The 70650-nt window shown below is 44.6% G+C and overlaps 5 protein-coding genes across 12 annotated transcripts in view; 2 read left to right on the top strand and 3 right to left on the bottom strand.

The window, feature by feature from the left end:
- Positions 1-3464, bottom strand: part of LOC136457111 (protein LAX PANICLE 2-like) — a 10171-nt gene extending 6707 nt beyond the window's left edge. Inside the window, exons 1-4 of one of the 5 annotated variants that reach the window (XM_066457154.1) lie at positions 3274-3464; positions 2414-3191; positions 2065-2115; positions 1469-1541 (exon numbers count right to left, since the gene is read on the bottom strand). In XM_066457154.1, coding sequence (XP_066313251.1) covers positions 1469-1541; positions 2065-2115; positions 2414-3045 — 756 coding nt within the window. In that variant the 5' untranslated portion in view covers positions 3046-3191; positions 3274-3464. The remainder of the gene's footprint in view (positions 1-1468; positions 1542-2064; positions 2116-2413; positions 3192-3273) is intronic. The other 4 variants (XM_066457153.1, XM_066457156.1, XM_066457155.1 and 1 more) reach the window with 4 other exon arrangements.
- A 28262-nt stretch (positions 3465-31726) lies between these two features.
- On the bottom strand, positions 31727-35514 carry LOC136459848 (long chain base biosynthesis protein 2d). Its single transcript, XM_066459680.1, has 12 exons — positions 35026-35514; positions 34848-34913; positions 34263-34351; positions 34028-34173; positions 33799-33923; positions 33620-33713; positions 33374-33537; positions 33016-33177; positions 32804-32930; positions 32544-32710; positions 32315-32422; positions 31727-32196 (listed from the first exon to the last, which is right to left on the bottom strand). Exons 1-12 carry the CDS (start codon positions 35149-35151, stop codon positions 32101-32103), a joined length of 1470 nt encoding a protein of 489 aa, XP_066315777.1. The 5' UTR covers positions 35152-35514; the 3' UTR covers positions 31727-32100.
- Positions 35515-38394: 2880 nt separating this feature from the next.
- On the top strand, positions 38395-46195 carry LOC136459847 (uncharacterized). Of its 4 annotated transcripts, none has more exons than XM_066459677.1 (15): positions 38395-38772; positions 39212-39306; positions 39676-39789; positions 39929-40033; positions 40128-40199; positions 40557-40669; positions 40754-40882; positions 40972-41040; positions 41161-41248; positions 41345-41416; positions 41495-41595; positions 45082-45199; positions 45319-45378; positions 45503-45613; positions 45816-46195. In XM_066459677.1, exons 1-15 carry the CDS (start codon positions 38661-38663, stop codon positions 45912-45914), a joined length of 1458 nt encoding a protein of 485 aa, XP_066315774.1. In that variant the 5' UTR covers positions 38395-38660; the 3' UTR covers positions 45915-46195. The 4 variants fall into 4 exon arrangements, with proteins under 4 accessions (XP_066315774.1, XP_066315773.1, XP_066315775.1 ...); XM_066459676.1 differs by having other exon boundaries at positions 40754-40888; XM_066459678.1 differs by lacking the exon at positions 39212-39306 and having other exon boundaries at positions 38644-38772; positions 40754-40888.
- A 478-nt stretch (positions 46196-46673) lies between these two features.
- On the top strand, positions 46674-48070 carry LOC136459846 (photosynthetic NDH subunit of subcomplex B 5, chloroplastic-like). Its single transcript, XM_066459675.1, has 5 exons — positions 46674-47018; positions 47187-47241; positions 47384-47452; positions 47538-47596; positions 47715-48070. Exons 1-5 carry the CDS (start codon positions 46752-46754, stop codon positions 47949-47951), a joined length of 687 nt encoding a protein of 228 aa, XP_066315772.1. The 5' UTR covers positions 46674-46751; the 3' UTR covers positions 47952-48070.
- Positions 48071-48208: 138 nt separating this feature from the next.
- Positions 48209-52272, bottom strand: LOC136459845 (serine/threonine-protein kinase-like protein ACR4). The gene is made up of 9 exons (XM_066459674.1): positions 52173-52272; positions 51897-52025; positions 50407-50621; positions 50116-50297; positions 49775-49901; positions 49618-49689; positions 49273-49456; positions 49004-49124; positions 48209-48857 (listed from the first exon to the last, which is right to left on the bottom strand). Exons 3-9 carry the CDS (start codon positions 50558-50560, stop codon positions 48594-48596), a joined length of 1104 nt encoding a protein of 367 aa, XP_066315771.1. The 5' UTR covers positions 50561-50621; positions 51897-52025; positions 52173-52272; the 3' UTR covers positions 48209-48593.
- Positions 52273-70650: the final 18378 nt, after the last annotated feature.

Genomic DNA, 70650 nt, shown 5'->3' with positions numbered 1-70650 from the left:
GCATCGAAAATGATCTGAACCCGATCGGAGTTATAAATATGTTAATTGGTGCAGATGAATTAAATTGGCAGCAAGTCGTTGATCAGTTATCATCACAATAAGCAAGCACATTTGCACATCAGCGTTATCTACACTAATAGACACTTCAACAGCTAGCCTCTTTCATGATTGAATTTGACCCAGGTGCATGCCTCATTACTTTTATTGAACACTCATCCATTTCTAATTTCTTTACAGCTCTCTTATAAGTCTCTTATCATATAATGAGACATTTCCAGTGTCAGTTTCACTACGTTAGATTGCATTTGTAGGGGCGGCTCCAAATGGTCTGTAGCATCGATTTTGGCAGCCGCCCCTATCAAACCGTGACTACAAATCACCGATTTATAGGGGCGGTTGGCCAGCCGCCCCTACAAATCAATTTCCAGAAATCACAAAAGGGGCCAAAAAATAGCATTTTTTAATCCGAGGAGGTCCCCATCGACAAAAGGGGCAAAAAAAAAGTAGCATCGATTTTTCATAACTTTTCAAGATCTACAACTTTTATTTTGGTTGCTTCGATCTCCATCCGAGGTCGATTATAAATTTTGAATTTTAGTGCTTAATTTTTAATACTCAACGTCTATTTATATGGGCAATTCAATATTGAGCCGCCCCTACAAATTCGATTTGTAGGGGCGACTGAATATAGAGCCGTCTCTACAAATCGGGCTATTTATAGGGGCGGCTGATAACACCGGCCGTCCTTATAAATTCATTTGTAAGGGCGGCTCATTTGACAACCATTTGTAGGGGCGGAGCCGCCCCTACAAAGAAAGGGAGGCGTTGCCACAAATCGTTTCTGTTGTAGTGTTTCACCTTCGTTTGCACACATGTACTACTGTGATTAAAAAAACTCAGGTAATTAACCTGCGTTGTTCCATGTGCAGTGTAGTAGGGCCGGATTAATAGAGATTAGCCCACCACACACGTCCTATATTACCTAAGCGTATATAATGATATTAAATAATGTGTGTATATATAACTATACACTATACATATATAGCTCATGATGTGGGCCTCTGACCTATTCCTTTATCTAGCTGTTCCAAACCAGCAAAAAGAGATCCCGGCCTGTACGTACGCTTAGGTATAATGTTTCTTTCATGATTCCAACAAGTGCATGCCAATTCATAGATTATATGCAGTGCAGTGCTGCAAAGAAAATTCAACCAAGTGCTTAGCACTGTTCGCTATTGATCGCTCTACCGACATATCCTTCTCTCCAACATTGTTATTCAATCTTTCGTTCGACTTGTCAAAAAACTTGATAATTTGATTCCTCGACGGAATAAAGACAACCAACGACTACTACGTATGCTTGGCAAAACACTCGGTTGTTGCCTAGCTAGCTAGACAGACTCTGAACAATGAATAATTGTACGGCTTATGAATGGTCGATATCCAAGTGATGTATAGATGTACGTACCTGATGAGACCGCGCGATGCCTAGCTTCTCGGCCAAGTACTTCATCACCACCTCCACCTTCATGTTGCTGTCCCTGCGTGGAAAATCGGTTTGAAATGCGTATTTGAGAGGGCCATGGACCTTTCAATTCATAGTGGTCGTTGCAAAATGAAACACAGCTAATAGCTTCTCCTCATTGTCCTTGGATTTGGATGGGATGGCTACTACTCCTGCACTGCGTGTAGCTACTATGTGACATCTAGAAAACTGAGACCAGGTACTGGCTAGATACGTCTTTGATCAGACAACAACAGAACAATGAGAGCCACATTCCAGATACACACACATAGTATAATAACACTGCTGTCATGCATTTAATTTAATTTTGGGAATTAATACATAATTATTGTAACAGTGACTTATTGTACTTTTTTCTAAGCTAGTTTCACATTTATCTATATATATCGGATATATGATTAACATCCAATATTCCAATCAAACAGCAGGTCAGCCCCTATTCCATCCAATAGTCACAAAAGTTAGCTTATAGTTAAGTGTGGAGACCAGACTTGTTAATCATAAAATAGAACAAAAAATTGAAGAGTTTAGAAAATTACTTGATTCTTAGGTAGCTCTTTGCTATCTGAGGCAAAATAGGCTCTCTAACTCTGCAAGCATGAAAAGAAGAATATTTAATGAGTACCTGCAGAGTTCCACGCGACATGAATAAGAACAACACTAAAAATCTAAACAGTATATGCTCATGTATATACTGGCCTTGCAATTGCAGTATATTATCAGATGGATTTAGTTACACTTATACATCACCTAATGTGATAAAACGTAGGGATATATATATGCATACGTATGTGCATACTATATTATATGCATGTACAGCAGTGATTTTTTTTTTTTGGAAGCAATACAGGAGTAAATTAAGTTCTGGACTTGTATGCGCGCACTTACTGGTTGGGAGCTGCCTGAAGCGTCAGCCACAGCCCGGGCGTCTCGGTTCGTCGCGGCGGGCTAATGACTCTTATGGTATCGCCGGAGCACCTGAACGGAGGCATGAACGGCAAGAACGGCGCCGACATGGACCCGCTAGCTGCCTCCGCGGGTCGATACCGTCCGCGGCCGCCGCCGTAGGACTGGTGGTAGCTCCTGAGCGGCAGCGGGAACAACGGCGGCCTCATCCTGGCGTTCCGCTTGTCGTAGGCGAAAAGGTCCAGCTCCATGGGAGCCGGCGGGGCTGGAGCCGGAGTCGGATCCGTGCTGTTGTTGTCGCCGGAGGAGGAGGCGTAGGACGACGACGACGATGCGGCGGCGGCCAGGCCTAGCTGGAGCCAGTCGTTTCCTGCGCCAGCGCCGCCCGGGGGGCTCGTGCTGGGCCCGGCCGCCGCGGTCGGCTCGTCATCGTCTGCCATGGCCAGCAGCCGAGGGGATCTTGACGGCTTGTTCTGGTCCTGCTGCCGCGCAGACGCCGCCGAGGCCTCCAATTGGGCGGCGATGCCGACGTAGTACTGGCCGGGGTGGTAGCACGACCTGCCGCGGCTGCTCTTGCCGTCATGGTGGAACAGGTTCCTAGTTGTTGGGACCATGGCGGCGACAACGTGCTGCTGCTGACCTCGACCGTGTGGTACGTATCATGTCTCGATCGACAGATGGATGGATCGATCTCTAGCTACAGCTCCACATCGATCGTGCGGTGAATCTCATATCTCACTCACCTCCTGCACCACTGCTGCTAGATGAGTGCAAAAAAGCTAACTTGTTAGTACTATATACATCCATGTATGGATGGATGAAGAAGAAGTAGGGATGCATACATAGTATATCTGTGGAGGAGTCAGAAGGAAAGAAGGTGAATCAAGAAGGTAGCTAGCTGAAGAGAAATGGCTTGGAAGGGAGGAGGAAGAAGAGGATTCTGAATCCTCGCTTTTCTTCTATTGGGGAGCAAGCCAAGCCAAGGGAGAGCTAGAGGGAGGAGAGATGATGGTGGCCTTACTTTCCCTTTGGTCTCGACTCGAGCCTGCAGGAAGCCTGTGGCCAAGAGAGATGAAATAGTACTTGCTTGCTGAGGCCAGAGGAGAGAAGAAACAAATTAAGAAAATGATGTGTATAAATAAATCTATTATATATTCATAGCTGTGATGAATACTTTTGTTATTTATATATGCTCTATAATCTATATCTCTCTCCAATCTCTGTCACTTGTGATTTATCAGTACGTATGTCAACTGAGTCTCTAATATGCACATGCTTCTAACCATTTTACTTTTCAGGTGATAGATGGCTATTAAAATGTATAAATTTGATGTGGAAGTACTTTTACTGCAAATCTACTAATAATATCATCCTCTGACATGAAACCTTCTTACTTATTTTTCAAGTACGTAGTTGCTGAAAGTTTAAATGTGTTCGCATTCAGGACAACATCTACTTATGTATATGTAGCGTGTGCTTTGTACTACTACAAATGAAGAATTATATTACTTTAAGGTTGTGCATGCCATGGTCTTGTTGTAGAATCGATCTCTCTGGGATGGGATTGGTGGACGATGGAGGCTGGAGAAGAAGAAAAAACCCTGACGATGCTGCTGTGCGAACAAAGGTACGTAGCCATAGGCTTCAGAGGGAGAGTATTTCAGAATAAGAAGAACGGTAGGAGAGATGGGAGCAAGTGAAGTGTCGTGTACGTTGAGGTTACTATCTTCAGCCCAGGTGAAGCTTTTCACCACCCTTAAGCAACTGCATCCTTCCCCTTTAATTTTCATTTTTTTTTCTATTGACATACTCCAAGTAATTACTTATATCTACTTGAACAATGGCATAATAATATAATAAGAGAGGCATTTTTTTTGAGAATTCAACGGAGGGGCAGAGGACCCCCCCACCTGCTTCATTTCAACATTATAAGAGAGGCATTTGATACCTTTATATGTTGTTATGATCCTGTTTAAGGTAATAAGACGCTGTCATGTCTCTGTCCCTGCTGATACCAGCTACCTGGTCACTTCGCAAGATTCCAAGTCTGATCGGATACCTTAATCTTCTGATGCCAAGTCTGATCAGAACATTTATTCATATCAGTCGTCTATCACAAAATAAAGATATTGCATACATATACATGGATAAAAGTAGTTCAATGTTTTGATGGAAAAGAGCGTACAACTTTTTGGGAAGCATATGATGCATGCTAAAAATGTGTTTTTTTTATATATAAATACTCTCACACACCAACCCTCTTATTCCATCAGTCTTAACTAATATGATTACATAAATGTGTATTGGTAAAACATATATGGTGCTGTTTGATAATAAGTACATGATCATTGATTATAGTGCACACCCACTAGAAAGTAGAAATGACATCAGTGACATGTATCCTAAGAAAAGAAATGTAACAAACCTAGGAGGAACGATGCAGTTTTTCATTAATTAAAAAGAAAATATGCATCCAAATTCGAGTTGAAGAGAAATGATGAACCTAGGTGGTGGGTGCATGACCACACCTCCCATACAACCAACTGATCTAGGCTCACTTCCTCATGTATCCTAAGCATCGGTGATCATGTGAATATTTCTTATGCATTACTAAATTTTGTTTATGAAGAAAATGTTAGCTTCTAACATGACTAGAATAGATTTAAACATTCTAACATGTTTCGTTTTCAAGTACTGTTTTACCTGATAACTAATTACTCTACCATGACATTCTGTTCATTCAACATTCACATAAATGCAAAGGAAATGGATCATTAGAAAAAAAATACAGAAATTATATGCACGTTACCCAATTTCCATAATTCTCTGAATGAGTTGTACTGAGTCTCATATGTATTCTTAAAAAAAAGATATGCATATTCCTGTACCACCTGCATGCATTTTACCGTAATAATTGAGCTCCCCCAGTTGATTCCTCCTCTACTCATTTTAGTTTGACTAATGGTAGCTCACTACTGTAAGGTGCTGGGCACTACTATTAATTCCATGGAATCATTACATCAACTTGACCATAGTATAATAAGTATCTTCAAGAGTTAATGCATGATCCACAGCAGGCTATCAGCTGGGTACTTAGTTGTCAATCATTGCAGGTGAGGCCATCACGTAATGCAGGAACAGATTAAAGAAAAACATTTTTCCAACTAAACAAAGATCAAGGGACTGCATGCACCCATGCATAGGCCATCTGATGGCTCCAGTCCTCCAGCATGTAGACGGCATATCTACTCTAGTATCAGCCTCATGGTTCATGACGAGGACAAAAGTACAGAGCTACTCTCTGTCCTAGACTACTGCCAGAGCTTCACAAGAAAACAATAGTTTATTTACCACGTGAACAAAAAACAAATGTGCTAGCACAATGACAAGTGCATTTGCTGCGCATTTCACCAATTTGTTATGGAGTCCTTTAAGGGAGCACCTAAAATTTGTGAGATCATTCTCCAAGCTGCATCGTCGACATTGCCCTCACGTCGTAGATACACGCTGTGTAACTTTACTATATATAATATGCAGGACGTATCAATTCAAAACCAAGAAATGCTAGCTGTTCATCGGCTCGATCGAGTTAATCTCAACACTCATACAATTATTAAACAGTGCCTATTGTGTAATGTTCTGATTGCCACAGCACAACAACAAACTGGAAGAAGTTTTGGTCAATCACATTCATGGACTATTTGAGAAATATATTTAAGATCATTGAAATCACTGCTTCATTCCCCTAAGCATTATTAGATATATGCATGGCATGATGAAAGGGATAAATGCGTTGCTTTTATCAAATCATCAAGGTGTATACTACTTCATAATTTCCATTAATAGAGTTACATATAAGGGACTACATTTTAATATTCTAATATACTTCTTTGCTAATAATGTTGCAAAATAATCTGATTCACAGAAACACAATACCAGCCACATCTTTTTTGTTAAAGTTTCTTGGCCACATTGTGGATCAGTGCCATAAAAGAAAATCCTGGGCACAGTGTGCAAGAAACATTCAGCAAATGGATATTGCGGCATTATATTGCGAACACAACCTTATACAATGTCAACAATTTCAGACGCCAAGCTAGCATATATCCATACTGAAAGGATCAAGATACCCAAGAGGGGAGGTGAATTGGACTAATTCTAAAATTTTTTGCAATAATTTAGTCCTACGGTTAGCCCAATTAACCCTTTGTGCCTAGAAAGTGTTCTATTGATCTACCGCACAAAAGTTTAGCAACCTATGTTCCAATCCTACTCTAGAATGACAATTCTATGAATGTAAATGGCAAGAATTGAATTGCTCAAAGTAAATGCTTAAAGTAAAGAGAGAAGGAGGAACGCGGCGATGTTTTGCCGAGGTATCGGAGAGTCGCCACTCCCCACTAGTCCTCGTTGGAGCACCCGCGCAAGGGTGTAGCTCCCCCTTGATCCGCGTAAGGATCAAGTGCTCTCTACGGGTTGATTCTTCGACACACCATCTCGGTGAATCACCTATAACCGCTCACAACTTGAGTTGGGTCATCCACAAGCTCCGCCGGATGATCACCAAGCTCCCAATCACCACCAAGCCGTCTAGGTGATGTCGATCACCAAGAGTAACAAGCATGAACTCTCATTTGACCACGACAAGCCTAACGAGAAGGGTGGATGCACACTTTGCTACTCTTGCTTTCACTAATGAGGGCTCTCTTTGGAATTCTCAAATCTCAATCACTTCACTAGGACCTTGCTCTTCTTGGCACTCTCAAATGTGTTTCTCAGCTGTTGGAATGAGCAAAAGTACCCCCTCACACGAATGGAGAAAGTATTTATAACCTTGGTTGAAAAACAAACTGTTATGTGCCTCTGCGGGGTAACCGGACGCTCCGGTCATGTTGATCCGACGCTCCAGCCAGTTCTCCCCGAACTCCAGTGTTTAAGTTGTGACCGGACACGTCCGGTCATGATTTTCCCTCTCTAGAACCTTACTGGAGTCGACTGGAAGCTAACACCCAGCGTTCGGTCACTCACCTCTCAGCGTCCGGTCACGTCCAGACGATTTCACCTTGATCAAATGAACTAACCGGACTCTGCGCCAGCGTCCGGTCACTCCGGAACCCGCGTCCGATCAGCATTTGACCCTCCATTCACTTCCAAATCTCGATCATACGTGAATGAAGTTTGCTCCAATGGATCTAAGGGCTTTTTAGGAGCTACCTAGTGCTAGATTTAGCAAGTGTGCACCACACCTAACCCACTACACTCACCTAGGTCAAGCTACCCGTCCATACCCCCCTTAATAGTACGGTCAAAGGAAAAACAAAGTCCTAAACTACTCTAAGTGTCTCCTCGACACCAAACGACACTTAGAACTAGTCCATCCTTAACCTTGTCGTCCATCCTTTAAAAACCAAAATGATTTCCATCGTAGGGGCATGACCACCATGATAGCCCAATCGATCTTCATTACCGTGACCTAACTTAATTGCCTCTGCAAAACACACGTTAGTCACAGTAATCACGTATTGTGATTAATCATCGAAACCCAACTAGGGGCCTAGATGCTTTCAATCTCCCCCTTTTTGGTGATTGATGACAATACCACCTCTAGTATGTGAAAGAGATGAGGTTTTTAACATGTTTGGTTCATATAAGCTTTGGACAATAAGAACAAATGTGTTAGGCAAGCTTATATGACCCAAGCCAATATGATGTACTCAAAAAATATGAAATAAGCGAGAGTACAAGTAATAAAGCTCATTTGCATCGGAGTAAAACGCGAAAGCAAAGCAAATGAGCATAACACAAGTGATATGACATAAATAATTCAAAGTTGATACCACACATGTCACATATCACATTAATATCATGATCACATTAATATGACAATTACGATCACACTTAAGTAGATCAATGCATGATAGTAAACATGAATGCATAATGTATCACACATAAAACTCCAAATGTAATAGATAAGCTATAAGCTAATAGATAGACTCCCCCTAAATGTATCGCTCCCCCTAAGACTAACATACTCGATCCCTCTCCCCCTTTGGCGTCAAACACCAAAACCTAAGGGTCGGTCGGTGGGGCTGCAGCGGTCGAGTCAGGCGCTGAGGTGCGAGGAGCGAGCTAGAACTATGTGCCATCATCATCTGATCCTAAACTCTGAACAGTCTGACCCTCTGTAGCTAGAAGCGATGCTGAAACGATCTGGGTCGGATCAGGGACAGGTGTGGTCTGAGACTCTACAGGTATGACTGTAGCAGGCGGCTCTGATGATGCAACTGAAGAAGGGAGCGTCTATGTAGTCTCGGTAATAGGTACAACTATGGAAGGACCTGAGACATGTAGCTCTAGCGGAGTAGGCTACCCTATCAACTCACTGATTGAAGCACCAAGGCTCCTGGAAACTGGGGTGAGCACTAACGAACTATGAGGCAGAGTAAAGCCCGTATGAAGAGGAGTGAACTATGGGGCTGGCACTGGCGAAGCAAACCACTGGGACACCTGCTCTGTAGGTGAAGGAAACTATGGCGCTGGTGGTCCCTGACTCTGAAGCCCACTAGGCTGTAAAGCTGGAGTCATAGAAGTGGTGGCAGGCTGACCAAGCTAGGGTGAAGGTTGTGGCGGTGGAGCCCCAATAGGTGTCACAACACGCTGCATAAACCCAAGTAGCTGCTACTACATGAGAAGTTGCTGCTGATGCATGGCCTGCTGCTACTGCTGGATCGCCTGCTGCTATCGCTGGAACTCATCCTACCGAGTCTAAAACTGTGCAAATGTAGCAGCGGTCTCCTGAGCCTAGCGAGCCTGATCCTGCCTCATCCGCTCAAGTATAGCAAGTAGAGCGAGGTCTGTCTGTGGTGTAGGTGGAGCTGAACTGGAGCTACCGGCCTCATGGTCATGTCGTCATGGAGGCATCTGAGGGATAGGCTAGTAGTCATTATCTGAGCTATCACTGGGGTCGCTCGCGACCATCCTCTCCTGCTGAGCATCAAGCTCCTCCTCCTCTATAGCTGCAATACCCCTAATGGTCTCATCCTGCTGGGCTACAGTCTATGGCACCTCTGGACAACGACGCGACTGGCTGGGTGTCCTCACTGCACTATGATGGATCATCTTAGTCATGTTGTATGCGGGGAATTCTGTAGTAGCACCACTATACTTTGCCAACATCTTAGGTGGCCTCACAGTAACTGCCCTGTGGATCAGGAATGTAATCTAGTGAGCATATGACAGTTGCCTGTGACCCCTGAACCCCTCTGTAATAGTATCCTCCATCTCTGATAAAAGGAGATCCCAAATGTCAAACACAGTCTGCTGCATCAGAGAGTTCAGTAGCCATAGCTATATGCGAGTCAAATCCTCGCAATACCCCATCCTCGGAAGCAGTGTGAAAGGATCAAGATGCCCAAGAAGGAGAGGGTGAATTGGGCTAATTCGAAATTTCTTTGCAATAATTAAATCCTACGGTTAGCCCAAATAACCCCTTGTGCCTAGAAAGTGTTTCTATTGATCTACCACATAAAAGTTTAGCAACCTATGTTCCAATTCTACTCTAACATGACAATTCTATGAATGTAAAAGATAAGAATTGAATTGCTCAAAACAAATGCATAAAGTAAAGAGAGAAGGAGGAACACGGTGATGTTTTGCCGAGGTATCGGAGAGTCGTCACTCCCCACTAGTCCTCGTTGGAGCACCCGCGCAAGGGTGTAGCTCCCCCTTGATCCGTGCAAGGATCAATGCTCTCTATGGGTTGATTCTTTGACACTCCATTGTGGTGAATCACCCACAACCGCTCACAACTTGAGTTGGGTCATCCACAAGCTTCACCGGATGATCACCAAACTCCCAATCACCACCAAGCTGTCTAGGTGATGGCGATCACCAAGAGTAACAAGCAGGAACTCTCACTTGACCACGACAAGCCTAATGAGAAGGGTGGATGCACACTTTGCTACTCTTGCTTTCACTAATGAGGGCTCTCTTTGGGATTCTCAAATCTCAATCACCTCACTAGGACCTTGCTCTTCTTGGCACTCTCAAAGGTGTTTCTCAGCTGTTGGAATAAGCAAAAGTACCGCCCACATGAATGGAGGAAGTATTTATAACCATGGATGAAAAACAAACCGTTATATGCCTCTGTGGGGTGACCGGACGCTCTGGTCAGTTCTCCTCGAACTCCAGTGTTTAAGTTGTGATCGGACACTAGACAGCGTCCGGTCAACACTGATCGGACGCGTCTGGTCGTGATTTTCCCTCTCTAAAACCTTACTGGAGTCGATCGGACGCTGGGACTCAGCGTCCAATCATTTCACCTCTCAATGTCCGGTCGCATCAGACGATTTCACCTTGATCAAATGAACTGACTGGACTCTACGCCAGCGTCCGGTCACCCCGGAGCCAGCGTCCGGTTAGTATTTGACCCTCCATTCACTTCCAACTCTTGATCATATGTGAATGAAGTTTGCTCCAATGGATCTAAGGGCTTTTTAGGAGCTACCTAGTGCTAGATTTAGCAAAGTGTGCACCACACCTAACTCACTAGACTCACCTAGATCAAGCTACCCGTCCATACCCCCCTTAGTAGTATGACCAAAGAAAAAATAAAGTTCTAAACTACTTTAAGTGTCTCTTCCACTCCAATCGACACTTAGAACTAGTCCATCATTAACCTTATCGTCCATCCTTTGAAAACCGAAATGATTTCCATCGTAGGGGATGACCACCATGATAGCCCAATCGATCTCCATTACCATGACCTAACTTAATTACCTCTGCAAAACACACGTTAGTCATAGTAATCACGTATTGTCATTAATCACCGAAACCCAACTAGGGGCCTAGATGCTTTTAATCTACCCCTTTTTGGTGATTGATGATAATACCACCTCGAGTATGTGAAAGAGTTGAGATTTTTAACATGCTTGGTTCATATAAGCTTTCGACAATAAGAACAAAGAAGTTAGGCAAGCTTATATGACCCAAGCCAACATGATGTACTCAAAAGATATGAAATAAGCATGAGTACAAGTAATAAAGCTCATTTGCATCGAAGTAAAATGCGGAAGCAAAGCAAATGAGCATAACACTAGTGATATGACATATAAAAGATTCAAAGTAGAGAGCACACATGTCAAATATCACGATCACATAGATATCACTATCACATAAATATAGTTTGATGCATGAAAGTAAACACACACGAATGCATAATAGTGTATCACACATAAAAACCAAATATAATAGATAAACTAAGCTCCCCCTAGATAAGTAGACGCTCCCTCTAAGTCTAACATACTTGATCCCTCTCCCCCTTTGGCGTCAAACACCAAAACCTAAGGGTCGGTCGGCGGGGCTACAGCGAACGAGTCGGGCGCTGAGGTACGAGGAGCGAGCTGGAACTATGTGCCATCATCATCTGACCCTGAGCTCTGAGCTGTCTGACCCTGTGTAGCTGGAAGCGATGCTAAAGCGGTCTGGGTCGGATTAGGGACTAGAGCGACCGTAGACTATGCAGGTATCACTGAAGCAGGCGGCTCTGATGATGCAACAGAAGAAGGGAGCATCTCTGTAGTCCCGATAATAGGTGCAACTGTAGAAGGACCTAGGACATGTAAATATGGTGGAGTAGGCTACCCTGTCAACTCACTAAAAGTCACTCCAAGGCTCCTAGAGACTGAGGTATCTAGCACTAGCAGCGAGGAAGTCTGAGCCGGTGTGAAGCCCGTCTGAAGAGGTGTGAACTGCGGGCCTAGCACTGACGAGGCAAACCACTGGGACACCTGCTCTATAGGTGAAGCAAACTATGCTGGTGGCTGTCCCTAACTCTGAAGCCCACTAGGCTGTAATGCTGGAGTCATAGAAGTGGTGGTAGGCTGACCAATCTGGGGTGAAGGCTGTGGCGTTGGAGCCCCAATGGCTGACACAATATGCTACATAAACCCAAGTAGTTGCTGCTGCATGGCCTGCTGCTGCTACTGTATAGCCTGCTGCTGCTGCTGGGATCACCTGTGTTGTCGCTGGAACTCATCTTGCCGAGTCTAGAACTATGTGAAAGTAGCGGCGATCTCCTTTGCCTGGCAAGCCTGATCCTACCTCATCCGCTCAAGGATGGCAAGTAAAGCGGGGTCTGTCTGCGGTGCCAGTGGAGCTGAACTAGAGCTACCGGCCTCATAGTCATGTCGTCATGGAGGCATCTGAGGGATATCGCGGTAGTCCTCATCTGAGCTATCGCTAGGGTCGCTCTCGACCATCCCCTCCTGCTGAGCATCAAGCTGCTCCTCCTCTATAGCTGTATGCCCCTAATGGTCTCATCCTGCTGAGCTACAGTCTCTAGCACCTCTAGACATCAGCTTGGCTGGCTAGGTGTCCTCACTGCACTATAATGAATCATCTGAGTCATGTTGTATGCAGAGAACTCTGTAGTAGCACCACTATACTCTACCAGCATCTTAGGTGGCCTCACAGTAACTGCCCTGTGGATCAGGAGATGTAATCCAGTGAGCATATGGCAGCTGCCTGTGACCCCTGAACCCCTCTGCAATAGTATCCTCCATCTCTGATAGAAGGAGATCCTAAATGTCAAACACTGTTTGCTGCATCAGAGAGTTCAGTAACCATAACTGTATGCGAGTCAAGCCCTCGTGATACCCCATCCTCGGAAGCAGTGTCCTCCTCATAATAGTATCCAGCACTCTAGCTATAGGAGTGAGATCACTGGGTGTCCTGCTCGACCCCTCGCCGAATGGCTCTGTAAAGTAATGGCGGACTAGATCTATAGGGGGCACAAGACCGCCGTGAGGGCGTCTAGGAGGCGCTGTCTGTCCATAGCAAACCTCATATAGCCAGATAGGCTGCTCCTGAAGTCTAAGTATCTCTCTGGCCCTAATACTCATCAACCTATAATCTCTGCCTCTGAAAGCAAAGTGAATGAATCTGTGCTGCGGGTCAATCCAAAGTATAGCATAGAACTGACGAACCCAAGATGGAACATATAGGCCTGTCCGTCCAAGTAAATCTATCAGCCCTAGTAGGTAAGATAGGTAAGGACGAATATGCTCTCCAGCTGCTGCTACAATGGTCTCAATGTTGCACACCCTTTGAGATCTGAATACTGCCCCACTGTTAAGATATGCATTATAAAAATCTTCTTGCAGAGGTGTGTAGAAACCCTCTGATGCATGCTCATCCCTCCTCGGCAGGAACCACTGCTCAAAGTCCACAAATCTGAGCTGCTGAACCTGCTTGGCCATGGCGGACCTCAAATCCAAGTGAGTCACTGGAGGTAGACCCTGTGGTCTAGACGGTGGACATGAACCCCTTCGCTGTGTTTCTGACCTCGGTGTGACTGGAGCACGGGTACGACCAGAGCAACGAAGCTGTGGCTGAGGTGCCTGCTCTGTCTCCTCAGCCTGCTCTCTCTCCTGAGTCTACTCTGCTGGTTGTGGCTGCTGCTGAGGCTCCCTCTGAGACTGACTCTCATCAATAGCGACACGCCATCCTCCAACCATGAGAGTCCTAGCTGGACCACCATGACGGTGCTCAACCTGTTCAAGTGCAGCCCTCGTAGATGGAGAAAGCTGATCTACAATAACAACACCACTCCGAGCACCTCCTCTCTCTGCACGCTCTATGACCTCTGCAACTACGGCTGCTCTCGCTGTATCTGCATCTGTAGCATGGCGAGGCAGGGGCCTCGGATCCTCATCACTGGGACCTCCTCCGACATTCTTGACATGAGCCATCTGAAGAAGCTGAAAAGAACAACTGCACTGACAAGAATCAACTGCCAACTATCACTTCCAAGGCTTGGCCTCGATCCATACTCGCGAGCTTGGCCCTGAGTTGACTGACAACTGCCACAGTAACCTCAGAAACACCGACTCGTTGCACGTTATAGTAGATTGAATATATGAATAATTTTGATATATCTAGAGATACGAAACCCTAAGAAGCAAGCAATTAGATACGAACTTAGAAATGAGGGCTTGCTACCTGACGAACTGACGAATCGATGAGAAAAGGAACGAAACGGGGAACCACCGGGTCGACACTGTGAAGTAGGGTTCCGATGAGGTAATGTGCTGTGAGTCGGTGGTGCACTGCGGTGAAGATGCTCGGTGAGCACTGGCTAGGGCACCGGTGAGGTTCTTGAGGCGACGCTAGCGTTAGGACACGGAAGCAGAGGGCACGGCGACAGTGCTGGTGAGGCGGCGCTGGCTCAGCGCGAGCACGCTATGGTAGCAAGGCGCACGGGGCATACGGCGGCGCGTGAACAGTGCGCGGCTGCGTGGTTGTGGCATGGGCAGCGGCGCTGGAGTAGTTGGCATGGGCAGGAACGGTGGCGCGGCTAGCGGGTGTAGGGCGGCGTGGTGAGCTATGGAGGCACAGCTAGGGCACACGACGCGGTGGCTCGGGTACGACAAAGTCGACGCAGCAGATTAGATTAAACACGGCGCGACACTGTGGTTATATGGGTCCCCCAACGGAATAGATAAGGAAACAGAGAAGAAACTAGATCCTGTATGTTTTCTACTGACCGGACGCTCCAGTGGCAGCGACCGGACGCTGCCACCCAGTGTCCGGTCGATTCCAGAGAGGTCCAAAACTCCTGGAATCGCGACCGGATGCGTTCGATCACCACTGACCGGACGCAGGCAGAGTCCGGTCGATCCTGACTTTGTCTTCTTCGCTTGATCGGACGCTGGATCGCCATCTGACCGGATGCTGGGAAAGCACTATTTTAGCTTTTGATCACTCCTTCTCAACAGCAGTTCACCTCCTGTGAACTGATCGGACACTGGACTTCAGAGTCCGGTGCAGCGTTCGGTCACTCTTTTTCCTGCAAATCTTCAATGTCCTTCGTGCTGCCTATTATCAATCAAGTCCCAACTCCAATAAGATCCAAATAAACACCAATTAGGACTGATGTGAGTGACCTCTCTCAAACCCTTATTTTTTCAAAAATATTTTGCCTTAGGCTATAATTATTTTTAAGAAAATAGGCAATAAGAGGGCAATTGAAGATAAATGACAAAGCAACATTCATGCATGTGCAATGCAATACTTGAAAGTAAATCTAGTTGCTTATCAAGTTTGATCCAAGGTTAAGCTTCTTCACATGCTTTATGGCGGTTATCTTAACCATGTTAGATAAACCCTATATGCATTACCAAAGATTAAACATGTTGTATATTACAATGCAATGCAAGGGACAACACAAGCTCATTTTTAGTGTAGTTACTAAAATCAAGCACATTGAGCTCATTCCGCAATCGACAAAAAGTTGCCTCATCTAGCGGTTTAGTGAAGATATCCATCAATTGATCCTCGGTCATTACACCTTCTAATGAAATATCATTCTTTGCAACATGATCTCTAAGAAAGTGATGACGGATATCTATGTGCTTGGTGCAAGAGTGTCGAACTGGATTATTTGCAAGTTTTACCGCACTTTCATTGTCGCACAAAAGAGGTACTTTTTCTAGAACTACACCATAGTCAAGCAAAGTTTGTTTTATGTAAAGTATTTGTACACAACAAGCACTCGCAGCAATGTATTTTGCTTCGGCGGTGGACAAAGCCACACTATTTTATTTCTTGGAGGACCAAGACACAAGTGATCTACCAAGCAAATGGCACCCTCCGGATGTGCTTTTTCGATCCACTTTGCAACCGGCATAATCCGAATCGGAATAGCCAACTAATTCAAATATAGCTCATTTGGGATATCAAAGGTCAATGCTTGGTGTGTGCTTAAGATACCTAAGGATTCTTTTAACGACAATCCAATGAGTTTTCTTAGGATTAGCTTGAAATCTAGCACACATACACACACTAAACATGATGTCGAGCCTAGATGTGGTTAAATATAACAAGCTACCAATCATGGAGAGGTAGAGAGTTTGATCAACCGTGTTACCTCCCTCATCTAGGTCGAGATGTCTATTAGTTGACATTGGTGTCTTGATTGGCTTACATTCATCCATCTTGAATCTCTTGAGAAGATTATTTGTATATTTCTCTTGAGAGATGAAAATCCCTTCTCTCATTTGCTTGACTTGAAAACCAAGAAAGAATGTAAGCTCTCCAATCATTGACATCTCAAACTCTTTCGACATCAATTCACCAAACTCTTTGTAAGAATCTTCATTTGATGATCTAAAGATGATATCATCAACATGCACTTGACAAATGAAGATATGTCCATCAAGCTTCTTGGTGAATAGTGTGGTGTTGACCTTTCCAATGGTGAAGCCCTTCTCAATAAGAAAGTCCCGAAGGCGCTCATACCAAGCTCTTGGGGCTAGCTTAAGCCCATATAACGCCTTAGACAACCTATACATATGATTAGGATATCTAGGGTCTTCAAATCCAGGAGGTTGATCAACATAGACTAGTTCATTAATAAAGCCATTTAAAAATACACTTTTCATATCCATTTGATATAGTTTCATGTCATGATGTGATGCATATGCAAGGAGGATACGAATGGTTTCTAGTCTTGCAACCGGTGCAAAGGTCTCTCCAAAATCCAAACCTTCAACTTTAGAGAACCCCTTTACAACTAGTCTTGCCTTGTTCCTCATAACACCTTGATCATCTTGCTTGTTGTGGAACACCCACTTTGTTCCAATGACTCTTGCACCTTTTGGTCGTTTTTCAAGAGTCCAAACTTCATTACGGGTGAAGTTGTTCAACTCTTTATGCATGGCATTTATCCAATCTGGATCTTGAAGAGCTTCTTCTATCTTGGTAGGCTCAAAACAAGAGATAAAAGAGTGATGTTTAATGAATGAAGCAAGCTTTTGAGAACGAGTCATTACTTCCTTTGATGGACTCCCTACGATGAGATCTTGTGGATGAGCTTGTAGTAGAGGTGAATTTCTTCTATCAACCACTTGAGAGGGGTTGTGGAGCATCAACATCATGTGCTTGTGTCACCATTTGCTCATGGGAGACATGAGTGTCTTCATTTTCTACTCTCCCATCTTTTTCACCATCTTGTGGCACACTTGATGAAGAAGGTGGATTGATCACTTGTACATCATCTTCATCATCATTAGGCTTGATGTCTCCAACTGAAATATTCTTCATGGCCTCCCTCAATGGTTCATCACCTATATCATCAAGATTCTCATATGCTCCTTAGGAGCCGTTAGATTCATCAAATTCTACATTATATGTTTCTTCAACCAAGCCGGTGGCATGATTATATACTATATATGCTTTGAACTTTGATGAGTAACCAACAAAAAAACCAATATCACAATGTCTTTGAAACTTCCCTAGATGTTGCCGCTTCTTGTAGATGTAGCATTTGCAACCAAACACCCTAAAGAAGGAGACGTCTGGCTTCTTCTCATTGAGCAACTCATAAGGTGTCTTGCCAAGAAACTTTTGAAGGAATAGGCGGTTGGATGCATAGCATGCGGTGTTGATAGCTTCTGCCCATAGAGCTTTGAGAGTGTTGTACTCATCAAGCATTGTTCTTGCAAGAGTGATCAATGTCCGGTTCTTCCTCTCAACTATACCATTTTGTTGAGGAGTATATGTTGCGGAGACCTCATGCTTGATCCCAACTTCATCACAATAGGCTTCTATGTTTGTGTTGTTAAATTCTTTGCCGTTGTCACTTCTAATCTTCTTGAGCTTCACTTTACATTTATTTTGTGCTCTCTTGGCAAACTTTTTGAAGCATGATGCAACTTCGGATTTGTCATGAAAGAAGAATACCCACGTGTATCTTGAATAGTCATCAACAATCACAAGACAATAAAGATTTCCTCCCAAACTCTTGTATGTTGTTGGTCCAAATAAGTCCATGTGAAGGAGTTCTAGCACTCTTGTGGTTGACATAAAAGTTTTTGTTGGATGAGTATTTGCAACTTGCTTGTCAGCTTGATATGCACTACAAAGCTTGTCCTTCTCAAACTTTACATCCTTCAACCCTCTCACCAAATCATTCTTCATTAGCTTCTTGAGTGAGTTTATCCCAACATGAGCAAGTCTTCTATGTCATAGCCACCCAAGTGTTGTTTTGATGAATAGGCAAGTTTTCAAATCAGCATCTTCGAAGGTGAAGTCCACTAGATATAGGTTGTTGTATCTAAATCCTTTGAATATCACTTGATCATCATCGTTCTTAGATGCAACAACTTCCTTCTCGGTAAACAAGCATTGGAAGTCAAGATCACACAATTGTCCAACGGATAGCAAGTTGAAGCTCAATGAAGAAACATATAACACATTTGAGATAGAATGATCATTTGATATTGCCACTTTGCCCAATTCTTTAACCTTGCCCTTTGAATTATCTCTAAATATGATTCTTTCTTGTCCATCTACTTCTTTATCTAGTGAGGTGAACATACGAGGATCACCGGTCATATATTGTGTGCAACCACTATCAATAACCCAATGACTTTCACTGATCTTGTAGTTCACCTACACACAAGAGATCAAGCTTTAGGAAACCAAACTTGTTGAGGGCCCTTCACCTTCTCAACAAGTGACTTTGCTACCCAAATTTTCTTAGGCCTATTCTTATTGGGAGGTCCTAAGAACATGACTTTCATCTTCCTACTAGAATCCTTTCTAAGCATGTAATGATCATTGAAAGCAAAAGGTCTAGCATGCTTGGGCAAGGGTTGTGGTGGTGGAGTTTGGCACTCATGGGCAAAGTGGCCTTCTTGTCCACACTCAAAACATCTCTTTAGCTTTAGCTTTAACTTGTGTTGTTGAGCTTGAGCCTTCTTCTCTTAGTTTGCTAAGTACCCAATGCCACTTCTATCCATCTTCATGATGGTGTTCATTAGTAGCTCACTTTGAAGATGCTTGCCTCTTGTGAATTTGCTCAATCCAATCTTGAGATGCTCTTTCTCCAATTTGAGCTTCTTATTCTCTTCCTTGAGTGCATCATTATTTTTCTCTTCCTTGAGCTTCTTGTTCTCTTCTTTCAACTTCTCATTCTCAAGAATCAAATCACCATCATGATCAAGAGTTTCTAGCACTATGGTGTTGGTGGTTTTGAGCTCTTCAAGATCTTTCTTTAGCTTTTCATTGTCATTCTTGAGCTTGACAGACTCATCATAACTATCGGTCTCAACCACTTGCTTGCCCTTGCTACTAGAATTTTGCTCAATGCTCTCAATGATCAAATCATCACATGATGTGGCTATATCAATCTTAACAACATTGTTAGTAGCATCATGTGGCTCATTGGATAAATATTCTTAAGCAATGACAAGATTATCATGATTAATCTTAAGAGTAGTATATTCTTCTTTTAGCATGTTGTGGCTAGTGATGAGCTCATTATGTATCATCTCAAGTTTATCATGTTTTTCTTTAAGCTCTTTCTTAGAAGATTTGAGCTCCTTGAGTTTGGATGATATAGCATCATTTGCCTCTCTAAGCTCAACACTAACCTTTTCGGCTACATCACATTTAGCTAAAAGAGAATCATTCTTAGCTTCTAGTTTTTCATTTTTAGCTCTACTATTTCTAATGATCTTAGTGTATTGATTTAGCAATTTAACAAGATCATCATAAGAAGATAATTCATATTCATCATCATCACTATCGCTATCATCATTGCTAGCATGTTCATCACCACTACTATCATCATTTGATACATTGCGATCACCCTTGGCCATAAGGTATAGGTGTGTAGAGGATGATGGCGGTGGTGGCGGTGAAGATGATGAAGAGTCAATAACAATGGCAGCCACCTTCTCGTTGTCACTATCATCATCGGATGAGCCACTAGATGAATCAATGTCCGTGAGCCAATCACCGACGATGTATGCCTTTCCACTTTTCTTCTTCTTGTGGAAGTCCTTCTTGCCATCTCTCTTCTTGTATGGCTTGTTTTTCTTCTTCTCATCTTCTTCATTGCTTGAGTCATCTTTTTTGCCCTTGTACTTGTTCTTGAACTTGTCTTTCTTGGGCTTGGTGCATTGGTGTGCTAGATGACCAAGTTCTCCACAATTGTAGCAATCCATCTTGGAGATTGGCTTCCTTCTAGAGCTAGTGAAGAACTTCTTCTTCTTGCCATCAAACTTGATGCCACTCTTGTTGAGCTTCTTTAGCATCTTGGCAATTCTTCTCACCATGAGAGCAAGACTTGCATCATCAATTTCATCATCACTTGAGCTCTCATACTCAAGCCTTGCTTTGCCCTTCTCTTGGCTAGCTTTGAATGCTAAGTCTTTTTCTTTCTTCTTAGTAGAGGATGAGCCATCTTGTGGTGTGATGTGCATGTACATCTCATGAGTATTGATCTTTCCCAAGATTTGTGTTGGTATAGCGGTGGAAAGATCACCTTGATGAAGCACGATCACAATATGCCTATATTTATCAATGGGGAGGATACTCAAGATTTTTCTTACAACATCGGATGATTGCATTTGAGTGAGTCTAAGCCCATTGACTTCCTCTACAAGAACATTCAAACGTGAGTACATCTCATTAGCACATTCTTTAGGAAGCATCTCAAAAGAGTTAAGCTTTTTCATGATAAGATGATAGCGTTCCTCACGCTCACTCTTTGTTCCCTCATGGAGCGCACAAACGTCTGACCATAGTGCATGAGCGTCCTTGTGGTTCCTCACCCAGTTAAACACATCTTTGCAAAGGCCTCTAAAGATGGTGTTTTGAGTCTTTGCATTCAATTTCTCGTAATTCACCTCATCGCCTTGTAGGTGTGTAGCATCCCGAGGTTTTGGAAAGCCTTATGAGGCGGCTATAAGTATCCCGACATCTAGAGCTTCTAAATACGTCTCCATGCGAATTTTCCAATATGAAAAATCACCCCCCTCAAAGGTAGGAGAAGGACCATCCCTGTGAGACATCTTTCTCTAGGTGATTAAGCCTAAATATGTGAGCATGAGGCTCTGATACCAAGTGAAAGGATCGAGATGCCCAAAGGGGGTGAATTGGGCTAATTTTAAATTTCTTTGCAATAATTTAGTCCTACGGTTAGCCCAATTAACCCCTTGTGCCAAGAAAGTGTTTCTATTGATCTACAGCACAAAAGTTTAGCAACCTATGTTCCAATCCTACTCTAGCATGACAATTCTATGAATATAAATGACAAGAATTGAATTGCTCAAAGTAAATGCTTAAAGTAAAGAGAGAAGGAGGAACTCGGCAATGTTTTGTCGAGGTATCAGAGAGTCGCCACTCCCCACTAGTCCTCGTTGGAGCACCTGTGCAAGGGTGTAGCTCCCCCTTGATCCGCGCAAGGATCAAGTGCTCTCTACGGGTTGATTCTTCGACACTCCATCGTGGTGAATCACCCACAACCGCTCATAACTTGAGTTGGGTCATCCACAAGCTCCGTCGGATGATCACCAAGCTCCTAATCACCATCAAGCCGTCTAGGTGATGTCGATCACCAAGAGTAACAAGCACAAACTCTCACTTGACCACGACAAGCCTAATGAGAAGGGTGGATGCACACTTTGCTACTCTTGCTTTCACTAATGAGGGCTCTCTTTGGGATTCTCAAATCTCAATCACCTCACTAGGACCTTGCTCTTCTTGGCACTCTCAAAGGTGTTTCTCAGCTGTTGGAATGAGCAAAAGTACCCCCTCACACGAATGGAGGAAGTATTTATAGCCTTGGTTGAAAAACGAACCGTTATGTGCCTCTGCGGGGTGACCAGACGCTCCGGTCATGTTGACCGGACGCTTCGGTCAGTTCTCCCCGAACTCCAGTGTTTAAGTTGTGACCGGACACTGGACAGCGTTCGGTCAGCATTGACCGGACGCGTCCGGTCATGATTTTCCCTCTCTGGAACCTTACTAGAGTCGACCGGACGCTAGCACCCAGCGTCCGGTCACTCACCTCTCAGTGTCCGGTCATGTCCAGATGATTTCACCTTGATCAAATGAACTAGCCGGACCCTACGCCAGCGTCCGGTCACTCTAGAACCAGCGTCCGGTCAGCATTTGACCCTCTATTCACTTCTAACTCTCGATCATACGTGAATGAAGTTTGATTCAATGGATCTAAGGGCTTTTTAGGAGCTACCTAGTGCTAGATTTAGCAAGTGTGCGCCACACCTAACCTACTAGACTCACCTAGGTCAAGCTACCCATCCATACCCTCCTTAATAGTATGGCCAAAGGAAAAACAAAGTCCTAAACTACTCTAAGTGTCTCCTCAATACCAAACGACACTTAGAACTAGTCCATCCTTAACATTGTCGTCCATCCTTTGAAAACCGAAACGATTTCCATCGTAGGAGCATGACCACCATGATAGCCCAATCGATCTCCATTACCGTGACCTAACTTAATTGCCTCTACAAAACACACGTTAGTCACAGTAATCACGTATTGTCATTAATCACTGAAACCCAACTAGGGGCCTAGATGCTTTCACATACTAATACTAAATACGTGCTGACCACTACCAGCAGTATGAAACAACTCATGGTCTTAACCTTCATGTGTCGATGTTGGAATAAAGAAATATGTGGGAAGAAGTATGATTTTATTAACATGCTAATTCTCCCCTTTTTATATATATGAAAGCATGCTGCATGCTCATCGTAGACTATGATAAAAGGCTTGTGGGTTGAATTCTTCAACTGCTCCCTTTTAGATCAACAGCTCTGCCATTCTAGACTCTAGAAGTCTTATCCAAACTGATTTCTTTATTCTGATTGTACAACTGATCTGCCTTCAGATAGATTGTCCAGCAAACAGCATATGACAAATTGGCAATATTCGAATGGATACATGCTCAAAACAATATTCTAATGGATTTTAGTTGTCACATTTTCTTCTCTGAGATATATGAGGCCCTGCCTGATTGGTGATTGTATGGATAACTATGCAGATAAGCTTGTCATTCAAACAGTATATAGGCTGAAGAAATTGTAGATTAGTAAGAGGCTGAATACATAGCATGATGCTAACAGGAAACAGATAAAGACATTACTATGTTTTCATAGGATGATGTGAGGATGACACTGTTAGATAATGGCGTCAGAAGGCTCCCTATTGTGGTATTGTAGCCACAGTAGGGGCAGGCGCCGAATGGCTCACCTGTCTCACTGTAGCCATAGCAGGGGTAGGCGCCAAAGTCAGCCCTGCTATCACATCTAGTCACCGTAGCAGCATGACAGCTATAGTAGGACTAGATGGGTAGAGTTGTATAAATAGATTGCCACTGCAACTCAATAAAGAGAGCGAGTTTAGTTTGCCATCTCATCTACAGAGCTCCGGCCAACGCTGTTGCTTATGCTGTGTGTGTGCGCGCGCTCTGTTCTCCCTCCCGTCTTCTACCTCTAGCCATAGTGTGTGGTCGCCAACGATAGTTCATGGTCAGCATCACTAGTGTGTGCTCGGCACCACTAGCGAGTGGTCAGATAACTCCGTGCCGAAGATCCAGTGGGCTAACAAGTGGTATTGGAGCCATACAAGCATAGTCGTCGGACTAACCACTGGCGATGACGAACGGTTCGGAGATGGACGACAGCAGCGGAGCTGCTGTGGCTGCCCAGCCACGACAGGAGGTCATTGTGCGCACGGTGCGGGAGGTCAGCAGCACCAGTTGGCCGACGCTGACTCGCACCAACTATGATGAGTGGTCGATGACCATGAAGGTCAAGCTCAGAGCCCGACGGCTCTAGAATGCTATTGACAAGGGCACTAAAAACGAAGAAGACGACATGCCAGCGTTGGAGGCTATCCTTGTTGTTGTACCACCGGAGTACAGGGAGCCGTTGGGGGTGAAGAGCTCTGCTAAGGAGGCATGGGAGGCCATTGCGGCGATGTGCGTCGTTTCCGACCATGCAAAGAAGGCGACGGCCTAGCTTCTGAAGCAGGAGTACAACAACCTCAAGTTCAAGGATGGTGAATCGGTGGGGGACTTCTCCCTCCGCCTGCAGATGCTCATCAGCAAGCTGAAGAGCCACGACGTCACCATCGATGAAGAAGAGGCGGTATCCAAGTACCTCCACTCAGTGCCGATAAAGTATATCCAAATCGCTCTCTCCATAGAGACAATGCTGGATCTGTCCACCCTCACCATTGAGGATATGACTGGTCGGCTGCGGGCGATGGACGAGCGCCTAGAACAGGCGACAGCAATGAAGGACAGCGGCAAGCTGCTCCTGATAGAGGAGGAGTGGGCTGCCCAGAGGAACTTCGAGGAAGCCTACTCCAGCCATGGTGGCGATGGCAAGCATCATAGCAAGGCTTCTTCGGAGAAGAAGAAGAAGGTCGACCCCAACTCCTATCGGCGTTGTGGGAAGACGGGCCATTAGGCACGAGAGTGCCCAAATTACAAGCAGGAGAAGAAGGCTAAGGCTCATCTAGCGCAAGCTGATGATGATGATGAGGCCACTATCCAAATGGCGACGTTCTGTGCACTGTACAACATCGAGGCTAAGGAGAAGGGAGAGGCGATGACGGTGAAAGGGCCTGGGAAGACCCTGAAGGCTATCAACCTCGACGAACCGCATGCCCAAGTCTAACTCAAACATGTGGTGGCGAGCAGGAGCAGTGGTGGTATCTAGACTCTAGCGCCAGCAACCACATGACGGGCTCCAAGGCAGCCTTCTCTGAGCTCAACGATGATGTGACCGGCACTATGAAGTTCGGTGATGGCTCAAGGGTGGCAATCCAAGGGCGCGACACCATCATCTTCAGGTGCCAGAACAGTGAGCACCGCGTGCTAATGGATGTATATTACATCCCACAGCTATGTTCAAGCATCATCAGCATTGGCCAGCTGGATGAGCACGGTAGTGAGGTACTGATCAAGGATGGAGTCCTCAGGATCAGGGACCGAGAGAAGCCACTTCTTGCCAAGGTGAAGAGGTCCCAGAACTGGTTGTACCTGCTCGACTTGAAGGTGGAGCAGCCGGTGTGCCTGGCGGCACGACACATCGAGGAGCCATGGCTATGGCATGCCCGGTTCGGCCATCTCATCTTCAACGCGCTTGGTCGGCTGGAGAGGATGGTCCGAGGGGGGCCTCACATCGAGCACGGAGGTGAGCTATGTGATAGCTGCCTGGCCGAGAAGCAGAGGAGGCTACCGTTTCCAAAGACGGCCAAGTATCATGCGGTGGACGCTCTCGAGCTCATCCACGGTGACCTCTGTGGGCCAATCATGCCAGCCACAAACGGTGGACGATGGTACTTTCTCCTGCTCATGGATGATTGCAGTCGATATATGCGTCTACAACTCCTGACGAGCAAGGATGAGGCAGCGGCAGCGATTAAGAAGTTCAAAATACGCACGGAGACCAAGAGCGGCAAGAAGCTACGCGTGCTGAGGACTGATCATGGCGACGAATTCACTTTGGTGGAGTTCACTGCGTACTACACGGATCAGGGTGTGGTGTGGCACCACACCGCATCGTACTCACCACAACAGAATGGCGTGGTGGAGCGGTGGAACCAGACGGTGGTCGACATGGCTTGATCCATGATGAAGGCCAAGGGCATGCCGATAAGGTACTGGGGTGAGGTGGTGACCACGGTGGTGTTCATCCTAAACCACACGCCTACCAAGGCCCTGAAGGGCAAGACGCCATTCAAAGCTTGGTCTGGGCACAAGTCGAGCGTGTCCTTCCTCCAGACATTCGGCTGCATCGGCCACGTTAGGAATACGAAGCCGGTCCTCACCAAGCTGGAGGACAGGAGCACATCGATGGTGTTCCTGGGCTATGCGGAAGGTACCAAGGCGTACTGGCTCTACGACCCACGTAAAGGTAAGGTGCTTGTCTCGTGCGACGTCATGTTCGACGAGAAGGCAGCCTAGGACTGAAATAGTTCGAGCATGGGGGAAGCTAGTGGCTTCACCAGCACCTACGTCGTCGAGCACTTGGTCATTCATGGTGGTGGAGACGCTGGGGAAGAGGTGCCGAGCACTCCGGAAGGGGTGCCGAGCACTCCAAAAGGGATGTCGAGCACTTCAGGAGGGGTGCCGAGCACTCCAGGAGTGGAGCCGAGGGGTCTTACAGTGGTGCCGACCACTACAAGACTGGTGCCGAGCACTCTGGGTGAGGTGTCGACCACTCCAGGAGTGGTGACGAGCAGTCCAGGAGTAGTACTGAGCACTGCAGTTGGGGTGCCAAGCACTCCAGGTGTTGTGCCGATCACTTCGGCGGAACAGGGAACTCCATCGATACTGATCGAGTTCGCCTCACCTCTAAGTGACATCACTGAGTTCGTGGATGCCTTCTACGAAGGTGAGGAGGTGCGGTTCTGTAGGCTGGACGACATCATCGGTGGCACAGGGCCCTCAGGCCTAGCGGGTAGGCTGCTCAATGACCCAGAGCTGCTTCTCATCAGTGCAGAGGAACCACCCACATTCGCGCTGGCCAAGCACAATACACACTGGCGATGGGCGATGCTGGAGAAGATGAAGGCGATCGAAGAAAACAAGACTTGGGAGCTCATCGATCTACCTCTAGGATGTCGTCCGATCGGCCTAAAGTGGGTGTACAAGGTCAAGCGGGACGAGTACGGCGCAATTGTCAAGCACAAGGCGCGACTCATCGCCCGAGGCTTTGTCCAGCGCGAGGGCATCGACTTCGAGGAAGTCTTTGCGCCGGTAGTGCGCATGGAGTATGTCCAACTGCTTCTAGCTTTGGCAGCAGCGAAGGACTGGCGCATCCATCATCTGGACATAAAATCAGCCTTCCTCAACAGCGAGCTGGCGGAGACGATCTTCGTCAGACAACCTCTAGGTTTCGCCATCAAGGGAGCAGAGCACAGGGTGCTCCGACTGCACAAGGCGCTCTACGGGCTGCGGCAGGCCCCACGAGCGTGGAACGCCAAGCTTGACGCCACGCGTGGGCGAGCTTGGGTTCACACGGTGCGTAACCGAGCACGCGCTCTACACATGATGACGGGGGAAGGAGGAGCTCATGGTCGGCGTGTACGTGGATGACTTGATCATCACCGGTGCACGTGCGGAGGACATCGACAGCTTCAAGCACGAGATGGTGGCTCGTTTTCGAATGAGCGATCTTGGCGCGCTCTCCTACTACCTCGGCATCGAGGTAAGACAGGGGAAGGAGGCACTCACGCTCGATCAGAGCGCGTACGCCTCAAAGTTGTTGGAGCGGAGCGGCATGGCTGAGTGCAAGCTGTGCGTGACTCTGGTGGAGGAGCAGCTAAAGCTGACGAAGGCCAGTACTGTGGCGAAGGTGGATGCGACACTCTACCGGAGGATCGTCGGCGGTCTGCGCTACCTAGTCCACACGAGGCCGGACATTGTGTTCGCCGTGGGCTACGTCAGCCGCTTCATGGAGGATCCCAGAGAGGATCACTAGGCTACGGTGAAGCGGCTACTGCGCTACGTCAAAGGGACGGTGGATCAGGGGATCGTCTTCCCTAAGACCGATGGAAGTAGGCTACAACTAACTGTGTTCAGCGATGCAGACATGGCAAGGGACATCGACGGACGGCGGAGCATCTCTGGCGTGTTCGTCTTCCTTGGGTCGGCTCCAATTTTATGGCTGTCGCTGGAACAGAAGGTGGTGGCGCTGTCCACGTGCGAGGCAGAGTACGTGGCGGCGGCCACAGTGGCGTGCCAAGCTGTGTGGCTACGACGGCTGCTGGGCGAGCTGACTGGTGTGGAAGCTCACCCACCAGCACTAATGGTGGACAACCAGCCCGCCATCGCCCCTCGCGAAGAATCCGGTTCTCCATGACCAGAGCAAGCACATCGACGTGAAGTTCCACTTCCTCAGGGACTGTGTCGATAGAGAGCAGATCGTCATCGAGTTCGTCGAAACTGGTCGGCAACTCACGGACGTCCTCACCAAGCCGTTCGACCGTCTTCGACTCACGGAGCTGAAGAATATGATCGGTATGGAGGGGGCTCTAGGGTTAGCAGCATGATTATGGGAAGAATTATTAGATAATCTGTTGCATCCCTGTGTGAACACACGATAGGGGAAGGCGGCATCAAAAAGGCTCCCTGCTGTGGTACTGTAGCCACAGCAGGGGCAGGCGCTGAACGGCTCACCTACCGTACTGTAGCCACAGCAGGGGCAGGCGTCAAAGTCAGCCCTGCTGTCACATCTAGTCATTGTAGCAGCATGACAACTGTACTAGGACTAGATGGGTAGAGTTGTATAAATAGATTGCCACTGCAACTCAGTAAAGAGAGCGAGTTCAGTTTGTCATCTCATCTGCAGAGCTTCGGCCAACGTTGTTGCTTGTGCTGTGTGTGTGCTCTGTTTTTCCTCCCGTCTTCTACCTCTAGCCATAGTGTGTGGTCGCCAACGATAGTTCATGGTCGGCATCGCTAGTGTGTGCTCGGCACCACTAGCGAGTGGTCGGATAACTCCGTGCCAGAGATCCAGTGGGCCAACAGACACCGACCACGACCAGTCACACGTTGAAAGCACAACAAAGGCAGCTGAAAAGTCTCTATATAGATTACCATTTTTTTTCTCTATTAAACATGCCGAGCTAGCAAAACTCTTGTCTATCTTTTTCAAAAAAAAAACAAAAAAAAAACAAATAGATTACCATCACTCCAGGAGACAAGCAAGGTCGGTATCTTAGTGATTCTTTGTATTCATTTCTAATTTGTATGACCGGCCAATTTTTGAATTCCTTGCATTTGGAATAGTAGTAATTGTTCATTAATCAACATGAACTTTTTGGTTATAAATTATTAAAAATTATTTTCAATTAACTTTCCCCTCGCTATCCATCTGTAGCAACTCAGCATCATAAATCCATAATGCATAAGAGACATCTACCTGCATATACAAACAAACCTGGATTCCCGTTCGCAATATTTTGTGTTGATGATCAGACCATCAGTCCATCCTGGAAGAGAGTGGACACATACACCCTTTATTATGATATGTTGTCCCTTTGGTAGATGCCATGATGGCAACCAAGAGTACCTGAGAATTGAGAGCTAGCCACTTGATCTGAGCACTGCTTGGCTGCCTTCAGACTGGCGTTCTGAGATGAAATGTTGCATAGAAATTGAAGCACCTCACTACTTTCGATTAGATTTCGCTTTCACTTGTGGTGCAGTGCCGGCGCAGTTTGCAGTCTCTCTTGACCAGCCCACACTTCTGCATGCTTATAAAGTGCACGCACACTATATAATACTTAAAGCCATAGATCTTCTCTCTCTCAACCCCCCCCCCCCCCCCCCTGTCTCCAATGTGCATGGCACGGGAGGGGGAGGAGGAAAAGAAATATTTTGCTGTGCATGACAAGATGTTTGGATTGGGGGAGGTCAGGGTTTTGATCATAGTTCCTCGTGATATGTCAAGGAAGATCTTGTGGACCATGCACATCGATCACACATACATGCATGCAGTGCAGCAGCACAAGGCTGGCTTGCAATGCTGTAGCTGCCAGCAGCAACAGCAAGGCCTGCAGCCATGCACTGATGCCATCACTGATGAATCTTTGTGAATGAAGCAGCTCAAAACCGCTAAACCAAACAAGGGTCCGGGCCTGCTCGTCCTCTGTGTTTCAGTGTCCCCTCTAGTGTTTGTTCTCTACTTTCTTTTGTCTCTAGCTGTCTCTGAAAAAAAGTTTTGCATTGCAGTAGTGCTCACTGCTGGCTACCTCACTTGGCAGGCCACCACAAGCTTATAATGGCAGTAGGAACAGCCTTCCATCAGGCTCAGCGAGGAGGGTATCTTCCTGTTCATGTCCTGCCTCTTTTTACTGTTTTTGTATTCTTTGGTAGGTTAGGGGTAGGATACTACTTCCACTACACATAAAGCTATAGTGCTGTTGGTCGTAGTACATGGCCACTGCGTAAGTGCATATGCATGCATGCACGTCTCTGGAAAAAAGCCCGTAAACTGACATGCATGTAAAAAGCATATGCACGCACACGTATGGGCTCAACGGCTATAGTTAACTCTGTAGCTCGATCCTATATAAAATCATTTTTGTATCTCTGAAGCCAGTTTGCCTCCTGGCTTGCAGACCAAGAGACAAGACAGGCCTCAATGACTGAGTAATCTCAATCAAGCTAGCATGAATCAGGAGATGCGGTTACTAGCTAGTGTATCATCAACAGTAGCAAATTAAAGGAGTTCAGAATTGACCAGGACAGGAATGTGCAGTTATTCCTAACAGAAATGAACCAGGCAATGCAGTTAACATATGTGCTCAGTAGCAGCAAAGTATGTAGTTAAGAGATGGCAAGGTCAGGAATCACCTTTGCCGTTAGCACCAACAGAAATGCCTTAGCCCATCTTGTCCAGCTCCAGGAGCAGAAGAGTCTAAAAAATGTTCAAGCTTCAATCAGGCTCATGTTATTCCATGTACCTGAACAACAAGGATACCCCTATTTCAGTTCAATCTGTAGCAGCTCTTGATTCTTTCCCTCTCTGCATTAGCATGCACCACAAAGAATGTAGGAGCTGTCTGCTACTTCACATGAAAGATCATAACACTTGCCACTGTTCTTCAGCTACAGTGCTGTTCCTGGAGGTGGATTGAGTCTTTTTCCATTGCCTATATATAGTACAGGACATAACAGCACATGTAGTCTGAATCCCTGGCTGATGGACCCAAGAGAGAATCCACACAGCAAGCTTTCCTTTATAAAAAGAACCACACATGACATCTCACTCATCCCCGTCAAGGCAAAGTGCTGAATGCCTGAATCCATCCACCTGCATATTTTATATAATACCAGGACTAAGTTTTGTACCGCTGCAGGCTCCTGTTTGACTAGACAGAGACGTCAGAGAGATAACGAGGCCCTTTTGTGCCATGCAAAGCAGGGAGCAGTACACTGCATCAGGCATTTGGCATCATAACAGGCATGACCACAGCTGCCTCTCTCATGCTCCAGCCTCTAGTCATGCCCCAGCTTCACATTCACACGCGCCACCTCTCTTTTTTCTGATCATAATACTACCAACCAAGGCATAACAAGACAAACAGAAGCATATTAAACCAGAGAGGCCGTGTGCTCCGGTTCAATTGAATCTCATGCTTGTGCACTCCTAGCACAATGTCACAGCAACTTCTGTACCCTGCCTCCTGATGATAGTAACATTTCAGCGACTGGTCTGGCCCACTCTATCCTCCTCTTAACATATCGGCTTCTTCACATCCACATTCAGTCAAGGGCCCAAAGGCCTGGTACTAGTTACCGACAAAAGGTTAACTTCCTTAATCACCATGAAAATTATCACTGTCTCCATGTCGTTGAAGTAAAGCATACTGAGTAACTGCAACTTATGGGCCTCTGGTGACTGATAAGATCACTCAGTCAGATTAATCAACACTAAGCACTGCTCACCAAAAGATTCAGACTCAACTCTGCTGCCTTTTACATTTCTGTACTCCAGATTTGTTACATGGTTACAAAGACTGGACTCATCTACGTCCAATTCAAAACAGCCAGAATGATAGATAATAATACTGCAAATATCTACATGGTTTCAGTCATTTAAAGTGGTAACCGGGAAAATTGCTTTTCTGAATTCGATGACAATGTCTATCTGCCTGTTATATTTTGAACTATGGTGTATGATACATACTGTACAAAATCTAAATTTCTCCAGAAACAAAAGGACAAGAAAAAAGGGCCCAGAGGTGCACAGAAAGTCCAAACTGAGGCATATGATGCACACCAAGATGACCCTGCCAACCTAGCACAACAGCATCAGAGTTCTTGCCATTGTTCATTGAATCTTCTTCAGTTTGTCAACAGCCGTGGTCTTTTCTTGCTCAACCGGGAAGTATTTGATACCCACAAGGTCACCAACTTTGCTGATAACCTGCAAAATTGGCATGAAATTTAGTTCTATAACCTGCATAGCAATCGGTACAGCAGTGGAGTATGTTGCACCAAGCCACATAGTTAGTAACACAGATAAGAGAATGTGTGTGCTTTACCTCCAATCCTTTTATGAGATCTTCCCTGGAGTGGGAAGCTGAGATACATATCCTAGCTCTCGCAAGTAGAAGTGGTGTGGCAGGAAATGCAACAGTAACAACAGCAACCTGTGGAATAGATCATATTAGTAAACTAACAAAATGAGCAACTATTTTGAGACAAACTCTCACTAAAAAATGTGAGCACTGTATGCTAGGCGCATAGCAGATTGTGTGTATGAGAACTCACATTTTGCCTCAGGCACTCCCTTGAGAATGCAGGAATTTTAGCAGGATTGTAAAGCATGATAGGCATGACGGGCGAGTCATTATCTCCAAGAACCTCAAAACCCATTTTCTGAAGCTCCGAGCGGAAGAAATTGCTGTTCTCTCGAATTTGAGAGAGCTTCTTGGCCCCTAATTAGAACAATTGTTACATTAAGACTTTCAATAAGACAGGAGATATAAGAAACTGGCAAGATGTAAGAACTTCAATTCTTTATGTTGTACCTCTGTTAGTTCCATCTTCACCAAGGATGACCTTTATAGCTGAAATGACCTGCTGGACTGCTGGAGGTGACATGGATGTTGCATAAATATGGGCTGGGCATGTAAGCTTTAGATGTTGAATAATCTCCTGAAGAAAATGAACATTTGGTGGGTCAGATTTGTCAACTTCAAAATTTATTCAGTCAAGAACAGCTAAGTGACTATACACTTACATTTGATGCTGCAATGTAACCTCCGCATGATCCAAATGATTTTGTAAATGTACCCATCATAATGTCAACATCAGCTGGATCCACTCCCAGTAGCTCACATACACCTCTCCCTGTTTTTCCAATAGCTCCAATACTGTGTGCTTCGTCTAAATATGTGTAGGCCTGTTCATATGTGAAGTATATTAGTCGACCCAATACGACACTAGTAGTTTAAATCACTAGTGAAAGCTGCAATGATATCTATGCCAGTAATGACATGTCAGCCCACATCCCATAAGCAGGACAATAATTGTTGCCATTACTAAGATGCACAGTGATCCTAATACAAAGCACAAGTCATCACAAAAAAATCTCAAACCTTGTATTTCTTGCAGACAGAAATAACCTCAGGGAGTTTGCATAGCTCCCCCTCCATGCTATAAATTCCCTCAACAATCACAATGATCTTCTTCCATGGCCTGTGTGTACGAGGCTGGCCTCCTGCAATCTGCTCTCTCAATACCTCTTCCAAGTGAGCAGGATCTGGAAGAATTGAAGGAAAGGCATTAAACTTTACAGTGCTCCACTGACCTCAGTACTTGCAATGCAATTGTTAGTCACTTACTGTTATGTTGAAAAACCCGAACAGTGGCCCCTGAACCTCTAGCTCCATTGACTATAGAATTATGATTCAGTGAATCACTAATAATCAAGCCTCCCTGCAATTATTACAGTAGCCTTAGCTGCAGAGCTCATGAAAAGAACAAAACAGACATTTTGAGCATATATATCTTCACAACATACCTTCCCAACCAAAGCAGGAATGATAGCAGAGTTTGTCACATAGCCCATGCCAAAAAGAATAGCCGCAGGCTTACCAACAAATCTTGCAACAAGCTCTTCGAGCTCTGTGTGCAGCTTAGTATTGCCTAATATAAAAAAAACTCAATCAGTCTAACAATTTTTGATATATTACTGAAACCACTCAACCTAGGCAAAATGTGACAATAATTTGATAAACATAAGCACCAACCTCCGTCAACTCGAACACTGCACGTGCTAGCCGAATACTTCTTCAGTGACTCAATAACACGAGGGGTGCAGTACTCATCAGCCGCAGCAAAACCAAGGTAGTTATAGGAACCCAAGTTAAGGCATTTGGTTGTTGCCGTGGTACGACTGCATCAAAGATGCACCAGGTTAGATGTTGACATCCATGCTGAGACAATTGCTAAATGGCTATAGGTGGGAATGTAAGAGTAACGCACTGGAGTGTCTTGTTGCAGTCATTTGAGTAGCGCTCAACCACATCGAACCAAGCATCTGGCGCACTGGCAATCGGCCGGCCAAAGCAGTCCTGCCATGACAATTGAGATTATAAATCAACAAGGAAACCTAAATAGATATAGCATCAGTAGGTAAATGGTGAAACTGTAACCTCTCACATACCGGGCATCAGAATCTTTAGGTTTATATACATGGTTCATACATGCTTAATCTGATTAAAGATTTCATAATAACAGAACTCTGTAACCTGTTAATACTGGAATAGCACGCTGCAAGCGTATCTTTTCAGTTCCTGTGGAAGTCACTTGAAAATCAAAAGCTTTCCTTTCTTGACACTTTACTTTTTTCTCATTGATGAAAATTCCAGCTCAAAAGCAAGAGACCAATCTCTACAGTTTTCAGTTGCAACGGTTTTATATGGTAATAATATTTGAAACTAAGTTTCGTTATGGTATCATCTAACATCAGGGCCGGGGGCAAAGTAACTGGGGTCTCTATTGCTTGCTAATAATTACAAAGGAACGCATCAGGAAACTGTGCTCTTGAAACGTTGGCAATCGCCTCACCTGGATGCGGAGATAGAGGCGGCGCGTGTAGAAATCCTCGAGGCCCAAGCAGATCGGCGCGTAGCCCTGCGGAGAAAGCAACATCAAGGAGGCAGCCGGCGTGAGACGGGGCAGCGAGCGTGACGAATCCGGGGCGAGGAGGCGCAGGGCAAAGACAGGCAGGCAGCGGGCAGCGCACCTTGAGGTTGCTGGGCTTGCGGGCGTCGAGGATCCTACGGAAGAAGTCGCGGAGCTGGCCGAAGGCGAAGAGGAGGCCGTAGCTGAAGAGCGTGGTGAGCGCGGTCACGTACGGGAGCCTCACCATGGTCACTCCTTCCCCGGTTCCCCGCTCTCTTTTCCTTTTCCTCGGCTGTGGCGGTGGATGCAGATGAGATGCCGGGGCGGCGGGGCGGGGCGGGATTTGTAACCCCCGCGAACTCACGCGGTGGCGGCCTGCCGGGCTGCTGCCTGAGGAAGGGAGCGGACAGAGGAGTGGAAGCGGTCGTTAATGGCGACGAAAGAGGAGAGAGGGTGGTGACTATACTACTCTTTAACAAATTAATTAATGCGAATCTGCGACGCCGATCGAATGGGTGGAATCGTGATTGAAGGCGGGTCGCGGGTTTGAACGTGTTCGACGGCGATGCCGAGGACGACGGGAGGAGGATGGATCCCGCGCCGCCACGGTGACCTCACCGGCAATCAGTTACTCTCATCTCACCGTAAATTTTTTTTTTTGTTAATTTCGCTTTTCGATAAGTTTTACCATATTTATTACACTATAAATAAAAATATATTCCATTATTAATTGAATAATACTTATTATGCTACATAAATATTAATATTTATATATATATTTGATCCAACCTGAAAAGTACATATGCATTAAGCCCCGTGCTCATATCATGTTTTTACTTTTTTTTTTCATTCCAAAATCCGGCTCACGAACACAAAATTAATATTCTCCAAGATCATTAGGGCACGTACAACGGTCCATGCTGGCCGTCGTCTCATGTGCTAATTTTGCAAAATCCTCCCTCGCTGGCAGTAGACGGGGTGGGGCTGTCGTCTCATGAGACGACGGCATCGGCCCGTGCTCCGAGAAACCAATTGCGTACGAATTCATCCGGTGTGGGCATGCAGTTCCCGTAGGCCTGTATTCTCTCTGGTCTCTCTAGCTTCTTGTCTTTTTCCAACAATGCACAATTCTTTCTCAAGCTTATAAAATCCATTTAAAATCAAAATTGAATCCAAACATTATGATTCAAATTTTGTTAAGTTCCTTTCAAACAGAACTATAACCTGATGTAATCATATCATATTTTATCTGTTTTTTAAAAACTATTATATTACTTTGTATATAAAAATGCTAATATATTCATGTTGCCAAAATTACTATTCTAAAAATATTGCAATCGTATTTGTTGTGCTTGACCTGTTTTGCATCGGTTAACAATACACTGGTATACAATGATCGTATTCATGGTACTTTAATTGTTTGTGTGCGTATTTTAAGAACGTGCAGACAGCATGCTGTTTATGAAATATATTATATTACATTATATATATAATATATATGATTTACTTTGAAGGATTTGTTTTGTATCAATTAGCAACACAATGGTACACACAATAGTACATAGAAATAATATTCATGATTGATCACGGCACATGCAAGCATTTAAACTATTTGTAGATAGCCAAATAGACAGCAGCTGTCTGTGGGTTGTATAAACTGTCTATTTAGCTGTTTATGTTGTAAATCCAAAACCTTACAGACAGCATAAATCACTCAGAAATAACACATGAACACAAAATTTATATTCCCCAAAATCATTAGGAAAACAAAACTATCCCATAAATCACTCTGGTAATTTTTTTTATCACATAGATCACTTTTTTTATCACACCTTTACTTGGAAAGTCCTTTTTGCCCGAATTGTTTGGCGCTAAGTTCTCTAGATTCTTGGGAACATTTTTTTTCTTTGATTTGAGGTTTGAGCGACACGGTGCAACCAAATAATTTTCAAACCACACCTAAACGGTAAGAGGAGGCCACATCGACACGTTCCGAAAATTCAACACTGCATTTTTAATAGGGTCGCCATTTTATGTCTTTTGCGGACGTATGAAAACAGCAAAACTGACTCATCCGAGAAACACCTTAAAAATAGAATTTATATTTTTTTTGGGTCTGAAAAATTACCACGCTAAATATTTCATTGACTAACGAATGATTGTGAATGCTTGGATGCCGCACCTGCATCTTCTAAAGTTGCTTTCAGATTCAGTCCAAATCCACCACCTCGCTGTTACATAGTTTTTCCAGTGACTTGGTCAGGATTGGGATCCGATGATCCATATGGTGGACCACTGCTCAAGTCAAGAACGGCACAAGTTTAACAACTCAATTCAGCTACTACACATATAATAACGGACACGAATACGATGCTGCACGCGTGAGCGTGAGCGTGACCTGACCGTGCTGACAAAACGTCCAGCTGCTCTTTGTGGAAAATATTTTTTGTTCCATTTTGGTTCAGACTTTTTTTTTTACAATTAGTTATGGCCGGCTTTCTGTTGGTGACTTGGTGGTGTTGCCTCCACGAAACGAAGCACAGAATTGACAATTTCAGTGTTGCGACTGTCGTGGCAAACTGGCAACATCAAGGAAAGTCCATCGATATACCTAGATGGCTAGTGTTTCTCTGGTTTTGGTTGAAACCTTGCTATCAATAGCGCGTTTGGTTCGCGTCATGAGGTTGTGCGGAATCATCTGATCCAACATCCAACCTTGGCGAGACGTTTGGTTTGAATCTCGTCGTCAACTCATCCGTCACGAAACCATTCCTTGTACGATGTTTCCATAGGCCAACCCCAACAAATCTCTCGAGTTCGAGTAGAGTCATTTCTAGAAAAATGCCGCACGGCTTCATTCCAGACCAACTCAATTCTGTGCACGTTTGGATCAATCAAGATTTTTTTTACTAGCCATGTGCGCACATTTTTTTTTTCATCTAATTATTCTTGTAACGATAAGTAATGTGCATCAGCACGCGCATCTTATAATGTAAAGAGCTTAATTAGATCATCTGATTTATTGGGAGAATAAAAATGATGAAAAATTGACATCAAAATTATCTGTTTTTGAGGACGGCCTCGCCACCAATTTTGAGCTAAAAACGGCTCAAATAAAACCACACAATTGAATCAGTTACAAATTTTATCGGTTCTATTAAGTCACCACACCTGCGGACCCGCGGTCAACACAGGAAGGTTGCAAGTACAAATACTACGAAATGTAAATAAACGAGAGAAAAAATTAAAGAGCTGTAGTAGTTCGTGTTTGGCCCATCATAGAAATGTTTCATTTGATCCGGCCCACAGTCGATTTCCAAGACCTCAGCCCAACAGCCCCAAGTGCCCCCAAGCCCAACAGGCCTAGGTTTGTTCCCCTCAAAAAAAAAAAAAAAACAGTTCAAGGTTTTGAGTGTACTATATAATACGCCTCCTTTCGGAGAAGGCGTACTCACGTAAATCTTACTTTGGCTCTCTACCGCCGGCCGGAGAAGAGACGAACACTGTGCGGATCTGTAACCGTAGTGCGTTTCCACTTTCCACTTCCTTCCCAGTTCATCCACGACAGAGCAATTAATCAATTGCACAGCTGCATTCCTCAATCCTCACCCGTCAATCTTCCGTTCCCAAGTCGCAACTGCGTTTCCTCCTCCGCGTCTTCAAGGAGGGGAGACCTGAAGGAGAAACGAATCCAGCCTGGTGGCTGCCGGTGCTGGAGCTGGACGCTGGTGCATACTGCGTAGGCAAGAGCAGGCAATGGCGGAGGCGGATGCGGGGAAGGAGAAGAAGGAAGTGGTGCGGCTGGAGCGCGAGTCCGTGATCCCCATCATGAAGCCCAAGCTCATCATGAAGCTCGCCTACCTCATCGGTATCTCTTTCTCTCCCTGCCTACTCTGTTGCCTCTCCGTTTAGGCAGTCTCTCGTCTTCACCGCCGGCAACTTGCGTTTCTTGGCTGGTCGACCACGGGATGTTGGGCTCATAAAAGCGAGGCTATAGCATCGTGATTATCCTATTTACTGCAAAGTTGCTGGCTTGCGAGATCCCTGTCTCTTTTGAGGGAAAAGCTAGAATCTCGCTTTGATTTATTCACCTGGTTCATGTAAAGTGGAATCTGCATAGACAAGTCCGTGTACCCATTGCGACTGAAATACATGTCTTTAGCTGTGCACCCTCTTTATCATGTGGCCATCAAATATCTCTTTTAAATATTGCCTTGTCTTGTTTACGACAAGCTGAAGCAAGGATGCTGCTTTGGATACAATACCGTGCAACTCAGTTAATACTGTTGTGTTTTTTTTTATTGAAGAACATCAATCCGACAAACAAGAATTCTTAAAGCTCTGCAAGAGGGTTGAGTACACCATAAGGGCTTGGTACCATCTCCAGTTTGATGATATGATGGTGAGGAGAGTTTATTATCCATACAAATGTAGGCCTTGTTTAGATCACCTCCAAATTCCAAAGTTTTTTCACTCTCTCTCCGTCACATCAATTTTTAGCCGCTTGCATGGAGCATTAAATGTAGGTAAAAAAAATAACAAATTGCACAGTTTAGTTGGAAATCACGAGATGAATCTTTTAAGCTTAGTTGGTCCACGATTGGACAATATTTACCAAATAAGACGAAAGTGCTACTATTCATCGGGTTGAAATTTTTTGTAATCTAAACATGGCCGTAGCGTTTGTTGGTTCGAATTCATTATTACAACCATCTCCAGAGTCTTCAGTGCTTCAATGATATTTGATCTATTCAGACTGGTACTTTTGCAGGAACTGTTCGCTCTCTTCGATCCTGTGCATGGTGCTAAAAAACTCCAGCAGCAAAACTTCTCGTCGGAGGAAGTCGATATGCTTGAGCAGAACTTCCTGTCTTATTTCTTTCGGGTAAAGGACCTATTCTGGGAGAAATAACTATTTATAGGTTTAACCTCCAAGTGAAGGAAGGAGGCATGGAACAGTTTCTTTGTGAATCAAAACATATTCTGTAAATGTGCTCTTTAAAGTGTCCTTACTTGAAGTGCAGGTGATGGAAAAGAGCAATTTTAACATAGTAAATGACGATGAGGTTGAACTTGCTCATTCTGGACAATATCTGTTGAATCTTCCTATTAAAGTTGATGAATCAAAGGTGAATGCCCTTCCCTGCAAAAGCAAAATATGTCCTTATCTAAAATTCACTAAATTTCAGTGTGAAATTCCAATTTGTTTTTGCCCTTTAACAGTTAGATAACAAGCTTCTGTTGAAGTATTTTAAGGAGCACCGTCATGAAAACCTACCTGACTTCTCGGATAAGGTGATATTTTTTATACATGACATAGATGAACATTTCTTTTTGGAAAGTCATCAGTAGATTGTTCCTTTGTTCTTGAGTTACAACAGGTTAGTGTTATTTCGTAAAAAACAAATTCTCGTTTTGTGTGACCAGCCAAGCAGTCAAACATTCATATTCGGGTTACTCTAATTTAGTTGTCAGCTAATTCTTCTTATAGACAATCATGCGTTGTGTATTGTATCATTTTTTTTGTTTACTGTTGCTCCTTCAGAGTCCAGACCTCTTCTCTCCAAGTGTCATTGAGTTGTTGCTTAGTATTCCTCAGATATTGTTGATCAACAACTACTTATTTAGCTGACATAATCCTTCATGTGCCAGTATGTTATATTTCGTAGGGGCATTGGATTGGACCGCACTAGCAACTTTTTCTTCATGGAGAAAGTGGACATGATCATAGCTCGTGCATGGCGAGGGTTCCTTGAGAAAACGAGGTATGCTATCTGCGGCAGATTTAATGCCCTGTACATTTGATCTTGCTCACCCAAAATTTTACTATTTTCCATACTGCGCTTCAGACTGCAAAAGCTCTTCTCAAGAAAGAAAAATAGTAAGCCAAAGATAGATTCCAAGAAGAATGATGATTTAGCTAGTGAAGTAGAAGACAAGGAGCTTTATGTTGAACGCATACGACTTGAAACAATGAAGTTAAGGTTTGCTCTCTTCTTTAACCTGTTATTAAGCTGTCACACTCTCGATCACTTTCTCTCATGGTCTTACAGTTTCCTCTTTGCAGCTTTCAGAATTTAATCGGCAAGGTCACAATTCAAGAGCCTACATTTGAAGAGGTGATTGTCTTGTATAGGTAAAGGTTATAAAATGATTTTAGGTTGCAGACAAAATTTTCTAGTCTTGGTTCTGACATGGATGGTTGCGTGATTTGTTTGAATTACAGCATGCACTGATTTGTGATGTTTTCCTTCAGGAGAAAAAGTCCAAAGGACCAGGATGATAGAGCAATTCATGTAAAACACTTCAAAAATATTCCAATGGCAGATATGGAGTTGGTTCTGGTTAGCACTGGGAGTTGCCTTGTCTGAAGAAAATTTTCGCATTCATATTTATCGTTTAACTGGAATTATGCTGAAGAACCACTGTAATTGTTGCAGCCTGAGAAGAAAAACCCAAGCCTCACACCTATGGACTGGGTTCAATTTATTGTTTCAGTTGTCATTGGACTTGTAAGTGGACTGTAACCAGTTTCATTTGATTCTGTTGTGATACTTCACCTTCTGATTTACTTGTGTCACATCACATAGGTTACACTCATCAGTTCACTGGAAATGCCTAAAGCTGATTTCTGGGTTGTAATTGCCATCCTTTCTGCTCTGGCAGGATATTGTGCTAAGATCTATTTCTCGTGAGTATCTTGGTTGATTTGATTTTTATCAGTAATGTTTATTATGAAGACATTAGAAAAAGGTGGAAGCTTTTGTTTGTCACCTTGTAGACATCCTCCAGAACACTTTCACAAACTGCACAGCTTTTCTTCATTCAACAACAACAACAACAACAAAGCCTTTAAGTCCCAAACAAGTTGGGGTAGGCTAGAGTTGAAACCCAGCAGAAGCAATCAAGGTTGAATAGCTGTTTTCCAAGCACTCATATCTAAGGCTAAGTCTTTGGGTATATTCCATCCTTTCAAGTCTCCTTTTATTGCTTATACCCAAGTCAACTTTGGTCTTCTTCTGCCTCTCTTCACGTTACTATCCTGGCTTAGGATTCCACTACGCACTGGTGCCTCTGGAGATCTCCGTTGGACATGTCCAAACCATCTCAACCAGTGTTGGACAAGCTTTTCTTCAATTGGTGCTACCCCTAATTTATCACGTATATCATCGTTCCGAACTCGATTCCTTCTTGTATGACCGCAAATCCAACGCAACATACGCATTTCCGCAACACTTATCCGTTGAACATGTCGTCTTTTCGTAGGCCAACATTCTGCACCATACAACATAGCAGGTCTAATCGTCGTCCTATAAAACTTGCCTTTTAGCTTCTGTGGTACCCTTTTGTCACATATGACATCAGATGCTTGGCGCCACTTCATCCACCCTGCTTTGATTCTATGGCTAACATCTTCATCAATATCCCCGTCTCTCTGTAGCATTGATCCTAAATATCGAAATGTATCCTTCCTAGGCACTACTTGATCTTTCAAACTAATATCTTCCTCCTTCCGAGTAGTAGTGCCGAAGTCACATCTCATATACTCAGTTTTAGTTCTACTGGGTCTAAACCCTTTGGACTCTAAAGTCTCTCGCCATAACTCCAGTTTCTGATTCACTCTTGCCCGACTTTCATCAACTAGCACTACATCATCCGTGAAAAGCATACACTAAGGGATGTCCCCTTGTATGTCCCCTGTGACCTCATCCATCACTAAGGCAAACAGAGAAGGGCTCAAAGCTGACCCTTGATGTAGTCCTATCCTAATCGGGAAGTCATCCGTGTCTCTATCACTTGTTCGAACACTAGTCACAGCATTGTTGTACATGTCCTTAATGAGCCCGACGTACTTTGTTGGGACTTTATGTTTGTCTAAAGCCCACCACATAACATTCCTTGGTATTTTATCATAAGCCTTCTCCAAGTCAATAAAAACCATATGTAGGTCCTTCTTCTTCTCCCTATACCGCTCCATAACTTGTCTTATTAAGAAAATGACTTCCATGGTTGATCTTCTAGGCATGAAACCAAATTGGTTCATAGAGATCCGCGTTATTGCTCTCAAGCGATGCTCGATAACTCTCTCCCATAGCTTCATAGTATGGCTCATCAACTTAATTCCCCGGTAATTAGTACAACTTTGAATATCCCCTTTATTCTTGTAGATCGGTACCAATATACTTCTCCACTCGTCAGGCATCTTGTTCGATCGAAAAATATGGTTGAACAGCTTGGTTAGCCATACTATAGCTATGTCCCTGAGGCATCTCTACACCTCGATTGGGATACCATCCGGTCCCATCGCCTTACCTCCTTTCATCATTTTCAACGCCTCTCTGACCTCAGATTCTTGGATTCTCCGCACAAAGCGCCTATTGGTGTCATCAAAAGAGTCATCCAACTGAAAGGTTGTATCCGTATTCTCACCATTGAACAATTTGTCAAAATACTCTTGCCATCAATGTTGGATCTCATCCTCCTTCACCAAGAGATGCCCCATTTCATCCTTAATGCACTTAACTTGGTTGAAGTCTCTTATCTTTCTCTCACGAACCCTAGCCATCCTATAAATGTCCTTCTCTCCTTCCTTCGTACCCAAATGTTGGTAAAGATCCTCGTACGCTCTACCCTTTGTCACACTTACAGCTCGCTTTGCAGTCTTCTTTGCCACCTTGTACTTCTCTATGTTGTCCACACTCCTGTCATGGTACAAGCGTCTATAGCATTCTTTCTTCTCCTTAATAGTCCTTTGGACTTCTTCGTTCCACCACCAAGTATCTTTAGCCTCGCCTCCACTTCCTTTGGTTACTCCACACACCTCTAATGCCACCTTCCGAATGTTGGTTGTCATCTTCTCCCACATGTTGTTTATGTCATCTTCCTTCCAAGAGCCCTCTTTGATAACCCTTTCCCTGAATACCTCTGACGTCTCCCCTTTCAGTTTCCACAACTTTGTTCTTTCAATCTTAGCTTGTTTATCCCTACGGGCACGCACCTGAAAACAAAAGTCTGCCACCAAAAGCTTATGTTGAGAAACAACACACTTCCCTGATATCACCTTGCAACCCAAGCATGCTCGTTTGTCCTTTATTCTTGCGAGAACAAAGTCAATTTGGCTAGAGTGTTGTCCGCTATTGAAGGTCGCTAAATGAGATTCTCTCTTTCTAAAGAAAGTGTTGGCTATCATCAGGTCAAAAGCTACCGCAAAGTCCAGAACTTCCTCCCCCTCTTGATTCCTACTACCATACCCAAAACCTCCATGAACTGCCTCGAAACCTGCGCTTGTAGTACCTACATGCCCATTAAGATCTCCTCCTATAAAAAGCTTCTCACTACTAGGTACAACTCTAATCAGGCCATCTAAGTCTTCCCAGAACTGTCTCTTAGCACTCTCGTCGAGGCCTACTTAGGGGGCATACGCACTAATTAGGTTCAAGACCATATCACCAATGACAAGCTTGACTAAGATAATCCTATCTCATTGCCTTCTCACTCCCATCACACTATTCTTGAGGCTCTTATCAATCAAAACTCCTACTCCATTTCTATTCGCGACTGTTCCTGTGTACCAAAGCTTGAAACCTGTATTGTCCACCTCCTTCGCCTTCTGACCCTTCCATTTAGTCTCTTGAACGCATAATATATTTACACGCCTCCTAGTCGCGGTATCAACTAATTCTCTTACCTTACCTGTAAGCGACCCTACATTCCAACTACCTAAACGGATCCTAGTTGGTTTGACTAGCTTCCTTACCCTTCGCACCCGTTGACTCAGATGTGAAAACCCTTGCTCATTTTTCACTACACCCGGGCGCCGATGTAGCACGCCACTAAGGATGCGACAACCCGATTCTTGCTCACTTGACACCGTGCCCAGATCGCAACACGGCGCGTCACGGGGGTGACGACCCGGCCCTTGCTCATTTAACACCATACCCGGGTTCCGATATGGCGCGTCACTAAGAGGGTTACGCTCCAACGGTTTTCTTTCGGGTTTTATCTCCATTAGAATGGCTAGGTTTAACGTTGGCTCGCCACGCCTATCACAACCCTCCTCCTTTACCACATAGGTGGAGTTACAGCTTTTCTTCATTACGATGTTATTTCTTAGTGTTTATGGTTGTGTCGGGCAGTATGTTAAATATTCGGTCTGTTAAATAGTTTTCTAATGCAGGTTTCAACAGAACATGGCAACCTACCAAAACCTAATCACTCAATCCATGTATGACAAACAACTAGATAGTGGGAAAGGCACACTCCTGCATCTCTGTGATGATGTGATTCAACAGGAGGTAGGTCTATTCTCTACACTTTTTCTTGAGAATCAATAAATTAAATAAGCATTGGTTCAGACATTGGAATTCGAAGCTTAGCTAACTTCATTTCCATCCTTGTGATTTCATATGTTCAGGTCAAGGAGGTCATAATTGCCTACTATATTTTGATGGAAAACGGAAAGGCTACAAGTGATGTATATATGTTGTTCTTTCATTTTTAAAATCTATATTTTATTCATGGACTTATATTTTATTCATGCACTTGTTCTTATGGAAGAAATATTGAAATTAATCATTCATGTGCTCCCGATGTTCTAGGACCTTGACTTGCAATGTGAGGAGTTAATCCAGGAAGAGTTTGGCTTGCAATGCAATTTTGAGGTGATGGATGCTGTTCAAAAGCTGGAGAGGCTTGGTATCATTACAAGAGTGAGTTCTCACCTTTTTCTCTCTTGTTACCACTTGATCAAAGCATAGGGACGTTTTCTTACAAATACAGTGCACAGAATCACATTTTTGCAGAGACACATTTACAGGGTCAAAAGTTTTTGCATCCACTGACCACCATGTTGTTAGTTGCTTGTTCTCTGCTTCTTTTTTCCCCACATACTGAAGTCTGTTTCACATCCAGGATTCTATTGGAAGAATTTGCTGTGTCCCTCTAAAGCGTGCCAATGAGATCATCGGCGGTACAACAGAAGAGCTGGTTATGAAAGCCAGGCAAAGCTAGCAATCTTATTTGAATAATGTAACTGCATTGTAAATTCTTGCCTGATGGCACTGTAACGCTTATGATACTCCAGAAAGTCCTAACACTGAACCCTTGCATATCAGGTGGTAAATACATTCTGGCCATCTCCACAGTAGTTCTCCAGTGAAAGCTATAAGAAATGTGGTTGTAATATTTTTTTTAGTACTGTGGAACGTCCGAGGGTGTTGTAAGCATGTAGCATTCTTTTGATAACAAACGTGGTAGGATGTTAAAGAACCAGTAAAAGAAAAAAGATAATAATTGGCCTGTTAACGCATACAAGGGCTTGCATGTTGCAGAAGTAATGTTGTGAACCTACGCTGAGATCTGTTCACTGGCATTGGCAGCTTGATCTGTTCTTTGCTTCTGCTCGTGTTGCTAGTTTCTTCAGCTCCTTGAAAAGTTAGGATGCGTGTAATAAAACCCTGCATTATACTTGCTTTCTCTTATTAAATGATATGCAGTGCTACTGCAAACTTTTTTTTTAAAAAAAAAATTGATGCTGTGGTGTAAGCAAACTGTAGGTTAATCGACGCATCATACTGAGTTTTTAATGAGTTGGTTGGTTCTACTATTTCTTCGATACCCGATTATTTCCAGGAATGAGAAAGGGACAGGAAAAGGTAGCGAAAAATCCTTTTTTTTTGAACGGTAAGGTAGCGAAAAATCCTGGACGGTAGGTGTCCAACTCCAATACCATTATCCATTGTTGCTTTTGTCTCTTTGAAGCAACGTATAGTGTGCAGCAGCAGCAGAAAGCCAGCAGCAGGGTTGGAGCACTCAGCAGCGAGCGCAGCACCAGCGGGATAACGGATAATGAGCAGCAGCAGCCTGACCTCCGGCATCTCTGCCTCACCGTCTGCAGCGGTCAGCACTGCTCGCCACCGCCATGACGGAGCGCCGCACCAGCTGAGGGTGAAGGCGGCGGTGCGGCCACAGCAGCAGCTTCTGCTGCACGGTGGTCGCCGGCATACAAGGGGCAGCGCGGTGGTGGTGAGGGCCGGGCCTGGGCCGCTGTCGGAGATCGAGCCGGACCTGGAGGAGGACGCCATCGACGTGTATCGCACCAACGGCATCGCCCCGGTCCGTCCCCCGTTGCTTCTTCTTCTTCTCCTCAATTTTGTCATTGCCGGCCGCGCTTAGAACACGCAGGAAAGCTGCGAATCTTGACGTAGGTTGTGCCACGAACTCTGAAGAACGGATGACGTTTAGTTCGTTCATGGATAACACTTGAGAGAAACTGTGTTGCAGGAGGACTTCGTGTTCGGAAAGTACGATGGACACCACACCTATTTCGAAACCCAAGGTATTATTATATCCTAAAAACTCCATTTTCATAATATCCTTCGATGCAAAAAGAAGGAGGAGAAATAATAATCCACTGATTGTTTTGTGATGTGGTGAAACAAAACCTGCAACACAATTGCAATACCCCTTTTCTTCTGAAGACAAGAAGGGTTTCTGGGAGGATGTCTCCGAGTGGTACCAAGAAGCTGAGCCTCCTCAGGGCTTTCAAGGTGGCTACTGTCTGGCTCTTCAGATCTTTCTGCTTCAGTGAAACATTGCTTTGCTCATTTGTTGCATCAATGGAATCTCTTGCAGCACTCATCTCCTGGGCATTTCCTCCTGCAATCATCCTTGGCATGGCTTTCAATGTGCCGGTATGGATTGTTTCCTATGAAATTCCTATACGTTCCAAGCATTTGCGCAAAACCTTGTCACCGTACTTTCATGTACCTATACTGATTGGATTGGAGATGCGTCTGCTTCTGGCACCAGGGAGAGTACCTGTACATCGGGGCAGCTGTCTTCATCGTCGTGTTCTGCATCTTCGAGATGCGCAAGCCTGACAAGCCGCACAACTTCGAGCCGGAGATCTACATGATGGAGAGGTCGGCTCGCGACAAGCTCATCGCCGACTACAACTCCATGGACATCTGGGACTTCAACGAGAAGTACGGCGAGCTCTGGGACTTCACCGTTAACCCCAGGGATGACATCGTCAAATCAACCTAGATATATACCACTCTGTCTTCAGATTGTTATCTCTAGCAAAAGTCTGTCAGGGAAAAGAAACCGTAGCTGCTAGGAAATGCTCTTGATGAACTAAATAAAGGAACAACAATGTGTGGATCTTCGTGCCTCAAGACTCAAGTTCTCAGCAGTCATCCCTGTAAAGCAAAACTGGAGAGCCTGAAATCTGTTGTATCCTCATATATCATATGATGCATGCATGTCAGGCTTCTCACAGAACATGTTCTGCACAACAGCGAGCATGCTGTTGCTTCAACTTTCTGCATGGTTTTTTTCATGTTTCTCCAATAGTTTGAGAAAACATAAGCAAGACTGATGCACTGAACATTAAGATCCGTTGGTCTGCCACCACCCACCCATTCTTATTATTATTATTATTCAGAAATGTAAATGTCATTATTTTCCCTAAAAATATGTGCAGAAAAGGGAGAATTAGGAAGGAACATCAGGGTAACAAAACTGGGGAAAAAAAAGGGGTAAGCCTCGCAGCTGTCCTTTTTTTTGTACACTTGGGATGCAGCTGGCTCGCTATGAAGACGATTTTTTTTGAAAGAGAACAAGGCTAATCTACTGCCCTGATGAGAGAACTAGCTTCTCTCCTAGACTACACATCCCACTGATGTTTCACCTTGATGTTCTGAAGAGCTGACTGCCTAGAGTCACAGTTGGGGTGCCTTCTGTCATGACTGTTGTGAGGCTGATCTCCTGCTCGCGAATCCGGTGTATTTCAGCCTCCACCAAGCTCATCGACGGACGCTGCTCGCTCATTGGATTAACACACCATGATGTCAAGCGCAGCAGTTCCTTCATGCTTTCTGAGGTAAAGCCACTGGCCATTCTGTTGTCTGCAATCACGGAGATATCACTTGATTCCTGGAAGTTCTGTACCTGCATATCAATAGATGCATAGTGAGCAGGCTGGTACTTTTGTGTGTATATGATGACTATGAAATGAGTAAAAGATATGTCTAGAAATGGGTATGCTATTTGCAAAAAAGGGTGGACAAACATCAAGCAGTGCTGCCATTACTTACCCATTGAATGATGCTTTGATCAGATACAGCTTTCCGTCCGCTAACCAACTCCAGAAGGAAAACACCTAAACTGTATACATCGCTTTGTATGGAAAAGTTCAAGTTCATGGCTTCTTTCATTCTGATCATGCAACAGGAAGTTCCATCAATCTCAAGTAATGAATAGGTACTAGTGCATACAACATATTGAAGGCAGATGATTCTACTGTATCTATCTGATGTAATCAATGAATGTAAGAATTATCAGAAACATGTGTGTCCATTGTTACCGAGGATCAACGAAAGGATCAATAGATGTTCTGGAAGACAGTCCTGTAACACCAAGTCGATCAAGCATGCCTGGAATCCCAGTATCTGCAACTTTTGGTACGAAATCCTCATCCACAAGTACATTAGAAGTTTTGAAGTTCATATGGATCGCAGGGGGTGTCAGCGAGTGCAGGTGACTCAGGCCTGAATAGCAAGAAAAGATCGTCATTTAAGATTGCTGATGTAGTTGCCACAAGATCATTGCTACAGAAGAACGAGTCTAAACAGATACGAGATTATGAACTTCTGAGCTATATTCTAACAATAAAGGAAAGTTCAGAGTTGATTCATATGTGAAGACTTACCTTTAGCTGTGCCATGAGCAATAGAAAGTCTCTGCTTGAATTCTAACCTTAAATCTGCAGCATGGCTGTTACCTACAAAAGGATAGCAGAAGAATTAGAACCGATGACGCCACTCTTGTACATTAGAGTAAGATAATAAAAACACAATGGAAATCACCATGTAAATGTGTTGAGATGCTGCCATTGGGGATATACTCATAAACAAGCATCTGTATGCCATCCTCCTGGCAGTACCCCAAAAGTTTTACAAGGTTTCGGTGACAGAGAGATGCTAGGTAATTAACCTGAGAAGAAAACAGCACTGACATATGAGCTCAAAACAATGTAAGAAGGGTGTGGAGCAAGCTGAGCTATATTTTAAATTATATCAGGAAGTCATGCGGAAAAAATAAAGTTAAAACACAGCACATTCAATGAATTCAGGACCAGCAATTACTGAACATGTGGATAAGTAAGATTTTTTTTTTCGAAGAACCTGGATAAGTAAGATTATGCTACCTCTTGAATGAATTCCTGGCTAGGAGGAGAATGCCGTCTTTTAACAGCTACTATTGTGCCATCCTGGAGCAAACCCTTGTATACCTCTCCAAACGTTCCTTGTCCAATAAGATTCGCATTGCTGAAGTACCTTGTAGCAAAATTCAATTCCTCCAAACTAAGACATCTTGCTCCTTGCGACTCTGATAGATGGAAGGCGAAGTTATTACTTATGAAAATAGAAAGGAAAATGTATCTTTAGATGAATTATCTTAAGTTTTAAAGTTTTATTGGAAGTAACTTAATCTGTACCTGGTACAGCTTGACCTGATGAACTACTTTCTGAAGAGTCTGAAGTTCTTTTGCGATGCCGTAGGCAAAGCACTATTATGACGACGACGACAATAACTAGTAGTGCAAAGCCTCCTGCAGCAGCTCCTAGAGCTGCTGCAAGAAGTCCTGACATCTAGTATTGGATATCCTCCTTCAGAGTAGGGCAGTAATCTTTGTAGCTGTGGTGATGAGATCTGCAGATATATGAAACCTAAAGAGTTACATTAAATTTGTGCGAGCTTATATTTAAATTCATAAGGAAGAACATGAATGTACAGATTGCTGGTTATGCCAGCCAGTGAACTACAAAATAATTCAGATAGTGAATAAATATACGCAAACATGTATGCATGGATTGATTGATCAATAGCTAAAGTTATATTACTAGTGATATATAATATATTGACAATGAAACCATGGATTGGTCAAAGTAGCCCTATTATAGGATGGGGAAAATAGAAAGGATATGCATTATTTTTTTGTTGCCTTCAAGTGGAAAAATTAGGAAAGCACATTTTGATCATGGCATCAGCGGTACGGATGGCTCTACTAGTAACGCATAAATCTGGCAAAAAAGGCAATTAAATTACCAAACAGAAAACATATCTGAAAATGGACATTTTGTGGCAAAGCGCAATGGCAAAATTCGGAAAGCACGTTTTGATCATGAAAATGGTGTTATGGACAAAGGTACTAGTAACGCATAAATCTGGCAAAAAAAAGAGAGACAATTATGTTATCAAACTGGAAAACGAGGAATTGTCGTATATCGAAAATTAGACATTATGTGGCAACGTGCACTGGAAAAATTGGGAAAGCACATTTTGATCATGGTATCAGCAGTTGGGCCAAGCTACTAGTAACGCATACCTGTTTCTTTTCCGATATAATGTTCCCATATGATCATTCAAATTTTTCGCGCCATAACCAGGTCAGAAGAATTTTACCACAACACTTAGAATGACATGTTATTAATGAAATGCAATCAAATATCTTCACTCTGAAATCCTGCACTTATAAGCATGCTCTTAGTGCTGAAACAAATATGAGCACGCTGCAGTGTACAGGCAAAACATGAAAAATGCACTTTTGCTTGAACCAGCTTGAAGCTGTGCATAGAAATGTTGGGTTGATTTTATTTATGAATCAGTAGCATTTTGCAAATCACAATGTAACAATGTGGCATTGACTGCTACCAGAGTTCTGAACTCAGTAACAGTAACAATTGGAGTGTTGATCAATGAGGATTGTTGATTGTTTGATCATTTCCCTACGATCAATCAAAATTCAGCACTCCTGAACAACACAGGAACCACGGTAAGTCGAAAAAACGCATGATTCACACTCCACCCCACCAAAAAAGAGACACAGCCACTCCACCTGATCTCGATCAAAGAAATACACAAAATTGCGAACTTTGTTGGGGAAAAATGCCCATGATTTCGCAGCCATCCAAAAGTACACCATACCTGCAGATTGCTCAGGTCTAGATGCATCATGTACGTGCGAGAACAACAGCAGCCGCAAATGCTGAATCCATTCTGCAGACAACACGATTGGTTTGTACCGATTCTTGACTCCACCCCGTCTTCTTCCTCCTATCATCACAACCAAAGAAACCGAACCAATCAAGAAATGCAAGGACATGTAGGGCCGATTATGGGAGAAACAGGTAGTCTCGAAATTAAAGCAAGTGAGAATCCATGAAACCGAAAGGAGACAGAAGCAGGAATCAGGCAAGAAACCTATTCTTCTTCCTCCCCTGCTACTCTCCTCGGGTGGGTCTACCGCTGTACTGTGATTCTGTGAAGTGACTGTGTGACTCTGTGAGCGAGGTGAGCTGCCTGGGAGGTTTTGGGGAGGGAGGCAGGCACCACGCAGGCAGGGGGGGAGGGGAGCGCCCACAGGAAGAAAAAAAAGCGAGAGAGTGAAGAACAGCAAGGCACTCACCAGTGGGGCGGATTGTGAATTGGGAAACCAGCAGCAAACAAACATGTCGGTATATATACAAGCTGGTTGGGTTGAGCTGTAGGCCCTTTTTTTTGGCCCGTTTTTTTAAAGTTATTCACAAATATATCCCTGGAGATATATTTTTAAAATCTAGACTCTTAGCTCAGCGCTATCGTTGGTGGTGCCGAGGTTACACGCCTCGACGCCAAAGGGTTTAGCTCCTAGGCCGGGGCCACGTTGGCGGCGTGGACGCTGACCTAGCGTCGAGGTGGTGTTTTAACCCGGCGCACAACCTTGCTGCCCTAGCCATCTTCCTATTCTTTCTCCTTCCTCTCGGATTTTTTCTCTCCCCACTTCGTCCTACCTCACGAATCGGCATATTAGACCTTGGAAACTTTGATTTGATCCGTAGATCTTCGAGAGCAAGGTTGCTCCCGCCTAGTTTTTTTTCACATCGATTCGGTATATATTAGTTAGATTTTTTAACTTAAGAATCGTAATTACTTAGGGTTTCATTGAATTTTAATATTTATATTATACAACCGTAGGATGCCAGGGCGTGAAAAAACTAGCAAACCAAGATAACCTCAGCGCACATTATTATGTTATGGGTTCATTGTTGTGGATCAAATGAGAAACCCTAGGTGTAGGGTTTAATGTTAATTGCTTTCGGTTCTTAGAACGAAAATGACTAAATTATAGTTATGGCCGAATGACTGAAAATACCTTCGACCCATTGTCTCAGCCTAGTGGTGTTCCAGTGTCCATATGCTTTTGCGGCGATCCTTGCTAGGTAGCTAAGTTCGATGAAGAGAACATGTATAGGCAGATGTATTAGATGTGTTCCAATTTTGCGTTTGAGCCTACACTTCGTCAGCGCCGCATTAACAAGATGGTGAGGAATTGATGTTGTGTAATAATTATTTTGTGTCATATGACATCTTGCATGATTTTTTTGTTTTATAACAATCGTATTTGTTGCAGACCCCTCCACCGCTCTGTGATTTTGAGCACTGGATTGAGCCTGAAGACAAGTAATGGATGCAGAAACTGTTACGGTGGGAGGCAGAGGACAAGGAGATGATGGAGAAGAGACGTGGAGAGGAGGCTGCAGAAAAGGAACGCAAAGAAGAGGAGGAAAGGAGGCGTGTTGCTACGTACAGGGAGGAGAGGAAGAAGAAGCTTGAGCGTGCACGCCGAGCGAAATCAGCGATGGAGGAGAATCTCGATGCCCTGAGGAAAGGAAAGTGACATTTTTGCACTCAGTAGTCTCCATTACTTACTAGTTCTATGGTTTATTCATGAACAATGTTGTCTACTGTTGGACTTTTCATTGTGTTGTCATGTAATGCACTTTAAGTATGGACATGCTTAGGTCATGTACTGCGTTATTTAGTTTGTCGGCATGTACTTCTAGTATTATTGTGTTGTTTAATGTGTCATAGTATTGGACTTGTCATTATATATTTGTTTTCTATTATTTGTAGTCATAATATTCAGTTTAATATTACGGACGTAGTGAAATGTGATCATGTGCTGCAAACAAAACCTAACGAAGTAGGGCATTATATAATTCAACACACACAATACATGAAATGGCATGTGAGAACATATACCGAACTAGGGTACAGAGGTCCTGAACTAAACCTAACATGCCTTAGGTAATTTAAATGAACAACAAGCACACGAAATAGCATGTGAAAACATGTACCAAACAATGATACATAGTTCCTTCGACTAAACTTAACATGCCTTAGGTAATTAAACCAAACAACAAACACGTGGATATGCCATGTGAATAAGATAGGGTCGTTCTAGTAGTGTGGGCACATAGCAAATTATGTTGCACCTTCTCCACAGTAGCCTCCCATTGTTGTTGGTGGTGATGGCGGGGGTGACGACAAAGGCTCCTTGTTCTTGTGATTAGGGCAGGTGCAATATGGATTATTGTAGAGTACCTCCTATGAACTTACACCATTGTTGTTGTCGCCGTCTTCGTCTTCCTTATACCCGCTGCTAACTTCTCTTTATAAATCAAAGATTTGGTCCTACAGATAGTAGATGTACTGCTGATGCAGATAAATTGATCGAGGATCGACCCACCTAGTGAACCTACAGTTTTCTTCAAACTCGGAAGACTACAATAAGTATGTCCTGTGTGTTGTAAGGGTATTTGAGAAACATATTTAACAAACGAAATGTAATAGCAATTACACATGCTCGCGGACATTTGAAGAAGCGACGACCTCCGTTGATCCCCTCGATGAACATCTACACTAAACAGTCCTCACCATGCATGCATTTTGACCAATCTTCCTTTCTGTTATCGTATCATCTGAGAGGGCACTCTTTAGTTAAATCACTCTTGCTCTCGGGAGGAAACTGATACACTGGTTCCTCAAAGAAATCAGGCCCAAAAGACCCCTCCCACACAATGGGAGTTCCCTTCGTCCCCCCTTTTCTCTTCCACTTCTAAAACCCTTTCCTCTAAATGACCCTCCAGACATTCCTACTCCAACGAATCTAAATACTAGTTTGGTTTTCCTTTTGGTTAGCAATGCATCCTCGAACACATATATATAGGCGGAGGTAGGTTTGCTAGCCGTTGTATTGTGCTATAAATGCTTCTGGAAAGTCTACTTAGAATCACTGAAAAGTCTACATCGTAAGACACTGGAGAACCTAGATTCCATGACTGAAAAGCCTATTCGATTTTAGACTTCAATCACTATTTCGAAGGACACTAAAAAGTCTATTCGACGATGACATGACAAATCACTGTAAATGCTATATTATTTTACTAACTGCAGTTGGAGACGATGACATAAACGTACCTGCCCGCTAGTCTACTTCGCTGTTGCTCAGCGGCTCAGTGCTCGGCTACTCGCATGCAAGATTGGCTCACACGCATGCAATGTACATAATCACGTTCAGTTCTTTTGCATAAAATGGAAGGAAAGAAAAGAAAATCTCAACCAATGTGGTACATAATCATGTTCGGTTCTTTTGCATGAAAGAAAAGAAAATCTCAACCAATATGGTAGGCCGAGAGGCATACATGCATACTCATAACAAAAAAACAAATTGATTACTTAATGAACCGGAAAAACTGATGGCGCTGATTAATATGTACTTTAGGCAGAAAATCTTAGCAAAATTTCCCCTATTTTTTATACAATCCATACACAAATATGAGATGAATATTTAACCTCAATACAACATGTTCAAACATACAAATATATGCATTCATCTAAAACCATATGCATGAGCATATTAATAATCCACACAGTTCATAATTATAGTTCATAGTAGTTCCTAGTTGATAATAATAGTCCATACAATCCATAATAGTTCATAATGAAAGTCCACAAAGTCCATAATAGTACATAATAACATCTACCACAAACCCTTACTGCCGCCTAGTCTTACCCTTACCATTGTGACCAAGAGCGTTGGTGCCTGGAGTGTAAGGGTCAGGTGGACGGCGTCGCCTAGTGCCTGAAGGTTGTGTAGGCTAAGTCGAGGGAGCGTCCTGGAGCTGAGACGGGCCAAGCTCCTCGTGCCTCTGGTCCACCTCGTCGTCATCCTTGTCCTCATCCTCGTCCTCGTATGCAATGCCTATGGACCCTGTAGGTGCTTGGCTAGACAAATCTAAGCCTCCTCTGCCTGCGGAAGGAACGTGCACGTCTTGCGTCGTGGCTGTCCTGCAACCACAATGAGCAGCCGCACGGCGTAGCCGATGTGACAGTCTTTGTTGTAAAAAATTATGTTAACCGAAAGAATTTAACGTATTAATAATATATTTAAAAGAATATTTTGAATCTTACGTCTAGGAAGCTACGCGTGTCGTCGTCCCTGACTCTCGGACAAAAGCGCTCAATGTCTTCAACCGAGTATTAGAGGGTATTGCCCTGCAACAAAGTTCTCAGTAAGATTGTGGTGGTGTGTTGCCTCCTCCACAACCAAACATAAACATTAAGTAATGAACTAACCACAATCAGGAACTTTTTTTCTTTTAAAATTACAAACAAAGCGTATAGATTATTACCCATTGTGGGTTTTAGGACAAAGGAGCGGAAGGTCCTGTATAAAATAAAACATAGTCTCCCATTACTTCATGAACACGTGTACGCTCACAAAAATTTGAACAAAACATATAGATTATTATATGCTCCTCCGCTATGAGACGTCCTCGATGGGTCTACTCGTACGCCAGGTCGAGCAGGTTGAATTGCGCCATCCTACAAAAAAGTCAATGAAATAGAAATTCAATATACAATGAAACATAAACTTAGAAATATACAAGTAATTGACACAATCACAAGCATAAATTGAGACATGCATAATTAATTGAATGAATACGACAAATATGAAATAATAAAAACAACCAATAGTCGCACCTCACTAATCTGCCAATGGCAAGTGCGTGCGTGAATTGTGGCTCAGTCTACCACACTTGCCGCACTCGTACTGCTCGGGCCAGTAAGAAATGGGGTTTCTCTCCCACGCCTCGTTCTTTTGGGTATCTGATCCATAATCATTCTCTGTCTCGTCCTCTTCCTTGATCCACGTTTGTTCCAACAGTAAGCTGGATCCGCAATGTACTTTGGCCCATCATATGGAGGCCACTCTCTAGGGTCCTGGAAAGGCACGAAGCGAGGGCTCCATGTGTGCATAAGCATGTCGACACTAAACTCGTGAGGTATCCTGCTCTCGATATTATAGTTGCAATGCCTAGCTGCTGCCACCAAATATGAACATAAAAAGTGATACTGTCTTGGTTTACCATAAGTGCATGTGAAATCTTAGAGGATTACCACATGCATCCTCGACTCTTGGACCTCATCGTCGAACGTTGTACCACCCCTATGCTCGACCTGATAAGTCCCTGTGGCGTGGTCAAAACATGTAACCTCATGTGTGCCAGCCTTTTCATTTGCCTTCTCTAGGTGTGCCTTTGATTTCGGAGCCCATATCTCTCCATCACTCCGCAACTTCAATGCATGGGCGTGTCTATCGTTGAACAAGGCAACAAGCTTGTAAAAGGTGAATTGAATGATTGCATTCATGGACATACCATGTATCTCCAATAGCAACTTATTAAAAGACTCCGCCATGTTGTTGCACTAAAACTCGTACCTCCATCCACCAGCGTCGTGAGCTCTTGTCCATTTCTCCAAATCCCTCATCAAATCTATGAGCCATTGTCTACCTTCTGCATTTGATGCGGTTCTGACCTACTCCAACTTTTTCTAAAAGTACTTGTCCTCAGGCTGTCGAGCAGCCTCCTGAAATAGATCAAAGTTATCCTTCACACCATCCTTCCAGAGTAGATTCTCGGCAAGGTGTCGAGTACACCAATGATGGTGCAAAGGTGTGCAAAGGTGCATACCCCTATATCTGCTCTTCCACGACATTAAATATGCCCTGGGGCCTATCAGATATGACGCCAACCTCCCTGCCAGGCCCAACCATATGTATCCGGACTAGCCTCAAAAACTATTCCCAATTGTCATTGTTCTCCTTCTCAACCAAAGCAAATGTCAAAGGAACCAACTTGTTGTTCGCGTCACATGATATGGCTATAAGAAGTGTGTCCTGGTATTTACAAATCAAGAACGTACCATCAATGGAGAAGACAGAACGACAGTGCCTAAAGGCCTCGACACACTGAGGGAAGCACCAGAAAGCACGGAAGAATATCTGCCTCCTATCTTTTCATGCATTTGGTTTTGGGATGTACTCATAATGCACGTCTGGATTCATTGATTTGATTGCATTGAAAAGTACTAGCAGCTGCTCATAACCATCCTCCCAGTCCCCATATATCATCTTCCATGCTCGCTGCTTAGCCCTCTAAGCTTTATCATAAGTTATCACATAACCTCCATACAATGCTTAAACGATCCTGATAACTGTCATAACCTTTATGTTGGGTTCTCCCTACAATATTCTCATCAACCGCTTGGCAATGAGGGTAGATGTCAACTGTCGATGCTTCAGTGTCAGCATATGGTCAACACAATTGTGTGGCCCGACAACTTTTGTGATCTTTCACTTTTCGGTGACCATTTGCTTCCTTGCACAAACCCTCCATGGGCAGCGTTTCTTGTCACACACAACTATGTAACTGCGCTTCGCATATGAATGCAAGACCTTGTAAGATCTCTTTCGTATCACTACAAACGCCGACAACCACCTCTTCAATGCAGGGAGGTCCTTAAATACCCTACCCTTCTCAATTACCATGTTAGGGCCTGCCTCAGGAGCTTCTAGGAGCTCATCATCATGTCCTTCTGCACACGCCTGATCAGAATGAGCAAAATCGCTGAACTCATGAACTCTTGGATCACGACGGTCGAAAAAGATACGCCTCAGCATCTCAATATCACTCTCTATTAGCTCTCCAACAAGGTGATCATCATCAGAATCAAAGCCCTTGCCATCTCATATGGCTTCGAATCATTCATAATTTCAACACTATTGGAGCCACGAAATCCATCTCCACAGTGCACTTGCGTAGCAACAGGGGGCACATTCACATTGTCAGGAATGTCTCCTTCAACATAAGTTGCAAAATGAGAAAAAATGAAAAAATAGATGTAAGGAAGGGGTAAGCTCCCAATAGCATTGCGGATAAGACACTTACTCGGATGATTCTGTGTCAAAGGGATCTCATGAGGAAGATCTGCCACAACATCATGAGTCTGACAAGCATCTCCAACTAGCTCATTGAGGGTAGATTGAGCATCGGAAACCGTAGGTGCAACCTCCATATCCACATTAGGTTCAGGGATGGGAGGGTCGAAGTGTGTCTGCTGATCCATTGGTGGGCAAAACCCATGAGGGATGGGATAAACTAACACCCGATGCAAAACCGCGTCCAAACTTTGGAACTGGCACTTCATAGCCGATCTCACATAGTTCTTCCACTGGTCTACATACCCAATTGGAATCATCTTCCTTAGGATGTTGGGAGGGGAACCTAGGTGAAGTACACCCTCCACTGCGATGCCATCATCATCATCAGCTCCATGGCATTGTAGCTCCTCCCAAGCCCTTGCAACTAACTCACTAAATGAAGGCTTCTCATTTAATAACACAGGCACGCTTTGCATGTCAACAAACTCAACATATCCATAGCGATCTCTTTCTACGGTGCCTCCATGATATATGCGCACTAGGTTGTCCATCTAGTAGTTCAAACAAAAATTAAAATACAGTTCGTTTACTCCAAAGTAGCAGCTATATAGTACCTCTCTAATACATACTAACCAACTACACCCTTAAGTATATAAATACAATCTATTAACTACATAGCTAAATCCTACCTAAATAACTATGTCACTAGCTATCTAACTATATTTATCTCACTAACTAAATCAACTAGCTATCTAATAAATATATCTATGTACCTATGTCACTAGCTATCTAACTATATTTATCTAACTATATCTATCTCACTAACTAAATCAACTACCTACATCATCAAATTTACTAGAAACTACCAAATAATCAAAGTAGCACTATAATTCAAGCTAACTAAGTACCTACATTGCATATTCAAAAATTTTACCTAGCCAAGTCAATGCAACGAACATAGCACTCGACGTTGGAGGTGAACAGAGCTCTGGCGGTTGTTGCGGCCTTGCAGTAGGACACCAGTCCCCCCCTACGGGTGAGGAGGGGCAGGCTCGTGGATGTCGGAGCAGGGGCCGTGGTCGTGGCCGAGCGAAGCAGGTCGGGGATGCGATGCGGACGGACGCGGACGCGGACGCCGGGACCGAAGCAGGACGAGGACGCGGAGGACAGGATCGACGGCGAGGTCGCGCCGCGCTGGGGGCAGGGGCCATGTCACAGCCGGGGTCGCCGGAGGGAGCGTCTATACGCGCGGCGGATGTGGCGAGCCGGGACGGACGAGGCGACGCGAGCGGGCTGGGGCCGCGAGCAGCCGATGAGGGCGCGGACCGGGAGGGGCGGTGGGCGCGGGATGGCCGGGGCTCCGCACGGTGAGGCGTCGCGAGCGGGCTGGGGCCGCGGGCGGCCGGCACGGCGGAGGCAGGCAAGGGGCGCGGGCCGGGAGGGGCGGCCGGGGCTCCGCGCGACGAAGCGGCGCGAGAAGACTGGGGCCGCGCGCCGTGAGGGGCGTCGTGCGGTGGGCGCGGGCCGGGAGGGGCGGCTCGCGGCAGGCGCGCGACGACCGGGGCTGCACGCGGCGGTTGGCGCGGCGGTGCGGCAGCGGTGGCGACGCCCTGGCTCGGGAGCGGTAGAGAAAGAGGGGAAGAGACAAAGGAAGGGAGTTAAAGACAGGTACGGTGCTAAAGCGCCGCGCCAAGATGTACGGCCGTATGCATGAGCGGTGGATGCTGATAAACGCGGGTTTGGCGCGGCCGTTGCAGGGAAAAAGCAGGAGAAGGTGGAGGGGGCGGCGGGTGCGGAGGGAAGCGGGGAATCGTATAGGAGTCGAACTGGATGGATGGATCTCCTTCCCGATGATTGATCCAAAGGCGACAACTCGTCAGGACAGCGATACAGCGCCGACCCATCCGTTTTTCAGACCGGCCATGATTCTTCATTCGTATTCCAAAATTGCATATGTATTATAATCCGTTCTCCGATGAATCGGTCTTAATCTGCCGCAACGCCGCCGCCGCCATCGTCAATCGAAAGGAGGGAGGGAGGAAGTCGGTGAGATTGGGAACGGGGGGACGGGACGGGACGGGCCGCGCCAGGGGAGCCGCGCCAATGATTGACGGGGAAGAGAAGAACATGAGGGGGGCGCAGCAAGCTGGAAGACAGAGCGACAGACAAGAGCCAGCCTGCTCGCTGCTCCGTCCGTCGGCTCGCTCGCTCGTTCATCACTCGTTAGATCATCAGATAACCCAAGAGGCCAAGAAAAAAAGGAGTCGTCTTTTCCCTCTCCCTTTTTCCCACTGCTGGATTTTCGCTTTTCCTGACGGGGCTATGGAGTGTTCGGCGCTGCGCAGGAGTTGTCCGCTGGTTCCAACCCAAATTAGCACACGCTTTCGAAGAAACGAATTAAGCTAATACGTACACGTAAGTTGAATTAGTGAAGCTAGCGCTAGCGACCTACCGTCCCGTCCAAGGAAGGAGACGGACGGACAGAGCACACAGATCGCGCGAGCATTCCGTTCCAGAGTGGCCTGGCCGTGAGCTGTGCGCCGCCTGCCATTTCTCAATTCTCATCCTGCTTTCTCCTCCTGCCCGCGCGCGTTACTCGCCGGCCGTTGGCTATGGCTAGCGTCCGTTACCAGCTCCGGCCGTTGGCTATGGCTAGCGTTCGTGACATGCCCGGTAGCTTCTCCATCAAGCAGCGATTGTAGCCGCCAGCCACTTCAATCAATTTGGTGGTTTAGGATGGACTGCTGCCCACAGTGCTAGTAGCTTGTCTGGTTTTACTAAACCAAACAGGGCAGTGGCTCATCACTCATCAGTCACCGGTAAAAAAATGGAATGGAGAGAGGATGAGCAGCGCTGCTGTTCGTTCACGTCGCGTGTCACGGTGATGGAGCCAGCATCTTGTTGTCCTCTGAACTTTCTGGTGCAAATCATCTGACCATTACTATCAGGGCGATGGTTAGCGAGTGAGTACTGAATGACCACTGATGTGATGGTGAATTCGATTGCTTCCTTATACCGTCTCCAACAGCGCAGGCAAAGGGCGACCCAAATACAAAATACGTCGTGCACAGTGTTTTACGTTCTAAAAACACGCTGCAACCAGAGCACCCATTTTATGTGCCAGACGAGTCTGAAGGCAAAAAAACGTCGCCTCTCTCCACGACGCAAAACACTGTAGTGGGCCCGTAGGAGGAATCGGGGTGGAGCGAACGACGACGGCGAGGCGCGCCTGCACCTGGAAGCTCCACGCGGCGGAGGTTGCGTCCGCACCGTCGGTGGAGGTTGCCCCTGCTCACCGGTCCGCACTCGCCCCTGCTCACCGGTTCGCGCCGCCAATGCTGGCCTGGATCTCGCCAGTCCGCGCCACCGAGGTTGGCCTGGATCTCGCCTGCCGCGAGTCCGAGGTTGCCCTGGATCTCGCCGGCCGCGGGTCTAGAGCTCGTCGGCCGGGGGTCTAGAGCTCTCCGGCAGGGCCAAAGCTCGACGGGGAGAGAGGCAGGCGGCTCATGCAGGGAGGAAGGCTCGGTGCTCGGCGGGAAGGGAGGCAGGCGGCGCATGCAGGGAGGCGAGATTTGGTTGCTTGGGGTCTGTTGGAGAAGGCGAGATTTGGGTTAGTGACTCTTTCACTGTAGGTGACCTATACCGTTGAATGGGTATCGTGTTTGGGTTGTTTCTGTTGGAGATAGTCTTATCGACCCCGAACGATGACACCGACCTGTATGCATGTATCTTTTCGGTGGTTGGTCTGGTCAGGTGCTAGCGGCCTGCGTGGTCAAGTTCGGTTCCCTGCCTCGCCGTTTCCAAACGGTAGGTTTGGCTGGCTATAGAGTTTACAAAAACTTACTGATGTAATGGTATGGATGGGGACCTATACAAATGGAAGGTTTACAAGGCGTGTTTGGTTGCACGCCGCAACTTACCACGCTAAAAGCTCAGTGACTTTGGCCACTGCTTGATTGCCGTGTAACCATTGACAGTCACATCTATCGTTTTGCTTCTACTGCTTGTCGTTTTGCTCTGTGGCGAAGTGCGACGTGTGTGGGCCATTTTTTTAAGCCACAGCCACGGCGCCGTAGGCGGCTCCGTCGTACCTACGGTGTGGCGAGCCGTGGCATGTAACCAAATAGGTTCACAGCCTGAAGGAATGTTAATCGAGCTCCTGGTCTATATGCAAGATGAGGGTGATGGATGCACACGTTAATCTGGTTGCATCCGCTCATACAGATGACCAAAATAGTATTTTCTTTTAGTTTTTTTTTGCATCTGTTAATATAACCTTGTTGACACCGTTTTTGCACGTGTCAAAATGATCAGAGTGGGCTAATCGGCAGGTGGAAAGTTACTGTATACGTTGACAGCCGATGAAAATCAGCTTGTAAAGATGGTTGCCGATGAATGGTGGTGATCGATGGAGAAGTTGATTTACTCGGGCGTTACCGATAAGGTTGGAGATGTTATTATCGATGTCGATGAAGGGAGGCTTGAAGACTACTGCCGATGAAACAGGAAGTATGCCGATGGAAAGGAGGTTGGTGAGATTTCCATCGTAATTGAAGCGGACAGGGAAATAGATAGGAGTTGATTTCCTTTTCTATATTTGTTAGAGTATGATTCATGTAAAGAGTCACGTGTTTCCTTAGATATGGACTTGGTGTCCTAGTTGTATTTTGGTTATGTCTCTTTAGATCAGGGTATAAATATAGATTGAGGGGCAATGTAATGGATATCAATCAATATCAAAACCAATTTTTACTCCTATTTGCATCTACTTACTTTTTCGGCGACTTCGTCAATTTGCATATTTTTCCTTTTTACGAGTTCTCATTGATTCGGCGAGTTGCATAGCTTCAGTGCGACCTTCGGCGATTCTCGAGTTCCGCGTGAGTACCTCTTGGCCATGACTTCCGGGCGTATCGCTGTTGTCAGGACCAAAGTGCTCGTATCTTCATCCTTGTCGATTAACAGGTCAAATTGACTGGCACGCTTTGGATATCGATTCGGGTATTAGCCCTTTGTGTTTGCAGATCCACGTTTTGCATCAACACATCTTTTGGCACGCTCGGTGGGACCAATCAATCCGATCAATATGTTCAATTCCGAGATCGATTCAGGGAACATTATCGCGGTATCAGAAGAAGATCTTAAGGAAGAGCAGAGGCAGGCTATGGAAAAGGCTGTAGAAGAATACAGGCAGCTTTGTCTGAAATCGTTTAGCCTGAACAAGAGTGGACAAGTCATCCAGAAGCAAGATTTGCCGTTGCCTCGGCAGGTTACCTTTGACTCCAATCCTGGTAAACTTCAAGAGATGGTTAATTCTGCAGTAAATCATGCTTTGATTAATCATTCCAATGTGCTGTCCAATACTGTTCATAATGCTGTGGTTCGAACTCTCAAAGGACAAGCGTCACCGCATTACGTTGGGCCTGCCTATCACCAACCAGAGCCGGCATCTGTCAATACTCCATCGGCTCCCTCGGCCGTTGTGGGTACAGAAGTTACTTCTCCTCCAGTATCGGCAGGCTTACCTAATATTCAATCTACACCGATACGATCAGATCGGGTACTACCAGGAGGACGAGTTCAGCTTAATACAGATCTATTGGCATCAGCTATGTCAGGCCCTGTGTCTCAGAATAGCCAGATTCCTGCTAATTGGTGGGGATATGGTATGCTTTCGGAGTCATCTGCTTTCAATCCTGGGTTACCTCAAGTGTTTGATGCAGTAGGAAAAGCTCCTATACCATCGGCTGTTTCGCCGATGGCTCAAGTGCCTCAATATGCCACAGCAACTACTGTACAACCAACTCTAGGAGGTTTCCAGATGCCTTTGATTCAAACACCCAATTCAAGTCCATCGGTAAGCTTACTGCCGATGCAGCAGAAAGTCCCTGCTATGAGTTAGACTGGGGTTCAGTTTATGCCTCAGACTGTTTATAATTATCCAACAATGTCAATAAATTACCAGCCATCGGTAAGTTTTGTACCGATGAGTTCTAATAATTGTTGGTCAGGACAGTTACCTGTTCAACATACAGTTCAGCAAAATCAGCAGGTTACAGGGATTCAACAAGGTCATATGCAAGCTGGTTTCCAGAATCAAGCATCGGCAGCTCAGCCAATGAATCCTTTCCAATAGATTAATGGACCACAAGTAACGGCAAATATGCCGATTGCTGGAGATCGTGGGCCACAAAGATATGTGGAGGGATATCAGCAGGTACCTCCTGTAGAAATTCAGCTAGTTCGTCAGCAGGAAGCTGATGCTTTTTGGGCCGATAAGATAGCAAAAATTATGAAGGATCAGTTTGGGATAAAGCCCAAGGTCAATACTTATTTTTATCGGACTCCATACCCTCCTGCATATGATTTAATTCCTCTCCTAAATCGGTACAAGGTACCAAATTTCACTAAATTCTCTGGGCAAGATGATACATCAACAATGGAACACGTCAATCGCTTCATTATTCAATGTGGAGAGGCAGCTAGCAGAGATGAATTAAGAGTTCGATTATTTTCATCATCTTTGTCTGGATCGGCATTTACATGGTTCATTTCATTACCACCAAATTCTATTATTACTTGGGTTGATCTAGAAAAATAGTTTCATAAGTATTTCTTTGCTGGAATCCATGAAAAGAAGCTTACCGATTTAGTAAAATTGAGACAGCGTAATGATGAATCAGTAGAAAGCTTTGTGCAAAGGCTACGAGACGTAAAAAATAAGTGCTACAGCCTGGTGCTGGATGATCGGTAGCTTGCCGATCTGGCTTTCCAAGGGTTATTGCCACATCTTAAAGACAGATATGCTTCTCAGGAGTTTGAAAGCCTCAGTCATCTTGTGCAAAGAATCTCTGATCAAGATACTAGGATTTTTGAACCTAAAAAGAATTGGAGTAAAAAAGTATCATTTGTTGAAGAAGTAGGAGATTCTGATTCTGATGAAGAACTAGTTACCGGCTTAGCTGAGTGGGTTAAGAATAAAAAACCGATATCTTGTCCCTTTGGCCAGAAAGAGCCAAAAAAGTTTACCTTTGATATCACCAAGGCCGACAAGATATTTGATCTTCTGCTTCAAGAGGGCCAAATTAAGCTGTCACCTAATCATGTGATCCCATCGGCAGAAGAGTTGAAGAAGATCTTGTACTGCAAATGGCATAATGCAACTTCACACAGTACAAATGAGTGCAAGGTGTTCAGGCAACAGTTACAATCGGCTATTGAATCTGGGAGAATTAAGTTTGGTACTTCCAATGCCCAGAAGCCGATGAAAATTGATCAACACCCTTTTCCAGCAAATACGTTGGAGGCCAAAGGGAAGACCAAGGTATTGACGTCAGAGGCTGCTGAGAAAAACGCATCAGTGGATCCCCAACATCGGATAACTACCGATGATGCAAAAAGTAAGGATTTGCTGGGAGAAAGCAGTAGTTCCAAAAACCCTCCTCGACCTGGCATTGTGATTACTCATCGAAGGCAGCAGGAGGGTTGGCGTCAGCGTAATGACCGATATCGACAACAGCAAGAAGAGAGACGTCGGGAAGAATGGTATCGGCATAAAAATCATTGGAGGTGCCTGTTTTTCATCCATTGCTGGGAAGAAGGTATTAAATTGCCAACTGTTGAAAATTGCCCTGAGTGCAATGGTTATTATGGGGTCAATCGGTTAGAAAGGAGGTTTCAACCTGGCAATCGGGGTTTATTTATCAATGAGCCGATCAGAGGCAGAGCATCAGTGCATGATCGGCTGGGGGGCAGACTTAGTGTACATGAGAGGCTTGGTAAACGCGCTGGATATTTTCCAAGGAATCAAGAGGAGCTTGAGGAGATGGCAAACGCAAGAGTTCCCGATAAAGAAATATTCTACAGGGACCCTAATATACGCCGTGTAGAATCAACTGGGACTTGTTATCAGCCGGTTTGGAAAACTAAGTTTCCTCGATGGTGCCCGGAGGGTCTGACAAAGACACAGAAAAGGAGGATGCAACGTGAGCATCAGGAGGATTTATACCGAGAGGAAAATTCCTCCAATAAGAGATCCGGTCATCAGCAGTGGCAGGTAAAACACAAAAATAAGGGTCCATTGGCAGATGTTAATATGGTATTCATGTTGCCGATGGAGTTTTTGGCACTATCTGATAATGAGGAAGAAGTTGTTCTCTCTGATCAAGTAGCTCAGTTGACACTAGATCCAATGATGGTTGTTTTTGAGAAACCTACCGATGACGAGAGACAGCATCTTAAGGCTTTGTTTGTGAAAGGCAGAGTTGATGGGCAGCCTGTATCTAAGATACTTATCGATGGAGGGGCTGCGATTAATATTATGCCTTATGTGATATATCGGAAACTTGGTAAGGGAGATCAAGACTTAACCAAAACCGATGATGCTAAAGGATTTTGAAGGCAATGTGTCACCGGCTAAAGGGGCAGTATGCGTTGAATTGACTATCGGCGGCAAAACCTTGCCAACGACGTTCTTTGTTATTAATGGCAAGGGTGCATATAATTTGCTTCTAGGGAGGGATTGGATTCATGCTAATTGTTGTGTTCCTTCTATAATGCATCAATGCCTCGTACAGTGGATTGGGGATAAGATTGAGGTTGTCCCTGGTGATTCTTCTTATATCATCGCATCAGCAGAATCAGATACTTATGAGCGAACTAAATGCATATCAGGAGAAGTTTGGGAAAAAGAGTTCCTTAGAGTTGCTGATTATAAAATTCCACCGATCCAAGCAGTCGGTTCTGAAGAAGAGTTTTAATGGATAGGTTTGCCGATGATGGAAAATTAGGTCAAGGGTTCACATCGGCAGATGATTTAGTAGAAGCAGATATTGGTGATGGCGATAGGTCAAGACATACTTTTATTAGTGCTAAGTTAGATTCCAAGTGTAAGCAGCGAATAACTAATTTGTTAAAAGAGTATAAAGATTGTTTTGCTTGGGATTATACTGAGATGCCTGGATTAGACCGATCGATAGTTGAACATCGGTTACCTATCAAATCTGGATTTCGGCCATATCAGCAGTCAGCGCGCCGATGCAACCCTAATATACTTCCTGACATTAAGGCCGAAGTAACTAAATTAATTGAGGCAAAGTTTATTCGGCAGCGTCGATATGCAGAGTGGATCTCTAATGTGGTTCCTGTTTATAAGAAAAATGGAAAACTTCGTGTTTGTATTGATTTTAGGAATCTCAACAAAGCCACACCGATGGATGGCTATCCAATGCCGATTGCTGATTTGTTGATTGATGCTGCAGCCGGACATCAAATTATAAGCTTCATAGATGGTAATGCAGGTTACAATCAAATATTCATGGCTGAAGAAGATATTCCCAAGACTGCTTTCAGATGTCCAGGTCATGTGGGGTTGTTTGAGTGGATAGTCATGACGTTTGGTTTGAAAAATGCCGGTGCTACTTATCAAAGAGCTATGAACTTTATTTTTCATGAATACATCAGCACATTAGTGGAAATCTACATTGATGATGTAGTGATTAAGTCTGGAGATGTCACAAAACATTTAGCCGATCTACGAAAGATACTGGAGTGCACAAGGAAGCATGGATTAAAGATGAATCCTAATAAATATGCATTTGGTGTATCGGCAGGTCAATTCTTGGGTTTTATGGTGCATCAGCGGGGCATCGAAATCAGTAGGAAGTCTATTGATGTAATTAACAAGGTGGTTGCTCCTGCCAATAAGACTGAATTGCAATCTTTGATCGGTAAGATTAATTTCATTAGAAGATTCATATCTAATCTGTCGGGTAAGATCAAGGCTTTCAGTCCATTACTTAAATTGAAAGCCGATCAGGAATTTGTATGGGGAGCTGAGCAGCAGTTAGCCCTCGATGAAATTAAGAAATATTTAACAAATCCTCCAGTGCTAGTTCCACCTCAACACGGGAAACCCTTCAGGTTGTATTTGTCAACTGATGATACCGTTATCGGTTCAGCTCTTATTCAAGAATTTGAACGGAAAGAACATGTTATTTATTATTTGAGCAGAAGATTAGTGGATGCTGAGACAAGGTATTCGGTCATCGAAAAATTATGTCTGTGTTTATACTTTTCCTGTGTCAAATTAAGACATTATTTGTTATCTGCCGAATGTACGGTCATATGCAAAGACGACGTAGTCAAGCATATGCTGTCGATGCCGATATTAAGTGGTAGAATCGGCAAGTGGATTTTGGCATTATCAGAATTTTACCCTAGTATCTGGATGGATGCATAAAAGTATAAGTGCCGATAACAGTCCTATCGGCTAGAATTATACAAGGATGTCAATGTCTCATAAAGTGCCGATGTAATAGACAAGATTTATAAGTTTAACAAGGATTGGATAGCCAATATCGCACGCAGGCGAATCTGGTCGGCTTCCTTCATTTCTTTGATGTCTTCATCGGTAGCACCCTCCACAGGCCTGAGTTTTTTTCTTCATGGCCAAGGCTTTGCGAGCTTGGATGTCTCTTTCTTGCTGAAGGGCCTTGATGGCATCGGGTAGCTGGCTTTCTTCTTGTTGGGCATGAGTTAGGGCTGCCTCGACTTCTTTCAATTCAGCCAATAGAGCCATCTTCTTTGCTGATAAATCTAAGATTTTCTACTTAAGTTCAGCGCCCGAAGTCTGCAAGTTGCCGATGCCCTTGTGCTTCTCATCGGCAATCTATTTCAGTTGTAGCATCTCTTCTTTGAGTTGAGCCTGAGCTGCTCTATCGGCAATACGTTGAGCAGCCCGTTGATATTGCAGTTGGCGGCTTTCTAAATGGGCTGCTGGGAAGAGTGCTTCTTCAACATCGGCAGGGACCTGGCCACGGATTGTTTTGAAAATTGCCTTTGTGGGGTCCGAGTCATCTACCAGTTGGGCGGTATCATGTTGTAACAAGTTCAGGAGAGCTTCCAACTTGGACTTAGTTTCTGCCGATATTGTTCCCAATGCAAGAGAAGAACTTGTTTCCTCTCCCTCATCATCAGAAACATCAATGGCAAAGGAAAATAGGCTGTTTGGGGAGTCTTGTTCCTGAGAAAAAGAAAAAGAGGTCAGTTAAGGATAAGTATGAATGTTATAAATCGACTAGGTCAATCGGCTTACCTGTTTCAAGGCAATTTCCTGTAATTGGCTGGAGGAAGTAGTCTGGAGTATGCCGTGTGGAGGATCGGCTGAGCTTGCCGATGGGATATCCTCTGTGGCCTCGTCGGTGGTTGGCCCTTGGGGTATGATGACCGATGGTATGTCCTGTACAGGAGGATTAATTGCTTGCTCAGTTGCTTCGACTGATTCTGGCCGGCTTGCAGACGTTGGGGCAGATGTGGGGATCGGCATGGACTTCTATCGTTTTGGCTGTGCCTCGGCATCTGTTAAGGCTTTGCGCTTTGCTTGGGCCTCAGTAACGGTTGGCTGGGGGGCATCGGCACTTGTTGGTTGTGGAGCTTGAACATCTGGTATGCTTGCCGATGTACCCATTTGTTGCTGCAAAACAAGTGTAAGGTATGATATTTAACAGATAAAATGTAAAATCAAAGGGATACCTCTGAAGGTTTGCCAGAGGTAGTGGTGCTTGATGTCGAAGGAATTGCCGATGACGATCCAGCAGCGGCTCTTACACCCTGATGATTAATGTTAATACA

The sequence above is a fragment of the Miscanthus floridulus genome, chromosome 6, assembly GCF_019320115.1.
Source record: "Miscanthus floridulus cultivar M001 chromosome 6, ASM1932011v1, whole genome shotgun sequence".
Taxonomy (NCBI): domain Eukaryota; kingdom Viridiplantae; phylum Streptophyta; class Magnoliopsida; order Poales; family Poaceae; genus Miscanthus; species Miscanthus floridulus.
This window is presented reverse-complemented; position numbering and strand designations above follow the sequence as displayed.

Excerpts from the sequence above, each read along its gene's own strand:
- LOC136459848 (XM_066459680.1), bottom strand. The coding sequence starts at position 35,151 with ATGGTGAGGCTCCCGTACGTGACCGCGCTCACCACGCTCTTCAGCTAC. Across the intron at positions 32,931-33,015 it reads GTTACATTGCAGCATCAAAT|GAGATTATTCAACATCTAAA; the intron begins GTAAGTGTATAG and ends CATTTTCTTCAG. Across the intron at positions 32,197-32,314 it reads ATCTCATAAAAGGATTGGAG|GTTATCAGCAAAGTTGGTGA; the intron begins GTAAAGCACACA and ends CCAATTTTGCAG.
- LOC136459845 (XM_066459674.1), bottom strand. The coding sequence starts at position 50,560 with ATGTCAGGACTTCTTGCAGCAGCTCTAGGAGCTGCTGCAGGAGGCTTT. Across the intron at positions 50,298-50,406 it reads ATCAGGTCAAGCTGTACCAG|AGTCGCAAGGAGCAAGATGT; the intron begins GTACAGATTAAG and ends TCCATCTATCAG. Across the intron at positions 49,690-49,774 it reads CATCTCAACACATTTACATG|GTAACAGCCATGCTGCAGAT; the intron begins GTGATTTCCATT and ends ATCCTTTTGTAG.
- LOC136459847 (XM_066459676.1), top strand. The coding sequence starts at position 38,661 with ATGGCGGAGGCGGATGCGGGGAAGGAGAAGAAGGAAGTGGTGCGGCTG. Across the intron at positions 40,200-40,556 it reads TACCTGACTTCTCGGATAAG|TATGTTATATTTCGTAGGGG; the intron begins GTGATATTTTTT and ends TTCATGTGCCAG. Across the intron at positions 41,041-41,160 it reads GAGGTGATTGTCTTGTATAG|GAGAAAAAGTCCAAAGGACC; the intron begins GTAAAGGTTATA and ends GTTTTCCTTCAG.
- LOC136459846 (XM_066459675.1), top strand. The coding sequence starts at position 46,752 with ATGAGCAGCAGCAGCCTGACCTCCGGCATCTCTGCCTCACCGTCTGCA. Across the intron at positions 47,019-47,186 it reads GCACCAACGGCATCGCCCCG|GAGGACTTCGTGTTCGGAAA; the intron begins GTCCGTCCCCCG and ends ACTGTGTTGCAG. Across the intron at positions 47,597-47,714 it reads GCATGGCTTTCAATGTGCCG|GGAGAGTACCTGTACATCGG; the intron begins GTATGGATTGTT and ends TTCTGGCACCAG.